This window comes from Lynx canadensis, chromosome D1, assembly GCF_007474595.2.
Source record: "Lynx canadensis isolate LIC74 chromosome D1, mLynCan4.pri.v2, whole genome shotgun sequence".
Taxonomy (NCBI): domain Eukaryota; kingdom Metazoa; phylum Chordata; class Mammalia; order Carnivora; family Felidae; genus Lynx; species Lynx canadensis.
Window position 1 is genome coordinate 24652570 of NC_044312.2, and position 72089 is coordinate 24724658.

The 72089-nt window shown below is 40.5% G+C and overlaps 1 pseudogene; it reads right to left on the reverse strand.

Moving 5' to 3' along the window:
• Nucleotides 1–20625: 20625 nt before the first annotated feature.
• On the reverse strand, nt 20626–21205 carry LOC115525576 (annotated as a pseudogene).
• Between the last annotated feature and the right edge of the window lie 50884 nt (nt 21206–72089).

Below are 72089 nucleotides of genomic sequence, written 5' to 3' on the forward strand. Positions count from 1 at the left end.
TACAAAATCGCATTGAACGTTTTTTAAGATTTGGCAGGATAGGGGCAGTGCATTAATAATTCCCTTTGAACGAGGAATTCTCTCTCTCCTTATGAGCTGGCAATCGTTTCTCCTCTTTTTGCCCCATTTTTGGCTCAATACCACGAGCATTCTTTTTTTTCTTTCTGGATTGTATTAGGTTACAACAGAGAGGCAGTGCAGACCCGGAGCAGTCATCAGTGACATCTGGGGTGCTCTGGCTGCCCTTCCTCATTGTACAAATGAGATCAGTTGTGTTTTTTCCTTCCAGCTCTTGGGAAGCCACTTTTCTCTCTCAGCCTTTTGTTGGCAGTGAGGGTAGCTCTAAAACTCGTGTGTCAGCTTCCTGGGTTCTTTGGTGTTCTGCGTCTTCTCAAAGGCTGCTGTTTTTGACTGGCTTCTGGTTTGACATGCATCCCCAGTTCCTGTACTCCAACCCTGTCGGCTGACTACCCCCAAGGCCCGCTTTCTGGGTGTGCGACTGGTGCAGTCACATCGGGCCCTTCTCAGAAGGGCCTCATTCTTGGGTTTGCTGTTCTGCATTCACCAACTTGAAAGTCTTAGTAATTTTCTCTTTGAATTTGTGCCTTGAAGTGAAGTAGCTGGGACAGTAGAGGACGTGCATGTACACAGAGCATTGGCTCCCATGTTCCGGCCCCTCGCTGCTTCTGAATCTTCCTGGGTTGGGTTCCCAGCTTTCCGCCACCCTTTCTTTGGTTCTTCTAACCTGGTGCTCCTGCCACTCTGTGCCCTCCAAGTTGGTGGTAGGAGAGACCCACTGTACGCAGGGCTAGGATGTGGATACGAGGAGGGTCAGTGTGGACATGGACCCTGCAGCGTTTTGGGTGGAACAAGGTGGTGGCCGTCACTGTCCTGGGCTGGCAATGCAGTGTGGTGACTCACGGAGGGGAAGGGCCTCTCACCTACCCTGATCCCGGTGCAAAGTAATGGTCCCTTGGGAGTTACCTGTCTGCAGCAGCCTTGGGGAGAGGAGGCTGACTTCCTGAATTATTCACTGCTCCCACAAAATCATGTAGTCATCCTGCGCCACCGGGCACCCATTCCTGTCTTTTTCCTTAAAAGAACTACGCTTTCTTGAGCCTGTGCCACAGTGTGCATCCGGAGAGGCTGAATCTGATCACGGCTGCAAGAGTGAGTGTGATTTGCCCAATTTAACCCCATTCCTCTTGCCAAGATTACGGGTCCAAGAATAATGTGTGATGCAATTATGGCCACAGGGATTTGAGAGGATGTCTTTTGAGAAATTGTAGGGTGTTTTTTTTCTGTTTTTGTTTGTTTGTTTGTTTGGCACAGCCACAAAAAGGGGAGACCACTTTCTTTTCTTCCCTTGGATGTTGTTGGGTTCAAATATTATGCCCTGGGCTGTTGTAGCCACAGTGACAGTAGCCAGTGGATGAAGCCATACGTGGGGAGGGAAGAACTGAGAGATGAAAGGAACCTGGCTTCTTGAGTATGCGGAATCACTGAACTTGCCTGACCTCTGGAGTACTCGTCATACAGATATACGATGACTGTCTCCTCGGCATTGCATTGGACCACATATTTGTTTATTAAATACAAATTTTTTTTCTTTCTAAGCTAGCTAAAGAAAATATTCTTGAGTAGGGTTAGTTCTTAAAGTGATAAACAGAAAAAAAATGCGTAGATAATAAAATCAAAGAATGATAGCATGTCAGAGCGGGAAAGGACCTTGTACCATGGTCCTCATTTATTCCAGGCAATCTTTGGGGCATACGCCCCATCAAGGTCACCCCTGTCAAGATCATCAGGGCAAGAAGAGCCAGGACTTGAACACCCCTCTCCAGTCCTAGGCCAATGTTGTTCCCAACCCGCTACGCCACATCCCTTAGAACTAAAATGATCTTAACCTGTAATACCTTTCCTTCATTTTTTCCTTGATTCCTATCTTCAGTCATCCAGTACTGTTTTTCCTATTGTCAGGTGAGTTCTCAATTAGTTTTTTTTTTAATATGAAAAATTGGCAGTCTCACCAGAAAATACACCTGGAAAAGATAAAAATACATACTCCTCAAGAAAATCTATCATTCGGGTTGCTTATATCTCTTCCTCTCTTGTTTATATAAGCTGATATAAATACAAACCACAATGTTTGATGTTTCTGACATCTCTACCACATAAAAAGAAGCTCTAAGAGGAAAGAACACACTAATTCATAAGTCTATACATATAAACTCTTTTGTTGGATTCTGTGTATATGTGGAGGGGGTTGGTTGAAAGTGACCAGGTAATACTCACATTTAGGGAACATACGTGTCTGCTGTATTTACTTTCTAAAAACGTCTTTATATGTCTTTCTCTCCCTGTGAAGCGTGATGTCATTGAAGGCAGAAATAATACTTTATTCATCTTTGCAACTCTGGCACCCAAGAGATCTTTAATACCTAGAAAGTACCCAGTAGGGATTTGTTGGCTAAATAGATGAATTCGTGGATAATGTAAATGAGCAAATGAAATGGCAAATGAATAAACACCTATTGCATTTACTATTCATATGTTACGGTTTAACATTTTGTCTCATAATGACATTTTCCATAGCTAAGTTGTAAGTCTCTAACAAATTACAAGCTCTTTGAGGGATGAGGAAGGTTTATACTGCTCCTTTCTCATTCACTTAGAACAACTTCAGGTAACAGTGTCCAGTTAAGACAAGAAGTGAAGAGAACATTTAAGGAGAGTGGGAGGATATTGGAGAGTCTGCCAGTGAAAAAGTAGGAATTCCAGAAGGCACATTGGGAAGACCTGGGAAGACAGGTGGTCAGACAGTTGAGTCAGTTTCATGGATGTTCAGCACCCAGATGAACGCCATGGTGATAGAGTGGTAATAGCCGGTAATAGACATGGTGAGTTTGGGTTTCTGGAGGTGCCCTAGGACAACAGGCATGTGACACAAGATGGCTTCGTTCTGAGCAGAGTTTCTAGCAAGGGTGCCTGTCACTGTACTGCTGGAAGGTTTTGAGGAGTGTGGGCAACTGATTCAGAATTTGTATTCATAACTATAATCCTGTGTTTAATGCAAATTGATCTCCGCTTTGTTGTGAAGTTCAGGGGTGCGGTGGAAAGATTGCTATTGCAGGCAGATTCAGAAATCTGGATTCCAATTCCAGTTGTACGAACTAGCTGGATGCACTTCTGTCACATCACTTAACTTCTCTGGGCCTCAATTTCGTCACCCGTAAAATGAGCAACTTGGACGATCTCAGAGAGGAACCAAACTGGAAAATCGGTTGCCTCAGATTCTAAAGTAAATGGCTCCCTGAACTATTTTTTTTTTCTAAAAAGCATATACTCATTATGAGTGCAGATTCAGCAGTTAGACAAAGCTGGATTTTTATCCAAGTCCACAATGCGGGTTATGAGACCTAACTCTCCAAACTGTACGAATGCGGCTCTAATTTTCTCATCTGGAAAGTAAGATATAGTGACAGTCTCAATAGTTAATGTGAACATTAAATGGCACAATGCCTGACAAATAGTAAACACTTAAGATTTCTTAGTTGTTTATTATAAAATGTGAGAAAAGTTTTTTGATTCTATTCATTTAAGCATTGCAAGTATATGACACTTTCCATATGCTTTAATGTTTTAATTTCAGTATAATGCTGATTCGGGAAATGGCCTCTGTTGCTTATGATCTTTTCAGAAAAAGGGCAGAATCACATCTAAATCAGATGAAAAAGAATTTTCAGAGATATGTGAACCTAATGACTGAGGCTGTTTTTTTTTTTTTTCTGTTTGATCTTTACTTTGTCCAATTAATCCTCATAATTGGAAATGTGAAAAAAAAATTAGTTGCCCTAAAACACTGATTTTTCCCCTTTTTCCTTTATTTTGGAGATAAATTTCAACATGCCACTTTCTGGAATTATCCACCAGTCAAAATACAGTATATCTCTCACAATGTATACCTAGGGTAGTACGCCAGAATGAATTCTTCCAACATTTCCTTTCCTTTCAACATTCCACTTTCTGGAATTATCCACCAGTCAAAATACAGTACATCTCTCACAATGTATACCTGGGGTAGTATGCCAGAATGAATTCTTCCAACATTTCCTTTGGTTTGGACTTTGACTCTCCATAGGGAAATAATACTTATTAAAGAAATAAACCTGGTAGGGAAGATTGAAAGATAAAACACTTTCGTATTAAAATAGGAGGCTATACTATTCATCATTTTCCAAATCCATGAAATAGGATTCATGGTATTTTTCCTCCCTCTCACTATTTACCCATCAACTCATATATTGGGGGTGGTGAAGTTTAACAAGCTTGACAAGTTTTGAGAGAGAAAAATAAAAATCAAAATCAAACATATCATACAGTGACTACCCAGGCTCACATACCTTTGAAAAAATAAGAATCAAGCCATTCTCTCTCTGTATAGATGATGGAAAAATAGATAGGTGACAGACAAGATATAGAGAGAAATAGATATAATATATATGTCTCATCTATTTTATATATCATATGTAGCATATATGTCATTTTTTTTACTTTTCTCACTAGTATTTTGATGTTTTAACCAAGGAATAAGAATAAAGTTGAATTTAGAAATTAATAACTTGATTTACTGTTAATTTTGTTAAAAGGCCAATGCCCATTCCATATCTCCTTGATTATCTGTTCATGCATAACCCACCCACATTTATCTAGAAAGCCTTGTCTGCCCTGTTGTAGCCTGTCCTTTAATGCTGAAGTCTGTCTCACAGACTGTGCTCACTTCAGGACCAGAAGGAACATATACCCGTCGCTACCCCCATTCTAAATGAGTGGCTCTACACTCACCACTCCTGTTGTAAAAAGAGGTGCTAGGGAGATTCACATGTGTATAGAAATATGATATGTTATTAGATTGGGGCATGGCCAAGCTGAACATTTATGTCTTGGGCCATGCTGAGCTGTGAACATGATTCAGAGAAAAAGTTGCTTATTCATTTGTTCGTTCAATAGACATGCCTTTGGTTCTTCCTGTGGCTGTCACACAAGGAACATGGCTATAGGCAATGTGACATGATCCTTGACCTTTCTTGGTATGTGTGAACTTGTGAGGGTGTGATTTAGTTTTGGAAGATGGGTTGTGTATGTGTGCATGTGACAGAGAGAGAGGGAGAGGGAATTGGATTGGGAATTAGGAGAATTAGACTACTAGTCCCAGCTATGTTACTAAATAGTTATTTAAGCTGGGGAAATTCATACTTCCTTTCTCATTAGTTTCCTAACCTGTAGAATGAAGGGGTTAAACGAGATAAAGGCCCTTTAGGCTTTCCAAAATTCTGTGAGTGTCTGATTATTGCTATTTCTTGGGTAGCCCTGTGAGTATACTACCCGTGTAGGTATTGTGTGTCTGCCTTCTCTTGTCTTTCAGGGGTAGTGAGCTCTTCCAGATACATAAAAAGAGTTGTGCAGGAAGATGGGGTCTGGGAAACAAGAGGCACCAAAAGTGGTTCCAGGAGCACCAGCCTCTTGAGCCTCCCCTCAGAAGTCACATTGAAGCCAAATAAAGGAGAAACATGGTAGTTCTGCTTTGTTTAGGAAAAACAGAAACAGAAACAAAAACCAAAAAACACCGGCATTGTCGATATGCTGTGAAATATTAACGAACGTAATTTTGGAAATAAGATTTTTAAGTGGTGGTGTACCCATCAGAGTTTTCCAATATCTAGCCAACAGCTAAATCATTTGAAATAAAAGTCAAAGAGAGAGAAGGAAACCAGAGAGGCAAACAAACAGTATTAGGATAACATGACTTCATTACGTAAGTCAATACTTTGATTTGATTTGATTTGATTTGTTTCTTATCAAAACGCATTCTCTTTGCAGGTGCACGTGTATGCCTTAGTTTTTAAAAAGCTTCTTTAAAAATTAAAATAGTGACATAGGGCTACGTAAGCATTTAGGGATGGGTGTGGTCAAGGTCATAATCCCAGGCTTGCTGTACATTTCAAGGTCATCGGTGCTCCTGAAGATGCATGCAGGCAAGCGTGAGTACTAGAAGATGAGAGTAACAGACAGGTAGTAGGAAGCAGCAGAAAATCTCTAGTTTTGCAGGATAGGCAGCCGATTTTCTTTAAAAACAAAAACAAAAACAAAAACAAGTACAATGCACCATGAATGCTTTCTAAGCCTGTGGATATGCTCTGTTGTTTATCTAGATTGATGCTTAATGTTTAAATGGATCTTTTAAGTGCATGTTCTGATTTAGTCGGTGTTGGGTGGGACCCAAGATTTTGCATTTTCGACCCTGGGAGGGCAAAACTGGTCTATGAGACACACTTGGTAAAGATCCTGCAGGTTCTGTGGTTAGGTGGGATTGCTTTCAGACACCCTCTTAATGCTCTCTGGGAGAAATTGGTTTTAATTATATTTTTCTCATTTCTTCCAGGACCTCGTAAACTTTACAGAAAGGAATTTCCAATATCTAACCTGAAGTTTTCATACTTCAGTCACATCGCTTCCCATGTCTTTTTCAGTGAAGCCAGGCTGGTTCTGTGTGTTGTTTTAGTTTAGATTGAGGATTGTTACATTACTACCTTGCCCCCTGCTTTGCCTGGTTTATATACCTCAAGTTCATCCTTCCTTCCTTCCTTCCTCCCTCCCCCTCTTTCTTTCTCTCTCTCTCTCTTGCTCTCTTTTTCTCTCTTGCTCTCTTTCTCTATCTCTCCCTCCCTCTCTCTCCCTTTCTTCCTTTCCTTCCTTCCTTCCTTCCTTCCTTCCTTCCTTCCTTCCCTTCCAACATATTTCCAAATTGATTTGGAGATATTTCTTGAATATTTTTGTTTCAGATTTCCCAAATTGGTTGTTTTTCCCTCTTTATCTCTTGACTGTCTTGGGTACAGGACAATCTACCACTGCAGAGATTCCCTGGTGGACAGTAACACACTTATGCATCCCCAAGCAGCTACCATACAGAGACAGAAGAATAGGAAGATAAGGAGTTTCATTTATTTATTGAGGGCACGGGGAAAATGCCAAATGGGAATGCACCGGGGTAGCATTCTCCAGATGTTGAGAAGTCTGGCTTGGTTTGGGGCCGCTGGTAACTGTTTTCTCTTCTAATGTAGTCATAGCACCTGAAGGGAATCTTGGGTCCCAAGCATGAAAGATGCAGAGAAATGGTGAATTGAAAGGCCCCTATGGGTGCAAGTCTGAGCTGACTGGCTGTGACCGTGACGGTGACATTCATTTCCTGCCTTCTGCCAGCACTGAAATCATGGCTAGACAGAGGAGCAGAAGTTAATTGCCCCAGGGAAAAGGTCCCTGCGTTAATTATCACATTAAAGTTCCCATTGCATTAAAGCTTCGAGCTCAGGTTTCTCCTAGCAGCTGGGCTCAGAGGAGCCATGGAATCGCGTGTGTGTACGTAATGTTTCTTCTCCAGAGAAATTTTCCACCTCCATTGAGACTTGAATGGAAAAGCGACTAGCTTGAAGTCTAGTTTGGAAACCTCAGCAGGTCCAGGAAGCCTAGAGAGAGAGGAAACTGGATTTTGTCAGAGGAGGGGAGTGTTGAGCGAGGTGTACCAAGAACCACCAGCCTCTAGGACACAGAGATTCAGGGAGCCTCCTTGATAAAGATGGTCCTGAGTTATGTAATCCACACATCACAACGACACCGACGGCGACACCACCCAGCTTAACAAAGAAACTGCAGAATTGGTGGGCTGGTGGGTAAAGGGCTTGAGAGCCAGAAGCTGCTGATTAAAAATAACTTGGGAGGGGTAGAGAATGGTGATCTTTTCATGAGCACATAGCATCCCTGGGCCATTCCCAACTTCCCTGTGATCTATATCCTTCCTTCTTGACTTTGGTTTTACATTTACAAGGCAAATATGTAGAGTGAAAAGTCACTTAAAATGCTGCCAGACCAACCTGGGCTCTAATTACGAGCTCAGGTTCATCATTTAATAGCACCATGCGATCTTGGACCAATCACATAATGTCTTCAAGCCTCCGCATCCTCATCTTTAAAATGGAAACAACATTGCCCATCTTGCAATTTAAAATTTTATTTTTAATTTTTCGTATTAAATGAAACAGCCATAAAGGAATGTTAATGCCATGTACATGGATGGCACGCAGTTTTGGAAACCTAATAAAACTCAACATCCTAACTCATTTCCTTTGCTCCTGATGTGAAGTTCACTATGTCTTGCTGAGGGCTTTTCTGTTTTGTTCTAAGTGTGTTTAAGGGTTTCCTATCAAATAAGAAAACCAAGTCCTTAAGGAATGATACTCTGCTGTCTGCTGCTTTCAATTTCCACCAGAGACCTAGAGAGTTTGGTGCAATTCAGTTTATGTATGTTGAGCTTTTGCTCATACTCGACATCCTACTGGGCACTGTGAAGGGATCAAAAAGGAATAGGACATAGGAACTGTCACAAGGAAATACAGTATTTATTAGAGAACTAGCTAATTGTATTAAAAGAAGACTGTGATAAACACCCTAGAAAAATGAGATTCGTATCCATGGGAGTAATGAGGAAGGAAAAAAAAAAAACACAAACAATTCCTTCTCATGAGATAGGGGAACACTTTTGGAAGAGGGGAGATTTATGGTAGACCTTAAAGGAAAGAAATGTGTCAGCCTGTTTCAACCTTCTTTCCTTCTGTAAGAGGTCAAAGGCAATAGCTCTTTGAATCGTAATTGGATTTCTGATAGTCAAAGGTGAAGCCTGTCTACAGGATTGGGTCCTGGTTGCTATATCATCACGGTATGGAAAGAGTGTTGGACAATTAGTCTATATCCTTGTTTGCAAGGAAGGCGTTCAATCTTTCAGCACAAGTAGCTGTTACTTGACTTTATACTTCCTGGTAACTTCTCACACTCTGGTGTAATTTAAGATCAATCTCCACTCATTCAGTGGAAGTTTACTCTCTGCTAAGCCCTTCAGACTCCAGAAGAAACTCAGATTTTATTATTTTTCCATGTAGTTAATTACAATTCTCTTTCACCTAACTTTAAAAAAAAAAATATATATATATATATATATATATATATATATATATATACACCGTTCTGTTTTCTATTCGTTATTCATCTTCCCGTGTCTTCCCTGAACTCTCTTGGCTCATCCAAATCTCCTATAAATTGAAGCATACAGAAGTGGACTTGGGCACTGGGGACACCACAGCCAGGATTTAGAACAGAGAAACTGACAGCCCTCAGTTCTATCGTGCTCAAGACCTACCTGTTGTTCCATTTGAACACAGCAAGGTACAAACTACCTTAACAGAACATGGCTCCATGGACTCACAATCAGTTTGCCTAAATTCCAGGTTGTTTCACTGAGAAAACTAAGGTATTGGGGGTTGACATTTGAGGTGAACAACAACAACGACAACAGCAGCAACAACTGGTTTTTCAAATGTTTCCCAAGGTCCCAAGATTGTGTCTGAATGGACCTGCTAGCTTTCTGTCTCTCGCTTGTCCCCTCATTGGACAATGTGGCACTGGGCTGTCTACATCAGAGCCAGCTGAGAAGCAAATCATACACTCCTTGAATTCTGCAGGATTTCTCCCCCCCCCCACCCCGGGTTAAATGTGTTTAACCTTTGGAATAAAGCGGTGTGATATTCAAACATCTCCTAATGAGGCTCTCAGACTTAGGGCTTTGTGATTTTACTCACCTGAGTGGTTTCCCTTAAGCCTACAGAAAAGACAGTTGCGAGGTTTAATACCATCTCTCTTTTGTTAGGAAGCCAGAAACCAAGACTGTCAGTCAGTTAAGACACAGTGATTGTGTTCACGCTTTACCCACATGAAGGTATAGACATGTTACCACTCGGGCTCAGCTAGGCTGTAGTCTAGGTTAACATCACTGACAGTCTCAACTTCACAGTCTTTAAGAAATATTTCTAGAATGTGCAGAGGGAAGAAGGAGGTTCTTATCTCTGTTCATAAGGTAATATTCATCATATTTATTATGCCTGTTACAGGAGTGGGGAAATCAACCACCAGAAATCAGTCTTTCCCAAATAACTCCCTAGGAACATGGCTGTCTTCTGGGGTAAAGGCTAAGGGGGAAATATCCCCGGTCTGTGTAAAATGGCCTGGCTGGGAATCAAGAGACCTGCCACCAATTAGCTAAATAAAGTCTGGTTGGGTGATGTCATCCATTTGGGTCATCGTTTTCTTTCTACGAGGAGGGATATCAATATCTCTCCTCCCTAACAATGAAAGATAGTGTGAACATTATACTGATGCAAAAGATGAGGAAACTCTTTGAATATAGAAGTCCTAGGAGAAAATGATGTGTTTTTGTATTTTCTGTTGCCCTGATGGAGTGAATCAAACACATCTCTTCATCACCTCCACACCCACATAAGGGTGTTTCAGGTTTGTAGATACCAGGGGACTCATAGTCTGGAACCAGAATAATGCTTAGAAAATCATGGGGCTGAGGTTCCTGGGCTTAGGAGCATCCAAGGACAGAATAAGGGCTCCTGTGAGCTATCCACTTTTCAAGGGATGTTGTTAGGATTGGAGAACAGAAGAGGAAACAGTCACATCATATCCTTCAGCCAAAGGAGACTTGCGGAAGAGAAAGTCTGTAGAATAAACCATATGGATCGTGAAATGACCAAAGGGGTTCTGTTTGGGGGGACTGAGGCAAGTATACCTGCAAAAAAGGTGATGGAGGTGATAAACTTGCAGTTCAGTATTGTTAGTATGAGGTGTAAAAATCTCCTTACTCCCAACTTGACAAAGAATCGAGTACTATCCTTGGTCTCCAGCATGACCCATATTTGGAGCATAACCAATGTTCTTAGGGGTTGTGAATTCATGGGCCTGATTTCATAAATCCCTGCAGAGTTCAGTTTGACAGTGGGGCTTGTTAAATCCTACCGAAGAGCGTTCAACCCGTGCGCAGCCAAATAAGTGCTCACGGGTGTCTCAGAGGCAGGACTCTGTGACTTTTATCCTGGTTTCCATCTGATTGCAATCCCCAAGCTAAAGGGTCATGGTTGAACACTGATCTTTTCATACTACAGAATTCAGAAAAGTAGGGACTGGGTTTAGAATAGAATAGGGAAGAGAGCCCAGGCTTTGGAGTCAGGCAAATGTAGGATCAAACTACAGTGTTCCCAGTTACATAGTAAACTACTCATTCTCCCTGTGCATCAATGTCTCCGTCTATTGGCAATAATCATGGCTTCCTCCTATGGTTGTTCTGAGGCTTAAAGGCACCCTGACATACATTCCAGTACAAGTTGGAGGTCTGAGTGATAATTCACTTATCCCTCATGCAATCTTTATGACTGTTTGGCACAGAGCAGGCACCTTGCTAGTGGGAACGGTGGGTATAGCCACATCTGTACAGGTTAAAGAAAGAACATAATGTGTGCTTAATAAAATGATAATTTGGAATATTCCTAAAGGAACAGAAACCTGAATTTTCTACACATGGGCAGCCAACTTTTGGGAATCAACAACTTTGTTTTTTGTGTTTATTTTTGTTCCTTTTTTGCTTCCTTGCTTATTTTTCTAGCTGCTAAAATAAAGACAATATTGACATTATTATTTGGAAAACTTTGTTCACCATAGCAAATATCTCCCAAGCATGTCAATAGCCCTAGATCTTTCAGGAAATTCTATATTTACTCAGCCCCAGACTATTTTCAGATGAAGTACAGTATAAACAGTTAAGGCAACTGCTTAATCTGGGAATTGTAGTACATCTTTCTGGCACAATCCTCCCATTTTTCAAATTAACAAATGAAGGGTACGTGGGTGGCTTGGTCAGTTAAGCATCTGACTCTTGATTTTCTATCAGGTCATGATCTCATGGTTCTTGAGTTCCAGCCCCGTGTTGGGCTCTTTGTTGATAGTGTGGAGCCCTGACAGTGCTCAGCCAGGGATTCGCTCCTCTCTCTCTCTCTCTCTCTCTCTCTGCCCCTCCCCCACTCATGCTCTCTCTCTAAATACATTTTAGAAAATGAGGATAATGAACTGGATCTTCAGTCCCCATGCGTATTGACATAGGGGTGGGAGGGAGGATTACAATATGGATTACCATAAGTGACTATGCCCCCAAGACACATCTTTTCTGGCAACTCCTTCTCATTCCCAGCTCTAGAATTTTGTTCTCGCCTCTTGCTACCCGACGATTCGTCCTCCACCCTGCCACCAGTCACCTGCACTCACTTCTTCATTCTTTGTGGATGAACAAACCCTGTGGGCTTAGATGCAGTGCCTGCTCATAAAGGTTGGGGTCCCTCTACTAAGCAAATTCAAAGGTCTCTGTCAAATTTCAGATGACGAACTAGTATAAATATCAAGAGCCAGCGCAGGTGACTCTCACGCAAGTTAATGATGTAGTTTGGGGAGTAGAAAGAAGTGTTCTATCCTGGGTCAGACTTAGACTTAAATTCTTTCTTCCAGTTAATGGTTGTGTGGCTTTGGGCAAGTCACTTCAGTCTCTGACACTCCATTTCTTATTTCATTTTTAATGTGGAGATCAAAACAGCAACAGCTGTTGTTTTGTCCACAAATATATTTGTAACTTGCCCCTCAGAGCAGGCCTTTGATATGTTTTGGTTCACTTATCTCTTATCTAATGCAACGAATCATTTTTTACCATGTGAGTGTGTGTTGCTGCCAGTTGGAGTGGAAAGTCATCATGGTAGAAATTCTGTTGAAGAAGGTAGGTTTGCGATGATGGTAGAGTCTAAGAAATCCCAAGAGATTCCAGGAGGGAGGTGAGGGGAGTAATAATGGGTCGAAAGACTGACTGACACTTCCCATTGACAGTTAAAGAAAGAATGGTGTACATATGAAATTCAGTGCTATACAGGTTTCAGGGACTGGAACCTTTGTCACCTTCCAGACTTAAAGTCCTAAGAGAGTCTGAGGCACAGTTTTGTAAGAGACACAGATAGGAAGCGAGACCATATAAGATGTCTATTCTAGCTTTATGGAGACCTCCTGGGATGATACACAGTTTCAAATCTTCTTGGATTTCCCATGGCAGATTCTTTAATGGGGTGGTGGGTTGAGAGGGGATGAAGGAAGGATAAATGGAGATTACAGTTGATGGGGCTTCAGCGAAAGCTCACCTTACTGCAAGTCCCAGTATCAAAGCAAGTCCTCTGATGTTCCCAGGTTGTCTGTGCATAGCTCTGAGGGATCAGCAAGTTGCCCACGGTACCCTGAGAATTTGGAAAATTTGCGTAGCTTCCAAGAAAAAGTCTTAGCAGTAAGAGGAGTGCCCCCTAGAGATAGCCATAACTGGGTTCAAATCCAGTTCTGTTCCTTGCCAGCTGTGTGACCTTATACAAGTTTATTCAACTTCTTGTGGACTCTTTTTCTCACCATAAAATGGAGGCAATGATAATGCATTGGGTTTTCGAGACAACAAAGACGATAATAACCGTAACTGAACACTCAATACACTGTTGTGATATTCTTAATTTGTTATTAGAATTCTCTTTAGTCAGGATCTGTTAAGGAACCAGCCCATTTTAGAGATTAAATCTATAAAGAGAATCAGAAACTGAGAAGTATAATGGGGCAGGAGAAATTAGGAAACTTGAGTGGGGTCAGCTAGTCTACTGGTATTGTTGATGAAAGGTCTTAATGCTATAAAGGGGTTAAATCCTGATCTATTTGATGAGAAGTGGCACAACAAGGTTTGGAGGGATGAAGAGAAGAGATGTCTTTAAAAACCACAAGCAAATAGAGAGCCTTTAACATTTCCTACCTTCCTAGTCTCGGTGGAATTTGGAGAATTAATGAACTAATATCTACAAAGTACTTAGAGACTATCAAATGAAAGAAATATAGAAATCCCAAGTAGTATTGTAATTTTATTAAACATTTATTGAACATGGTACAGAATATATAGGTAACTGTACTTTCTACCCAGAGGGTTTAGAATATAATTGCAATGTTTTTATTAATCATCTTGAGGGCAGAGGGAGTTCTAGCTAAACAGGAAGTTTGAAATATCTCTGAAGAATCCAGATGGATATCGCATCTGGTCACCATAATTTTCTCCCTGAATTTCTAGAACACAATTGTAGTGTTGTCATTATACAACACTAATATTGATACCGATACTTGTGATAATAATAAAAGCCAACAAATAATATGCCAGACACTCTGCTGTGTCTAGGTACTTCATATAGATTGTCTGTAAACTTGATAATGAATCTTGAGAGACAGGATTAATATCCCCATCATATAGGTGAGTAAGTTGAGGGTAAGGAAATTATTCAATATTTCATGGCTTGGAAGAGATGTATTTGACCCTATAAGCCTGCGAAGACTTGCTCCTGGATTGTGTTTTTTCCCATCATCATTAAAGACAGTTGGATATTCTGGGGGTGACTGAGTGGCTCAGTCGGTTAAGTGTCCGACTTCGGCTTAGGTCATGATCTCGCAGCTTGTGAGTTCGAGCCTCGTGTCAGGCTCTGTGCGGACAGCTCATGGCATAGAGCCTGCATCAGATTCTGTCCCTCTCTTTCTGCCCCTCCCCTGTTCATGCTCTCTCTTTCTCCCTCTGTCAAAAATAAATAAACATTAAAAAATTAAAAAGAGAGTTGGATATTCTGGGAGTATAAGAACAGTATGACTCCAGTTGTGGTTCTAAGCTAGAAGTTCTTAACCTAGACTCCATAGACCCTGTCTAAGGTGTTCATGGAATTCCCTGAAATTCTTTACAAACATGCCTATTTAAGGTGTTTATGCAATTTTCTGGAGAGTAGGTCTAGAAACTTCATCAGGTTCTTGAAGGAATTTATAATCCAAATAAGAGTAAGAACCACTGTGCCAATCTTGGGCCAACTCTGTATAGTGGACTGTGTCTACTAACATGCTTAGCATGAGCCTAATCCTTAACTACTTACCTCAGATATCACAGCACTCAATGATGCGTGTGTGTGTGTGTGTGTGTGTGTGTGTGTGTGTGGCAGGTTCAGGGTCTATTTTCCACTTTCCTTCAGTTGACTTCTATGCTTCCTGTTTTTCAGTCTTCTCTTATGAGCCAGAGGTATTGGAGAAAGGTCTGTACTCAGCCTAGACCCAGGCCCATCTTAAATCCTAGCTCTTCAGTTATATGTTCCCGGACTCTCACAGAGGAGCTAACTATATCCTTATTTGTGTACAGCTCAGTATAAACCCTTATCAAGACATTGTGCTGCATAGTAGTTGTTTGTTTATGCATTCATTCCCTTCCTCAGACTTTGCATTTCCCTTGAGCAAGAAGTATATAATATTCATCTTTTTTATTTATTCTAGGCAGTATGCACAGCATAGTGCCTAGAATACAGTCAGTACCCAGTGAAAGTTCAAGAAATAGATGATTGGTAGATCGATAGATGGATGGACTGACAAGAGAATACACCTGTTATAGTCTTGCAAGCTAAGATATCGAAGGGCATATATTAGTAGGTAAGAACTCACTAATTTTAGGCTAGCTTATACTCACACTTATGTTAGTAGAATTGGTGATAAGTACGGGAAGGGGATCACATATGGATTCATGCTTCCCTTACACTGATGGGTATAGAAGGACAATTTGGTATAATAGAATTTTGCAAGGGGTATAACTTTTCCATTTAGGAGAATAAAGTTAGGTGATTGGAAAGCCATAGCATGCTGTCGAGCTTATATCAGTTTTCCAGCCCTTTGCAAAAGGCACACTGTAGCTGACTTTTCAGCTCCGGCTTTATGCAATTTGGCTAATAGACAGCGAAAGCTTTTCATGCTCACAAAAACCTAATATTAGCATCTCAGTAATGTATTCAAGTTGCCACCTACCCATACGGGCTGCATATCCTTGGAGGAGCCTAATAGGACAAGAGAATTCCTGCTATTTTAGAGTACCTTTGACAGTGAAGAGAATAATAATTTTAAATAATCTATCAGGCTTACATTTAGTGAAAATTCCTGGCTTGTTAGCCCGGCTAATCTTTGAGTTATCTGTGTTTGAACAGAAAATGCTGTTATCTCTTATCCCATCTATTCCTGTGGTGAGCAATGGGTCTGTACTCACTGCTGGAACCCGTCCTGATAATATCATCCTCATCACCATGGGAACGCTGTCCTTTTGCAAAGATGAGAGTTAAGTCCACCCTAAAAACGTCTAAGCACTCTCTTGAAGTATAATCAGAATTCTCCAGTGAGATTTAGGTATAATCTGTGAGGGGTAACACGGAAGAATAAATATTTCTGCGTTTTACTGTAAGTCTTCCTGAATTCCAAGACTTAAAACAGAAACTCCTGTCTTCAAATAAAGAGATAAAAGAAATATCCTTTTACAGAGGTAGTTGGATATTCACCCAGTAAGATAATCTGTGATTTTGTACTTTCTAGGCTACACTAGAATATCCTTCCAACCCTCACATAAGCCTTGTTCCCTGGCATCTCAGGAGAATAAAACCCTAGGACGAAGAAAAGTTGCCTGGGTTTTTTTTGGTATAACTCCCTTGATCCTTTGGGCTGAAAAAAAAAAAAAAAAAAGAGCTGTACGTTTGCTACTCTTTGGTAAAGCATACTGACTTCACGGATATGTGGCTCATTTTCTTCCTGCATTTGTTCAGTGGGGATTATAGTAGGGAAGTTCTGAGATTTTCACCTAGTGGGGGGGGGGGAAAGGTTTGTGGCATGTGAGATAACACTTCAGCTCCTAAAGGGACAAGTTATACATTCCTTGAATCCAGTGGCCTCTAAAGCAGCCCTGTCTGTGTCGACATTGAGACTACAAAGATAATTACTTTTTTTTTAAGCATTAGTCTATCACTAAAGTTACACATTTGGGGAAGACTATTTGTCCTGTTTGTCTTTGTCATGTCAGAAGCTGTGGCTGAGCCCATGGGAACCTGTCCATATTGACATCACCATACTTTGTGTAGTTTTTTTTGTTTTGTTTTGTTTTGTTTTGTTTGTATCCCAAGAAGTGTCCTGGCCAGTGGTTTCAATAGCCAATGGAACCCTAATAGAGTAGGCAGAGTCCTTGGGTGAGTAATGCCAGTGGCTTTTGTAGAAGCCAAAGAAGAAAAGACAAAGGGACTAGACCCACACCTTCTAGGTTATGAGATTCTGACTCTGAGTCAAGTATCAGGGGAAGCTGACAGTTTAAGGAAACACAGGCACTCTTAAAGGGCAACACATCATTCCCCTCTTATGTCAGAAAACAATGTCCCTGAGACTCAGGCTCAGAGAAGTGCAGTAATTTACTTAGAATCATAGAACCGCTAGGTTTGAGAACTGGATTTAACTCCGTACCCCAAGATTCAGGCTGCCAAATTTCTGTCATTTTTAGTAAAAAGACTGTTTTAGAGTTGGGCTTGAATTTTATCCAGACATCCTTCAAATCTGTGAATTGCTTACTACATTTACTTAACACCCTCCCCAGCCTCACTATATGCTGTTCTCTTATCTTCACAAAGGCCACGGCAACGTCCATGAAGAAGAAATTCATCTTTTCTTTGCCAACATTAGTAAGAGACAGTAAAGAGCAGTACAGGTACACCCAGCAAACTCAACCCTTAGAAAACCCAAACTTAACTTCAACAGGGAATCCAGTTCAATTTTTGAAAGCAACTCATTTGGGGAAGGTTTTGAAATTTTGCACTTACTTGAAGATTATAGGAAATTGAATTAAGAGGCTCTTTGACCCTCTGCTAGCTGGGATATAGATCAGAGCTCAGACTGGCTGCTGCCTTATGTTGGCAAAGTGATTTGGGCAATTCATCCACAACCTGCCTTTTGATCTGTAACATAGAAGTAAGGAGTCATGATTGGTTTAGTCTCATTGATTGGGTGCTCAAGTGCATGTGGGAACTCGAACGCTGGGATACTGCAGATACAGTTGAATACCCAGTCCACAGGGCTGCTAAAAAGGAATCTTTCTAAAATGCAAACCTGCTTATCACTCCCATTCCCCATCCCCCACCTTAACACGCTTTAGTGACTTTCTTTTCCCATCAGAACAATGCCAAAGTCATTTTTCTGACATTCAGGCTGGCTGCAATATGGCCGCTTACCATCTCCTATCCTTCTTACCACATAGACCAGCCCTTGTCATTTAAATGCGGTCCTTAGGCAAATGCTAGACGCTCCATCTGGAACTTCATCCTTCTAACCCCGCCACTTCCAAGGTCAGTAATTCCAGGAAGCCTTATCCTTGTTGACACTAGACTGCGTTAGGGCTTCTCCTGTACTTTCACAGCACTTTATATAAGATCCCCATCACACTATATTGTGATTAGTGATTTTCTTACGCATATCACCATGTTCCCAGGAGCTTTTTGAGAGTGGGGACTTTCTCCTGGTCAATTATATGTTTCAAGTATCAACCTAGGTATGTAGGAAAACAGTAAATGGATATCCAGTATTTGTGCTTTAAAAGGAGATTAGGAATGCAAGATACAGAACTTGTCACAAAACCATAATTCTTTAATCTCAATCTAAGTAACCTATATATCGTACAAAAACCACATACGATTACTCCAGGCATATTTTGTGACTCTTGAGATTTGCAACCTGGCAGTTGTGGTTCAGTTCGGGTACAACTGAATTCCCACCCCAACTGCTGAGCTACGGCAAGGATACAGGTGAATAAAAAAGAAGGGCCGCTCAGTGTAGATTCTAGAAGGTAGCATGTAAAACTCAGAAGGTTTCAGCCGCGAGCTGATGGGTGGGGGCTGATATCCAAGTCCAAGGAAACAGTTCCATGTCAGTATCAGCATGCTAGTGAATAATAGAGGGAACACACCGTTGAGAAAAGGCCCCTGTAGAAAATCTCAACAGAGAGAGAAACTTAGCAGACCGCAGCAACCTTCAGAACCGTCTGAGATATTTAAGGCATTTTTTCCCTCCCCAAATAGATTCATTTATTTTCCCCCCAAATGAGTTCCTTTTTTAGATTTTTACGAAGTCCTTCAGCATACCTCTATCCTTTCAGTCACCTAAAAATATAAAAGTTGGAAGCTATGCAGTGTCTTGTACCCTTTTATTTCTAATCATTAATGGTAATGAAAATAATAATGGTAATAACAATAGTGGTAGTGGTAAGTAGTATTTATTGCTGCTATGTCCAAGGCACCATTTAAGTTTCCACTTACTTGAGATCTACAAGAACCCATTTGAGAGTGATCATCCTATTTCTCCAGATTTATTTAGTTTTAAAGTCTTTATGTAAATTCCAGTGTAGTTAACATACAAGAACCCATTTGAGAGTGATCATCCAATTTCTACGGATTTATTTAGTTTTAAAGTCTTTATTTAAATTCCAGTTTAGTTAACGTACAGTGTTATCTCAGTTTCAGGTGCGCAATATAGTGATTCAACACTTCATATATCACTCTGTGCTCATCATAACAAGTGCCCTCCTCAATCCCCATGACCTATTTCACTCCTATCATCCACCCACCTCCCCTCTGGTCACCATCACTTTGTTCTTTATAGTTAAGGGTTTGTCTCTTGGTTTGTCTCTCTCTTTCCTTTTTTCCTCTTTGCTCCTTTGTTTTGGTTCCTGAATTCCACGTATGGGTGAAGTCATACTGCATTTGTCTTTCTGACCGGATAGTCCCATGTTTAAAATTAAAAAAAAAAAAAAAACCAAAACCTGAAGCAATGGAATAATAAATAACCCTCCCAAGGTCACACGTGTCATGAAGAAGGGGGCAGGATTTGTACCCAGCCAGCCAGTGTCAAGAGTGCTTCCTCCTCTGGGTGCTACAACACGCCGTTACCAATTCTTAGTGATCCTTGTTCTAAAACGTATCCCATTGCTTTCCACAGGTTGGCATTCCCACATACGCTGATTTTGTGACTGCCTTGCTAACCAACTTCCCGGTCAGTCTTTTGCTCTGGTCTCCCTCCATTCTGGCTCATCCCTTATCCCTATGGGATTAGGAAGGCAACGTGGTGTTGGTGGAAAGCAAAAGGGTCTGTGAATCATGAAAACCTAGACTTAGGCTATAAATCTGATATGTTTACCTATGTACATTTATTTACCTTTCTTTCTTTTTTTTATTTAACAGTGATAAAATATACTTTTATTTACTTTGTTGAGTCAGTTGTTGCTAAAGTAGCTGTCAGGCAAACAGAAAGGTGCTTTAGAAGTTCAGTTACCTTGGAGTTTATTTAAACTAAGAGAAAAAGGTCATAATGTTTTCATGCAATACATACTCGGTTCTTTAAATAACAAGTGTGACAAATAACAGAAAGAACTATGGAATGCTGCACGGGTGATCCATACAAAACAGCAACAGTTTGGACTGTACATAGTTGAAAGAAATGTCTCAGACACTTTTTGAAATACTGTAGTAGCCGATACATAGAGGCATGCCTTAGGTGGGCACGGGAATGCAGTTTAGAAAAGAAAGGGAAGTATCACACTAGAACGATCCCATTTCTTCAAAATCACTGAGCAGGAAAAGCCACATTGAACTTCCATACGGGTTTTACACAACTTCTCTATAGTACCTTGACTTCAATCCAAGAACAAAAGTTAAGAGTCTCCTCCTCTATTTTTGGTAAACAACTGCATGGTAAACTTAGATGAGTTTTCCCCCTGGATTTTACCCAGGAGTGGCCTTTAAAATTTTTTTTTTATTATTATTTAAAAGAGGGCAGGTTTGGTACTTTTATACTGATGTCACCCATGTTAATATTTCTTGGGATCTCAGGAAGATTCATATTCTTTACAGCTGATACAGCATGGGCTGGATCTCCTGCTAAGCCAGCCTCCGACTTCTCCAGTTTATTTGATGCGTCAATTTGTGTAACAATCTCATTCATGTTGGTCTCCAACACCATTCCCCCCATCACCGTTTCTGCAAGAATATTGTGAACCTTGTCAACATGGAAAATTAAATCCAGTTCACAGACATTTTCAAAACACTTGTTTCCTATACAAATACTTGAATTAGATCTAAAATGCCAAGTTCACTTTTCTGAAGAATCCACACAGAAGGCAAAATATAATGTTGCATAATGTCTATAAATCAGTTTGTTGTCAGGTCCTCCAATTAACAATCCTCCTTCTAGGAAATTACAAACATTTTCATCTCTCTTAGATACCAGATGGAATCTCTCCCTGATGATTTGTTGTTGTGTATCTTCACTGTAGGGGCTGGTAGAACTTGGAGACGCGCGGCTTCCTGTGGTTGTTGAAGATGAGGGTTGCCCTGATCATGGCTGAGCCGGGCCAACTGGGTGGGTGCTGGGGGCCAGGTTGGGGGCCTTTATTTACCTTTATAATAATTCCAATTATTTACCTCAAGAGTTTTTGTAATAGTCAAATGACACAACGTAGTGAATTGTACCTGACGTACAGCAGGTTGTCTATTGTAATTTCCCCGTGGAAACAAACTGTATACGGTAAAAAAAAAAAAAAAAACAAAAAACAAAAAACAAAACAAAACAAAAAACCAATAAGCAACTTGTTTCCCACCTCCATTTAGATCCTTCTCTGCATAAAAGATAAATAAATCCCACTCTCTTCACCACAATACTGTGCTGTGAGTGCAGAGCCTGACATGGGGCTTGATCTCATGAACCATGAGATCATGACCTAAGCCAAAATCAAGAGTCTTATATTTAACTGACTGAGCCTTCCAAGCACTCCTCTTTTTTTTTCCAAAATGTTTATTTACTTTGAGAGAGAGAGAGAAAGAGAGAGAGAGAGAGAGAGAGAGCAAGTGGGAAAGGGGCAGAGGGAGAGACCGAATCCCAAGTAGGCCCTGTGCTATCAGTGCAGAGCCTATAACTGTAAGATCATGACCCAAACTGAAATCAAGAGTCAGTCGCTTAAGCAATGGATCAACCCAGGTTGCCCACACATTATTTCTGAGATATCCCTTTAAATTTATTCTATTCCATAATTTTACTTACAAAGTTTTTTTCTTTCTTTCTTTCTTTCTTTCTTTCTTTCTTTCTTTCTTTCTTTCATTCTTTTTTTGTTTGATGTTTACTTTTGAGAGAGAGAGATAGGGAATGAGGGGGGAGGGGCAGAGAGTGAGGGAGACACAGAATCTGAAGCAGGCTCTAGGCTCTGAGCTGTCAGCATAGAGCCTGACACGGGGTTTGAACTCACCAACCATGAGATCATGACCTGAGCTGAAGTTGGAGGCTTAACTGACTGAGCCCCCCGGGCACCCCACTTACAAAGTTTTCTTTATGCAGGATACGGTTTAAATTATATTAAAATTTGAGGGTCTCAGGTCATGATCTCACAGATGGCAAGCTCTAGCTTCAAGTTGGGCTCTGTGCTGACAGTGTGGAGCCTGCTTGTGATTCTCTCTTTTCTTCTCCCTCTCCCCCACCCCACATTCTCTCTTTCTCTCTCTCTCTCTCTCTCTCTCTCCCTCTCTCAAAATAAATAAGGATTTAACAAAAGTTGACAGGAAATAACTTTAGTGGGCCACAGGACCATGGACTTCTAGCTACACAGAATGATGGGACAGAATTTGGAGGATCAGTTTATCAGAAAGTATGTGATGATCTTGACACTTCAGTAAATCTTGCTTGGACATCAGCTACCAAATGCACTCGCTTTGGCATTGGGACCAAATATCAGTTGGGTCCCACTGTTTCCATTTCTGCAAAAGTCAACTACTCTAGTTTAATTAGAGTGGGCTACACTCAGACTCTGAGGCCTGGGGTCAAGCTTACATTATCTGCTCTGGTAGACGGGAAAAGCATTCATGCTGGAAGCCTCAACTCCGGGTTTGCCCTGGAGTTGGAGGCTTAATTCAGCTGAAAGAAACCTCTGGGAATGGATGTTGGAAGATTTCACCTTCATATATTTCTGGTGTGACCAGCAGACTTTTTCCCCCCAAGAAAGTGATCAAAACACAGTCTGGTCTAAACAAAAGCTACATTTTCAGTATTTGGACAGTTACTTGTTAGCTGGTTTCTAGTTGAATTGGTTATCTATCTAGTTACCAGTGCTGTAGGCATGCAGTCACCTATATGTTATTTAAATGTATTTAATTGTTACATGCTCTACCCATCACTAAGGAAATAGACCTTTATGAACACAGTGCATTTGTGTGCATGTTTTTTTTTCATATTCCCATTAACGTTGCAGCAAGATATAAAATTAACATTCAAAAATTAATAGGTTTCACATACATAAATAAATAAGTAGTTGGAAAACATAATGAAGGAGAAATCCCCATTTACAATAAGGAAAATATAAAGATAACATGCTTAGGAATAATCAGTAAGACAAAACTCATTAAACCTTATATGCAGAAGACTGTTCCATGTTGCCGAACAACAAAAAGTAGACTTTGGCAAATAGACAAACAGGCAAATCTCTTCTTCTTGGTTAGTATGACTGCATCATCAAGATGTAATTTCTTTAGGGGTGCCTGGGTGTCTCAGTCAGTTAAACATCTGATTTTGGCTCAGGTCATCTCACAGTTCATGAGTTTGAGCCCCACATAGGGCTTCGTGCTGATAGCTCAAATCCTGGAGCCTGCTTCAGATTCTGTGTCTCCCTTTCTCTCTGCCTCTCCCCTGCTCATTCTCTCTCTCTCTCTCTCTCTCTCTCTCTCTCTCAAAAATAAACAAACATTTAAAAAATTTTTAATGTAATTTCTTCCTAGGTAAATGTATGAACAATATGATCTTAATTTAAAAAAAAATTTTTTTTTGATGTTATTTTTTGAGGGAGAGAGAGAGACGGAGTGTGAGCAGGGGCAGAGGGTGCAGAGAGAGAAAGGGACACACAGAATCGGAAGCAGGCTTCAGGTTCTTAGCTGTCAGCACAGAGCCCAATGCAGTGCTCGAGTTCAGACTGTGAGATCATGACTTGAGCCAAAGTCAGACGCTTAACCCACTGAGCCACCCGGGCGTCCTCCCTTAAAAATTTTTTTTTAATGTTTATTTTTGAAGGAGAGAGTGATCTTAATTTTAAGAAGAGGTTTTGTGGAGCTAGTCAGATCAATACTAAAGTCTATGAAAAAAAAAATACATGAGAAAAAAAACCTTAGAAAAGGCACGAAAAGAAGAGCTTTGGAGGGGAACTAGCCCTAAGACATGAACAGAATATATTATAAAGTCTCTATAATTAAAACATGTGTTACTGGCACATGGATAGATAGGCATAAGACTCGAATGAAATAGAACATCCAGAAATGGACACAATTACATGTAAAACTGTAATGTATTATAAAGATATATCTCGAATCACTAAATGGATATAAATGGACTTTGAGAGAGCTGGAGAGCCATATCAAATGAAAAAATAGAGCCAGTTCTCACACTATTCACAAGAAAAACTTTTAAATGAGTTACATCTCTCAATGTAAAGCAAAGAAATAATACAGTATTAGAAGATAACATGAGTGAATAATCTGTAATTCATAACATAGTTGTAGGGAAAAGCTTTATAGAAATGGTTCAAAATATAAATGCAGTAGATTCGTAATTTGACAAAAAAGCAAAAATAATGTATCATGCTTGATAAAAAAAATCAAGTAATCAAAGGCAAATGAGAAGTGAGAATATATTTGTAACATACATTATAGATATCGGGCTAATATCTCTAATATGTACAGACCTTTTCAAATTTAAAGAAAATGATTGGGGTACCTGGGTGGCTCAGTCAGTTAAGCATCTGACTTCACCTCACGTCATTCGGTTTGTGAGTTCGAGCCCTGCATCAGGCTCTCTGCTGACAGAGCCTACTTCAGATCTGTCCCCTTCTGGGTTTGTCCCTTCCCCTCACTCTCTCTCTCTCAAAAAAAAAAAGAAAAAAAGAAAAGAAAAATAAATATAAAAATAAATAAATAAATAATAAAGTTTAAAGAAATTGTAGAAGTATTGGGCAAAATGTATGAACAGAAAACTTACAGTGTGTGTGTATATATATGTACCTATATCTACATATATGCTTTAGCCATATGAAAAATGTTCACCTTCACTCATCATTTAAAATTGTGAATTAAAATAATAACTAAATGATTTTTAAAAATTTGTAATAAAATATTTTTAAATATAAGAAAAATGATTTTTTAAACTTTATACATTAAAACTACCTAGAGATAGCATTTCTCAACAAAAGCTCAAAAACTTGGCAATTTAATTTGATGGCAGGCGTGTGGAGACATAGCACCCTCCTACAATGCTGTTGAGAATGTAAATTTGTTATGTGGAGATCTGTCCATATCTAGCCAACCCACAGATGCATTTAACTTTTAAACTAAAAATTTCACTTCTAGGAACTTACCACAAAGCACACACTTAACAATACAAAAATATACATACTGATACTACCCATTGCCATGTTATTTTTCACTGCAAACTAATTGGAAACTATGTATGTGCCCAAACATAGGTAATTGATTGAATAAACTTCAGCTTATACACGCAGTGGCATATCATGCAGCTTTAAAAAGAATGAGAAAGATCTCAATGAAATGATGGAAAGTTGTATTTAGGATATATCTTAAGTAAAAAAAAAAATAAAGAGTACTTATGTTTGCAAAGAGACACATAGCACACGCAGAAAAGAGTAAAATTGGTTATCCACAAGCAGGGCAGGAAGACGTGGTGGGGGCTGGGGGTGGGTAGTGGGAGGGAGCCATATAGTGAAAGAAAAAAGAGAACATGTCATTCTTCTGAATATAAATTTTTTGGTACAGGTTTTACTTTTGGAAGCACACTAATGTTATCTGCATATTCAAACAAATTAAACCAAGATGAGAGTTTAAAAATAGAAAAATCCAAATCTAAATGCCAATATACAAATCAAACTTAGTAAGTTTCAAATATATAACATAACCACACTGAAAGGTGGGGGGAAAGAAAGAGCTAAACCAAATAATTTCTTAACATGGAACTTTGTATATGCTTAGTGTAGGGGGAAAAGGAATGTAAACAGATCTTGGATTCTTTTTAATAGATTAGTTTCTTTTTTTTTTTTTTTTGGTAGTATGGGTGTACAGTTCTGAAAATTATTTGATGTGTTGAGCAAATGAATCACTGTGTTAATATTGTTGGAATCCAGAGTTTTCATTGTGGAAGGAAGATAAAATTGTACAATGTGGGGTTAAATTAGCATTGGGGGGCGCCTGGGTGGCGCAGTCGGTTAAGCGTCCGACTTCAGCCAGGTCACGATCTCGCGGTCCGTGAGTTTGAGCCCCGCGTCGGGCTCTGGGCTGATGGCTCGGAGCCTGGAGCCTGTTTCCGATTCTGTGTCTCCCTCTCTCTCTGCCCCTCCCCCGTTCATGCTCTGTCTCTCTCTGTCCCAAAAAAAATAAATAAACGTTGAAAAAAAAAATTTTAAAAAAAAATTAGCATTGGAAGTTGTGATGTAGAAACGACTGAGCCTCGTCTTTTAAGACATTTGGCCTTTTGAGGATATGATTTAGTATAAACATACAATGTTTTTAGTATTTTAAAATTAACTTAAGATACAGAAGCGATAAACTTTAAGTGTATTTGTTTACTTGGTCCCCCGTTATTCAATTCTTCTTTATTCCTCAGAGTAACAGAGTTGTTGTAATGGTTATTCTGGATCTGTACCAGGCCAACTGGGATATGTGTTCATCCTACACATACTCCACATACTCCTCACAGACTTTTGATCTTTTTCCCCCTTTACCAGATTTCACTTTGCGAGTACTTTGAGAGTAGGGATATGCAAGCCTGAATGGTTCATTCCTACACCCCAGAAAATGGCTCTTTCTGTTCAGGACCAGCAATCATAGGAGGCTTACCTCATCCTGGAACATATATCTTTGGACTGGTTAAAATCTAATGTCCATCACTAACTGATCAGAGACTCATTTTTCTCATTTGTAACATATGAGGAATAACAGCTTGCTGGTTGCTATAGAATTAACTAAGATAATTTATTATAAAGTGCATAGAGGAGTTCACTGCACTCGATAGTAGGGTTATTTTATTAAAAATTATTGTTGTTACTTTTCTTGTTACTGTTTTTCTGTAGCATTAACCTCCAATGTTTAGCTTGAAAATATAATCTAATTTTCACAAAGAACCCATTGCAGATCAATCATGTATGAATTTATTTAAACCTCTTTAAGAACTATAATTCCTGTTTCACTTTTTAGAGTAATGAGTTCCATAAACTTTGTTTCCTGCTGTGAAACATGGCATTTTGTTTAAATTGTTTTAACTTAGCTCTCCCAAGCATCAATGGATTCCTTACAGCTCTAAAAACCCAGTGTTTGTATATAAATTTGTTCTGATGTAATTCACACCCTTGAAATTTGTATAGGTGCCAATCATAGACTTTCATGCCCATTATTATTCTAGACCCAATAATTTTGTTTGTATTGTTTTGAAATTCCATTTGAATTCAGAAATCTGAAACCTAGCCCTAGCTTCATGAGGTGGAAAGTCATTCCAGGACAGAACCTATTCTGTGACCTTCTCATTGATGGTCCCCAATACCTCTAGCTCTTAAAATGGGTTTCTGAGGGTCTGGATGCTACAGTCAGCAGATGACTGCACAGAAATGATCCCTAACAGGGACCCACAGAGTGGTATTATTGTACTATCAGATCCAATGGCTCCTCTTTCTCCAACTGAAGGGAGATTTCCTAGAACCTTTCTTTTATGTGTGTACCTTTTTATTGTAGCCTTGACTGGGTTTTGGATAGATCGTTGTTCCAAAGAGTAGAACAACCGCAGACTCGGTAACAGGCATTTTAAGAATTAGCATCGTTCTGTCTCTTTGTAAGAGACACAAAAGAAATGTGAGGTCTGATTTATATTTTTGTGGACCAAAAGTCTAAAGGTGAACTGCACAAAGACGTGTAAAAACTGCAAAACAAGACAGTTCTGGCTACCTGTGCTGTGCAAATTGGAATAAAAAAATGAGCATGAAGAAGAAACGATGTACCTCACTGGTATACTCAAAATCCTTGCCAAGGGAAGGAGTCAGAGAGGAGAAAATATGTATAATATATATTACTTTATCAAATATGTGTGCACATGTTATTTTGTAGATTTGTAAGTGCATCATTTAAAAATCAAATAGCTTTCAAAGCTTTATAATTTAAAAAGCAGTTCCCTGGCCCTCCCCTCCTCAGTACCAATCTCTGATGCGAATCGTGTTCAACTCTTACAGATTTCTGTTGCTAATATTAGCTGAAATATTTCAAAACATTTAAATACTCCTAACTTCTATTTCAGTTTCCGATCGGTTCTGGTGGCTCTCCTTAGTAAAAGGGGGATTTTGCTTTCTTAAAACTGTCTAGACAAGCATGTTTTCACATAGAGACTCACTCATCACCCATACCACACTGTTCTTGCCTCCTCCCGATAGAGTTATGCCATAAGTTTTACTTAAAATAGTTTTTTTGAATATTTATTGCTGAGCCAAGCAATTTTTAATTTAACCTTCCTTTTGTAAATTTAGCTTTGCAGGTTATTTCCTGCACAACCATTTTCTTTCTTTTGGGGTTGACAATTTGAATCGATACCCCGATCCCTCCCCTCCTTCTCTCTCTCCTGTCCCCTTCCCTCTTTTCCTTCTCCCTCTCTCACCCTCTCTTCCTTCCCCTCACCTCCCCACACTTTCCATTTTCCAGGGACCTAATATCCATTTATCTGCAAGCATTCTTTCAAATATCCTCCCAAAGTATCCTCTCAAAATTTCAGCTACTTGCCATTTACAACTACGTGGATGGAACTGGAGGGTATTGTGCTAAGCAAAATGAGTCAGTTAGAGAAAGACAAATATCATATGACTTCACTCATATGAGGACTTTAAGAGACAAAACAGACAAACATAAGGGAGGGGAAGCAAAAATAATATAAAAACAGGAGGGGGACAACACAGAAGAGACTCTTAAATATGGAGAACAAACAGAGGGTTGTTGGAGGGGTTGTGGGAGGGGGGATGGGCTAAATGGGTAAGGGGCATTAAGGAATCTACTCCTGAAATCATTGTTGTACTATGTGCTAACTAACTTGGATGTAAATAAATAAATAGGGAAAAAATATTCAGCTACTAAACTCTGTCCATTTTTATCTCTTGAAGACATCCCTCCAGGTGCCCTTCCTCAGTCTCCAGTCTTCGTCTCCACCTACTGTCCTCATATTGCCTTGGCCATCACTGGGTGCTTACCTCTGCCTCTCTCCTGTAATGAATTTTTTATTTCTTGGATATTATATCTTGCTTGTTCTTGATTTTCTTCCTCATTTTGGAGGGGCACTCCTTTAATAGAAAGAACACTTCTTAGAAATGCTTCCTAGAAAGAATACTTGGAAAGTAAATGTGTGAGCGGTTACACATCTGAGCTTGTCTTTAGTTTGACCTCATACTTATCTCATAGTTTATCTTCACAGAAATCTCGGTTGGAAATTACATCCCCCCAGAACTCCCAGAGCCTCGCTACATTCTCTTCCGTCTCCCAGCATTGATGTTGACAAATAGGATTCCTTTTGGAACTTGGTGATAATATGGTTTGGCGTATTATTTTTTCAGCCATTATCCTGGTGCGTATTGAGCTCATTAATAGGGAAAGTTATGTTCTTCAGTTATGGGTATTTTCCTTTATGTTTTTTCTTATTTATTTTGCAAGTTTCTTCTGTTTTCTCTTTTCTCTCTGCTACTTCTGTTAGTAGATATTGGAGACTTAAACTGTCTTCTCATTTCTCCTATTTTCATAGCTTCATCTTATTTTACTTTTTCCCTTTTCTGGAATATTTCTTTTGATGATTTAGTCTGTAGCTCCAAGTTGAATGTTTTATATCTGCTATTATATTTTTAATTTGTAAGAGTGTTTGTTCTTTTGAGTCTTCCTTTTCTACCTCATTCTCTTCTTATCTCCAAAAATTAGTAAGTTGAATCTTGTCTCTCTGAAGACTTCAATATTTTAAAGTTATTTTTTTCTGATCCTTGAATTGCTTTTCTCTCCTCCAGTTACCCTTTTTAATATTTGTGATGTGATATCTGTCTTTAACAAGAAAGGTATTCCACAAATATCTGGTGTGGGTTAGCTGATGACTAATATGTAACAAGCGAATTATCAAAAAGCTCACAGGGTCTGTGTGCCTCAGAGGGGCTTCCTGCCTGGTATAGGTTTTATGTGGCTGGGAGAATTAAGAGGCCCCATACCATTAGCCTAGATTCAGGGCACAGTTCAGTTTCTTAGAAAGAAATCTAGATCTCCAAATCTCTAATCAAGAAACAGGATCTTTTTATTTTTTTCAATTTTTTTTTTTTTAATTTTGAGAGAGACAGAGAGTGCAAGCAGAGGAATGGCAGAGAGAGGGGGAGACAGAGAATCCCAAGCAGGCTTCATGCTGTCAACACGGAGCCCAATGTGGGGCTTGAACTCACAAAATTATGAGATCGTGAGCTGAGCCGAAACCAAGAGTCAGACACTTAATCGATGGAGCCACCCAGGTGACCCAAGAAACAGGACTTTTTTTTTTTTTTTGATAAAATGGGCTCAACATATACCCAAAGTAATCCCCTGATAGAGTCTTGTAAGCCTGGCTTTCAACAAGTTGGGGAAGGAGACAAGAGGTGGTGGGAGTGGGCTCACTATTCCATTAGAGACTTCAGCAGATCCCCATTTTTCAGTAAAGAGTCAGTTGGGTCTAGTGGTCACATGTCCACATTGTTTCTAGAACACTTCTAGGAGTAAGTTCCTAGTCTTCTGCCTGAAAGAGGAGGGCAGTTTCCGCTCAGTGCTGGGTCAGGGAGGGAATCCATGGGTCAGGAACCTGAAACAGTACAGGACACCCAGTTAAATCTGACTTGAAGATAAACAATGCTTTTTCTTATAGAAGTTGTGAGTTGAAATATTATGGGTTGTTTACCTGAAATTCACATGTAACTGGGCATATGCTCTGTGCTTGTTAAGCCTCCTGATCCTATTCTATGGCGTGACTACAGACTTTCAACCACCATTGTTGATCTAAGCCAGTCTCCACCTCTACCTTCCAAGGCGTCTGGCTGGAATGACTAATTTTTGAAGATTTCTGAGGTTCTGTGGTAAAAGTAAGATTGCTGTTGGCTTATTCTTGCCCTTCCCCCAGCATAAGCTGCAGTTCTCTTCATATACTAAGTCAGCTAACATTATCTGGCGTGTTTCCACATTCTAAAATGGTTTGTTTCCTCTCATCTTATCTATAATTGGGGGTTGATATTAAAACAAACAAACAAAGAAAAAAACTACACCCAAAAGAACTCTTAACTTCCATTTTGGTGGAGTTTCATATGTTTTTCAATTTACTGTGTTTAATCAGGATTCTTCAATAATATTGCTAAACGTGTGAATAATAAGTGGCAATACGAGCATTTCACGGCTGTCTGGTTAAACATAGAAGATTAGCCACAAGCATTTATCTTCTCTTTGTCTGCAAGCCGCACTAAATGATGCCAAAAGGACTTGAAAACCTACAAGTTGTAAGAGAACACTTTTCAAGTTAGGTTTTTGGAAGATGGGACATCTGACTTAGCTGTCTAGAATTGAGGGACCTGGTTGTGTGATGACTGTTAAGAACAACAGATTTTCCCCACTCCACCCCAAGACTGATCATCCTTGGAAAATGCCAGCTACCACAGCAGTTGAGGCTGATAGGCTGAGTTGACAACAGGCTCATTAGTTTAAAATCTGTATGTGGAAGACCCCTAGACAGCTTCCCATGTGCTGGGCATCCAGGTAACTCTCCCTCCACCCCTTCCTCACTCCAGAGCTGGACTGATTATTCTCTGAAGAAATCAAAATGGAAAGGACCCGTAATGTACATCAACATAGGAAATAGCATGGGTGCTCCATGAAGTCCGAAGCAGGAGATTAATTGAAAAATAGAGAGAGAGGATTTCAGTGCCCTCCCCTCATCTTGCTTCCAGAATTCCCCCAGGTATATATCTTATCTTCCTCCCTCATGTGAGATATTAAGAGATTCTCTGCAGGCAGAATAGCCCAGAGCAAAGATCTCCCTCCATGTACTGATATGGAAGCATCCTCTAATGAAGAACACAACTCATGACTTCATTGTCCTTAAGTGCTACCCAGAACTCAAGGAGCCTACACGTAGTTACATAGAAAGCTTTTCGTGGCCTTGCTCTTAACTATGAACAGACTTTAGTATGAATGAACATGGAGTACCAGACTTCAGATTTTTGAAGAATGCCTTGGATGTGAAGGAAAACACAAACAGGAAAAGGAATTCAGAGAAAAAAACAATAATACACAGAGCACAAAAAAAACCTTCAAAACATTTATGATTAATACTTCCTGAGAACAAACAAGATATTGACCCCCCCCCAAAAAAAAAAGAGAGAACAGAGTGCTATAAAATGAATGAAACAGTCAAACAAGAAAGAGAAGTTGTCAATTAAATATAATTAAAGCAATAATTAAAAGGTGGGAAGATAAAATTTAGGAAATATTCCAGAAAGCAAAACAAAGAAGGTGAGAAAGATAACAAAATTAAGGGTAAATTAAAGATGGATATAGACAATCTGACATCCAAATAGGAGTTTAAGAAAAATAGAGCAGAGAGGAGAAATTATCAAAAAAAGAATATGAGAAAATTCCCATAACTGACAGAGGCATGCACACCCCCCCACACACAGGAACACAAGAATATTATCCTGAAACTTCAGAACACTGGGGGCAAAAAGAATGTTTTAGAGGAGGAAAAAGGAAAGACTGATCACACCAAGAAACTAGATTAGAATAGTGATGGGTGTTTCCTCAACCATCTGGGATTCTAGAAGATAGTAATTCTTTGGAAAATTATTTCCAATCTAGAAATCTGTCTCCAGCCCACATATGTTTAGTGCACTGATTCTCAAATGTTATTGTGTATGAAAATCAGCTGGGGGGCTTGTTAAACTGTTGCTTGTCCTTCTGTTGGTGGTAGCCAGGGGCTGGGATTCTGCATTTCTAACAGAATGCCAGGTGATGCCAATGCTTCCGTTCAGTGACCCACACTTTAAGTAGCTTTCAGGTTTTAGAAGATAGCTGCAAACTTCAGGGAGTGAACCAGGAAGCAGGTGAATAAACACTGGAATCTGGCAAATGGAAAATGTAACAGCCTGAACAAGCACAAAGCCCAGAGAGCAACCAGTGGAGACTACAGAAGATGGGTGGAGATATACAGAGTTTTCCACAGGAAAACATGAAGAAATTGATATTTTCACAGATTTGGGAAGAATATTATTTTTCAAGGAGAGGAGAAAACTGGAGGATTTGGAAAAATAAAACAGCCTCAGGTACATGGAACACAAGCGAATTTAAAAAGGCAAAACAATTATCAATTGCAGGGGGGAAATGGTTGTACAAGAAAGATGCTCATTGAACAACGCTTGGCTCAATTTGGCTTGAACTATATCTGTGAGGTCATTATTTCAAGCACAATTGGTGCCAGTTAGTGGACGGTTGGTAGAGATTGTAGAATATGAGTTGGTGGTGCCTCACATTAAAGGAGGTAAATAGATTCTATCGAACGTTAATAAAAATGAAACAGCCGTGTAAGCATATTTGTTGAAATATAGAAAATAATGCACAAAATAAGCGGCTAAATACTCTGAAAGAGGCTATTTCTGGGGAGAAGAAATAGAGGCTATGAAGGAACAAGGCAAGAGACTGCTAGCTTTTGCATAAACCTTTTACTACTACTGAGCTTAAACTTCCTATATGTGTTACTTTGAAAAAAAAAATGTGTGTGTGGGTGTGCACACGTGTAGCTCTATTGCGACTGTCGAATAAATGGTAAAACCTTATTTTTGTGTTCATCCTGCTGGATGGTGGCACTGGGGCTGCTTCTATCATTCGTTACTCTGTAAAGGTGCCTGGAGGCTTGGGGAAGTAAGTAGATGCTGGGAACTCGGTGCCCATTCATTGCGGAGTCTGATGAGTGTGCTTCTTGTGCTCCATTCATCTCTACCAGCAGACACATCCCAGACCCCTCAGGCCCAGGCAAGGAGCTCAAATCAGAAATGGCAACCTGGTCTTGCCTGTGTCCTTTATTCCTTCTGACAAGCCACAAGGAAGGGTCACTTGGTACTTTTTAACAGGCCAGTGGCTAGATCCCGGAGGGGGTATTTTCATCAATGGGGGAGGGGTGGGAAACAGGTGCTGCTGTTTTGCAAAACCATAGAAATAGGCAAAGGTATTTTTCTCCATGAATCATTTAGAAAATTATATGGTAAATTTGGAGCAAGAGACTCTGCATTTTGCCAAAAACCTTCTAGAGGCATGCTCTTAGATGTTCCAGCCAGAATCACCCCATGTTAAGTACTGCATAGCTGTTTTCCTCTATATACACTATGTAATGAAGAAATGTGAAGCAGGTGATTCAAAACACCCTCTAACCTCCAGATAATCATTTAAACCTTCCTTTGGGATTCGCTTATTTTTCTACAGGATTTTTTTTTCTAATTATATTATGATTGGGCTAATATTTGTTTGAATGTCCTGATTTTACACCTCCTCCATCACTTATAGAACTAATAGCTTGGGAATGAGTGCCGTTCATAAATCTGCAGCAACCGGGAAAGAAGGAAAACTAGCCTTGGCTTAATAATTTGTTCTAGATAATTTATATACCCGCACATGAATATTCATTCATGAGGTCTCGTTCCTGTAATGGAGAGAATTCTAATTAAGATCCAACTTTGAAATAATAGTTCCAACATTTAAGAATTCTCTATATTAGCCAAACGCGCAAAGATTAGTTGTCCTTTGAATTTGTTCATCCGTCTGTTCTTTCATTCATCTGTTCCTTTATTGCTTTGTGCATTCTACATGTATTCATTCATTTGGTAAATTCATAGGAGCACCCCTGTATCCAGGATCTGTGCTAGGTATAGAGAAGATAAGGGTTGAGTGATGCATACAATCTTTGCCTTTATAGGGATTTTGGCTAGTTTAGTGCAGTGAGCGCAAGATTCACCAGGTGAGGTTATTACAAATGCGGATTCCTGGGTTCTATCCCTGTAGACTCTAAGCAGCAGAGGTGGGTTTGAAGAGAGGAACATATTTTAATAAGCATTCTAGGGAGTCTGAGGCAAACAATCCTTGAACCTCATTTTGAGAATCACTGGAGGTGGAATTGTTCCAAATATCAGCATGGAAGAAGATCATGGACTTCCTGGCAGTAGATCTCAAGGACAGCCCCAGAGTCCCTAACACCATTGGTACACATACGTCCCATCGCTACCATTTACCTCGGCTGCTTGGCAAGCCAGGCCAGGTGCTGCTCTGGGGGCATTTGCTTGATCTCTCCTGGCTGCTCCATACGTGGGCCTAAATAAGCTATAGCTGTTACTATGTTACTGGAGCAGCATTTGGACCCTACTTAGGACGCTGTCAGTGCTGGGACGACATAACAGTGAGCCAGCCAGCTACAGCGGCAAGATGACACGACCATCTGAGGGTGCTTTGCATGGAGTTCCCCGTGGATCACCGCAGAACACACATCAGAAATGCAGGGACTGGAGTAGAATTTATGCAGGGATCAGAATCGCTTGAAGCACTTGCTAAACTCAGATTTCTGGTCCATATTCTGGGACAGGGTCTGAGAACTTCTACTCCTGACAAGTTCCCCGATGATCCTTGCTGCTGACCGGGAACCATGCACTGAGAATCTCTGAGCTGGTGTAGCCAAGCAGGTATCCATTTCAACAATGAGACCTCAGAACACTTCTATTACGGATTCTTCTACGGAGGAGGCCATCCGCGTCCAAATAACCGTAGACGCTGAAAATGTCATTTGCAAAAGAGAGGAAAAATTATTTTCTATCTGCAAACCTGACACTAATTTCTGCAGCAAGGGGAGACGGTAGCAAAATTATAAAGCCCGCATATTTTGCATTTGCTTTGTCTTTTCCAACACAGAATCCCGCAGGTTGGCAACTATTTTATCATTATTTTGAGTAAAAACCGTAAGTGCAGGTCTCTTTCCTAACAATTCAATTAAATATGGAATCACACTTGGAATTAAACTCTAATGGAAGGTTCATAAAATGTGCCTCTTACCTGTTTCTCCTTTTAATATAAAAAAGTAAAAAACCCTGTTTATTACTTTATCACTTTATTATTTTTAACAACTAAATAAGTTTATTTCCTAATTACAAAACTAATATTCATTTAAAAATAGAACATAAAGTTACAAATAAGCTATATGTTCACTTTAGGGCGCCTGGTTGGCTCAGCCAGTTAAGCATCTGACTTCAGCTCAGGTCGTGATCTCATGGTTCATGGGTTCAAGCCCCGTGTCGGGCTCTATGCTGACAGCTGAACCTGGAGCCTGCTTCAGGTTCTGTATCCCTCTCTCTCTGCCTCTCCCTGCTCGCACTCTGTCTCTCTTTCTCTCAAAAATAAAATAAAACATTATTTTTTTTAAAAAGCTATGTATTCACTTAAATATTTCACGTATTTGAGGGGAGTGCTCCCACATGTGGTATTCTATCATAAGCATTTGTCATAGTATTAAAATATTTTTTTTGGAAAAAAAAAAGATTCTATCCAAAGGACAAAGTGAAATAGGAAAAATAGAGCTGCCAAAAACATAGCTGTATTTGTAGATAGGAGGCAGGGTAAAGTTGTAGATGGAAATTAGTTGTTAAGGTTTAATCAAGCTCTACAACAGAAAGGCAGAAATGGGCACCCAAAATGCAATTTCCAAAAGGAAAGTTGCCCTAAGCTCTCATAGAATTGCAAACAATTACATTTTATCTACCTACAACTCCCAGGGGAATTAATAAATGTATCTCCCTACTCTCAAGTCTAACTTTTGTTGCTCTGTTAATATGTAAATATTGCACAGCTGCTTTTTTCTATCCAGAAGTTGTCTTTTTGTTGTCTTTTTGACCTTCCTCCTCTACCTAATAAATAAAATAATCTCAATGCCACACACTACCTTCATAACCAAGAATCAAACTATTATTCAGGTTAGCCAAATAAAATACTTATCTTCCATTAACCAAGATGGCCTTTTTAGTGGCTTTCAACTTTGCATAGCAGAAACACAAGGAAGCTTTTTAAAAAATTCATTTTCTTTCCCTTCAAGTTTTTACTTAAATTCCAGTTGGTTAACATACAGTATGATATTAGTTTCAAGTATAGAATTTAGTGATTCATCACTTACATATAACACCCGGTGTTCATCACAAGTGCCCTCCTTAATGCCCACCTCCCCTCCAGCAACCCTCAGTTCGTTCTCTATAGTTAAGAATCTGTTTCCTAAGATTCTGTTTTTAATATTAATAGGGGAAGATTGAGAGGAGGTCCCTGGTCTGGCAGCATTGGCATTACCTGGGAACTCGTTAGAAACCTAAAATCTAAAACTCCACCTTGGACCGAGTGAATCAGAAATTCTGGGGGTGGGATGCAGCCATCAGCGTTTAACAAGCCCTCCCGGTGGTTCAAGTGCCTATTAAAGTTTAAAAACCATGACCTTAGGCCATCGAATCATTTAGATAGATAATACAAGGGGCAAAGTACTTGTTCAACTTCACAGATTACTAAAAAACACAAACAGCTAAGAGCACTTGCTTTGCACCAGGCAATGTACTAATAGTTTTTACCTGATTTTACGTCGATCATTTCAATGACCCAGGGAGGAGGCACTATTATTATTCCTCTTATTTCGGTGAGAAATCAGAGGTAAACTTGTTTGCACAATTGCACACAACTGATAGGTTTAAATTCAAGCGGTCTCCTTCTAAAAACTCAAGCTTTCAGCGTGATAACATCACGAGGACACTAAATGTGCCTCTGTTCTGCCCTCAATGTTGGCAGTAAGTACCTGACCTCCAAACTATCAGAATGTTAATTGTGGCTTCAATATACAATGCTTTGTAAAAAATAAATAAATAAAAAAAAAATAAAATACCTTTGTCAGCAAATTGCAGACGGCTTCCTAGCCAGGGCCTTCTTGCTATTTTGAGGGTCAGTGGAACAGAGAATTCAAGGAATATTTGTGAAGGGGAAAAACAGTCCAAGGGTCCGATGCAATGATCTACCACCTAGATCATGCTCACGTTTGGCTGGATCAAAAGCACAGCTTCTGGAACTGAGGCCTTTTAGTTCTATGTCTCTTCGTGTTTCAAATGGACTCGTGTTGGTTTCCGGACTTGAACTTGGAGCTGACGCAGTCTTGTTCTAAATAGCTCCTCAGAGGTCTGGATAGCACCCCTTTCTATGCAATAGGTTATATAATGTATGGGAAAGTGTCCTGTAAGTAGTAAAGCTCTATACAGCTGTGGGGCATTACTATTAAGCGCATATACCACAAGGGAGAGACTTAAGCCATTAGGAAAAAAGACTTTGGCCTCCTTAAAGGAAGACAGATTCTCCATAAAATAATTTCAGATGATGAGATGGACTTTTTCCATCTACTTTCTGGCAAAGACACGGGACACCTGGGAAATCGTTCTGCATCATTAGGTCTCGATATAAGATCTGCCCTGATATTAACGTTATTATAACCCGACTTGACAAGTCTCTTTTCTTCCCCCGATTTTTTGAACCACACACTGAAGTAGAACATTTTTTGACTTTGTTTCTACAATTTTCTTCCCAAGGAGGATCCCTGAGTGTGCTTTCCTGTCTTATGATCATTTTCTCCTCCTCCGTGACCTTAGAGCCCATTCTTCTCCGTGCTCACTCAAGAGGCCCATCTCTACCTCCTTCATGTGCCTCATTAGTCACTTCTGGCCCCTACTTGCCCATGTCCTGCTGTGCTCTTGATTATTTCGACCTGGTTCACCTGAAGCTTTCAATGAACCAGTGGTTTTCTTACCCATGGGATACTTTGTGCTCAACCCAGAGAATTGCTTTTCAACAATTCATTCACAAACAAAAATCCTTAAAGGTAAAGTTAAAAAGATAGGCTGTGTATGGAAAGTCCAGAACATAAAAGGAAGTGGCCAATATGATTTAATGCTAACTAGGAAAAAAAAGATTCAGAGACCTGTTTATGCAAAGGTAATTAGAAGACTTAGTTCTCTCCACTTCTGCTTTGCTGTCATCAGAATCTGCACCTTGAGTGTCAATTACCTTAATTTTACATCTGAGAGGGGTTTTATCAAATCCTAGAGTTCTGACCACTGTCAGCGTTTTTATTGTGTCTCAGGGCCATGCAAGATCACTGCAAAGAATAAAGGGAAACATCATTAGCCTAATACCTACACTAAATCCTTACACTAAGTAATATGATCAAGTGAGATGCCTTGATAATTTCCACACAAGATGAAAAGGAATTAAACAAAACTATGCCTAGCAAACTTTGCAAAAACATCCTGTTACAGATCTTCCTCAACATATGATGAAGTTGCATCCCATAAACCCACCACAATTGATAATCAAAGTTGAAAATGCATTTAATACATCTAACTTGCCAAAGATCGTAGCTTAGCCTACCTTAAACATGCTCAGCACATTTACATCAGATTACTGCTGGACAAAATCATTCATACAAAGACTATTTTTAATAACGGGTTGACTATCTCATGTACTTTATTGAATGCAGAACGGAAAGTGGAAACCAGAATGGTTTATGGGAAAGAATGTTTGTAGGTGTATCTGTTGTTTACATTTTGCTACTGCAAACATCGCAAAACACCATCCCTAGCCCAGTAGAAGATGGAAATTGAGAATTCAGAATACAGTTCCCACTGAATGCTATTGGTTCTGCCCCATCATGAAGATGAAAACTCCTGAGTCAGTACTGTGTGTTGTTAGAAGTCAAGCCTTGGAAGAATGGATCCCATATCCATCCATAGCAGCCCCTGATCCTTGAATAATTACATAGCTGTGTATGTGTGAGTCTGGCCAAGTGGTGAACTGCTTACTCGTGTATGTAACAGAAATTGAAAGGCTTTCTTATTCTTGAAAATGTAAAACATCTGTGTAGTTTTGCCAAATGGACTGCTTGTACATTTCAATTGCCCACATGGTAAGATTTGCCATTGTTTGAGGCATTTCTACAAGAGGGGAGGGATGGGAGGAAGAGGTAGAATGGTCAGATCTCTTTTTTTTTAATATAATTTTTTAAATGTTTATTTTTGAGAGAGAGAGAGAGAGGGAGAGGGAGACAGAGAATCTGAAGCAGGCTCCATGCCATCAGCACAAAGCCCCATGTGGGGCCTGAACCCAGGAACCATGAGATCATGACCTGAGCTGAAGTTGAACGCTCAACCCACTGAGCCACCCAGGTGCCCCACGTCCCTTTTATCTAAAGGACCTGCAAACTTGCATTGGAAAGGAAAAATCAGGTGGGCTGAACAGGAAAGGTAGAAAAAGCCTCTTTCTCCTTTAAACATCTTGGCTTTCAATCCAATTAAACTTGTGTGCTTAAAATAAAATCCACCCCGACAGGTCCTTTCTGCTTGTATATGACAGCCGAAAGAGCAGCAAAAACTAGGGATCCAAAACGTGTCACTTACTGGAGAAAGAGAATTCTGTCTTTTAAAATGAGTGACGGCATTAAAGACCGAATGTGCTTCTGGTGTTTTGTTTTTTAACCCCTGTTAGCCTTTTAAAAATACATAGTCTTTTTTTCTAAAGTTTATTTATTTATTTTAAGAGAGGGGGAAGGGTCAGAAAGAGGGAGAGAGAGAGAGAGAATCCCAGGCAGTTTCCTTGCTGTCAGCACAGAGCCCAACACTGGGCTTGAACCCACCAACAGTGAGATCATGATCTGAGCCCAAATCAGGAAATGGATGTTTGACTGAACCACCCAGGCACCCTAACCCCTGTTAGCTTTTTAGGCAGATTGACTTTTCTGTCTCTGTCTCTCTGTGTGATTTACCTTTTTTGGCCTTGGCATTCCTCAGTTACTCTTCCAGCGTCTAACCCTTGGCCATAACTTTTCTCCTACCTAACAGTGAACTAGCCTCTGATAGTATCACCTGGGTTTTCCTGGTGGTCCGGACTTTTAGTCCACCCACTAATTTCTGCCTCCATCCTTCCTGAGCCGGGGTTGACAGCTCAAATACAGGAATGGATGATTGCTGCTAATGCACCAAATCTGACTGGTAACACTTTCTTTGTTCTGCAGCTGGAATCCATTAACTGGGCCGAAAGGATCTATAGATTAGCCCCTGTGTATGCTGTTGCCTAATGCGATCGGATGGGATTTTTGTTTAAAAAACAAAACAAAAGGACAAACAAGCAAACAAACAAACAAAAACCCAGCAGATTTATTTGGGTTTAAAACTCAGATACTAGAAGGAAGACCTCTGCTTGCAGAAAGAGAAGACATGGTTTTGGGCACAGAAGACATACCAGGGGACTGATTTTTCGCTGGGACAAGCAGTGATGTACATCTGCCTTCTGACTCTCATGCTGTGTTTTGGATCTCTCATTTTCCTCCTTCCCATTCTTCGCATGCATTGAGGGAGACTCTGGCCCCGGGAGAAGTGTGATCTTCCTCACTCCTTGTTTGGAAAAAAGGCACAGCTTGGGGACAGGGGATATGCTCAGGGTGCTTATATGATTTTTAAATCTTGGCTTTAAGCAATAAAAGCAAAAGTGTTCTGGCATTGCACGAGTCCCAGTCTAGATCACATCTAAAGATCATACGGGACGGGGGCCAAAGCCCTACAGGAAAATTAAGAAGTGGACATTCAAGAACATTCATTTGATTGGAGGATTCTTGTGCGTGGTCAGCTCCCCACAGGGCTATGACACAATAGCAGGTGCCTAGTGGAATTTGGGGGTTCATCATGCTGGCCTGGAATTCATTTGTTTGAAATAAGTGAAAGCATGGGTGTGGCAAAAACAGTCTCTTCTGACAACCAGGGGTTTTGTTTCTGGTTTAGACACCATTATTTACTAAACTGGGGACTTTGAGCTTCCAGTCTAAGTTTCATGGTCGCCAAATGCCCTTGCGATAATTGTTGTTACCGTATATGTAAAAATGCTCAGGATTTGTATTTGACTATGTATGTCTCTCCAACGAGGTGATAAATCTCCTCCGGGGAAGGTATTTGCTTTGCTATTTGTCTGCGTCCCACACCGGAGGGACCTAGCACAGGACTGTGACTTAATAGGCATTGAATGATGATTACAGATGGCTCCCCAATAAATTTCATGACCTTAAGCCTAATTTCACTACTGCTTTTGCTGAAAGAGAATATTCCCAATATGGAGTTTTTACTTGAGAAGGAAAATTCCACTCCGTTATTTAACAAGATGATCAGGTTGATGGCAGAATCTCGGCTGTCAGCCTCATCTCCCTTCCGAACTCAAAATGACACCCTCCCTTCTTTTCCTGAACAAAGTTTTATGCAGACTATAAAACAACTCCAGGGGGTACGGTTATAATGAGACAGCCACCTCCCTGGGGCTTTGCAGGCATTGGTTATAAGCTTAGACTTCACGCCAGGGGTATGATTACATCTCCATAACCACCCCCGCTTCTCTACTTAGACCCCATCCCAATAGTTCAGACATCCTTTCTGCTTACCTCATTTAAATAGAATAATAGTTTTAAAAAGACTTGCAAAATTGCGAGTTAATTGCGTCTTGTATTTGGTGAATGCAAATGTTTCAGGCATTCTAATACCAGGCTCTCTTTGGCATATTAGATCAGATGTGCTGTCCCCGGTTCTGCCCCTGAGGTATCGGGCTCAGTGATCAGAAAACCTACTGGAGATCCCGGCACCAACAAAGGATGCAACTCAATTAGCTCAAATCTTTACTGTTTTACAGCCTGAACAGAGAGAGGCAAATCCCAGGAGTCTCGCCCAGGGAATCAGGATACGCACGATGATGCGGGAAGCCTGAGATTTACAGGGTCACTTTTTGATTACTGTTTAGTATGGGGTGCAAATAGCTTTGAGGAAATGGAACCCTAGAGAACACTGACTGTGAGTGGGATGTTCAGAACCCCCGAGATGGCTGTTGCTGCATGATCCATGGAGGTCACTGCAAGGACACTGCTCATCCCACATGGAAACGTCTCCAGAGCCTGATGAAGGAGGCCCTCCCTACTTCCTGATTTCCAATACTGCCAATTCTGAAGCAAATACACAAGTAATTGAAATACTCCTACTCTTCTCTAGAAATTGATATCATTCAGGATACTTTCCAACTAGTCAGCAAACTGTTTTTTTTTGTTTTTTTTTTTTTAGTGTTACAGAGTACTCAGTACTAAGCTTGTCCGTAGGTATAAATCAGGTAGTCATTGACTTATACATTTGGGAAAAACAAAAAAGGGAAATAGTGAATGAAGGCAAAAAAAAAAAAAATACATGACTATGGAAATTTACAACCCCCTTCTCCCCAGTACATTATAGGTTTAGTAAGAATAGGGATTGGGATTATTTAATTTTGTATTTATTATACACTGCTTCTCTCAACCCCGTGTGTAGAGCAGCACTTAGCATGTAATAGATACTCAGTAACTGTTAAATGAACATATGATTGAATGATAAGTAGCGTAGGGCAGACTGTAGATACTCAAGGAGATACATGCTCAAGATCGTGGGTTCATAAATGATTAACCAGTTATTAACATTTAGTACAACCAGCTAAAGGAGAATGGGACGGCCAGGAGTTTATGGTAGTCATCTGGCAGAACATCACAGTGCTGCTTTTTTTTTCAACAGCTTCACTGAAATATAATCCATACACCATACAATTTACCTCCTTAAAGTACACACTGCAGTAGTTTTTAGCATATTCTCAGGGCTGTGCAACTGTAATCTAATTTAGAACATTTTCATCCTCCCCCAAAGAAACCCTGTCTCCATTAGCAGGTACTATCCATTGTCCTCACCCAACCCTGGTAGAGAATCTACTTTCTGTCTCTACTGATCTGACCAGTCTGGACATTTTGTTTAAATGGAACCATGTAATACATCGTCTTTTGTGTCTGGCATCTTTCACTTAACATGTTTCCGTGTCGTAGCACATATTAGCACTCCATTCCAGTTTTATAGTATGCTCTCATATGCGTTTATCACGTTTTATTTAATCATTCATCAATGATAGACATTTGGCTTACGTCCACTTTGTTCTTATTATGACTCATGCTGCTGTGAAATTGGTGTACATGTTTTTGGGTAGATATATATTTTCATTTCTCCTGGGTATATATCTAGAGATAGAATTACTGGGTTGTGTGGTAACTCTGTTTAACATTTTAAGGAATTGCCAAATTCTTCCTAAAGTGGCTACACAGTTTCATAATTTCATCATCAACATATGGACATTCCAGTTTCTCTACATTGTTGTGAACACTTTTTATGGTCAGATTTTTTTCTTCAATTGAAGTATAGTTGACATATGTGGTCAGTCTTTTTTTTTTTTATAGCCACATTGGTGGGTATAAAATGTTATCACATGATTTTGATTTACATTTCAGTGTAATGCTAATGATCTTGAGCATTGTTTCAGATGTCTACTGGCCTTTTTTTTTTTTAATTTCTTGGTGAAATGTCCATTTAAATCTTCCTTTTTAATTTTTTATTAAAAGTTTTTTAATGTTTATTTATTTTTGAGAGAGGAAGACAGAGAGTGAGCAGGGGAAGGGCAGAGAGAGGGAGACACCGAATCTGAAGCCCAGATGCCAGCACAGAGCCGACACAGGGCTCAAATTCACAAACCGTGAGATTATGACCTGAGCCGAAGTCAGACACTTAAGTGACTGAGCCACCCAGACACCCTTCTATTCAAATCTTCTTTACATTTTTCCCAGGGGCCATGAGTTATAAGAGTTCTTTATATATTCTGGATGCAAGTCTCTCATCAGATACATAGTTTTCAAATATTTCTTTTAATCTGTGGGTTGTCTATTCACTTTCTGGATGTTTTTTCTATTAATGTTTAATTTTGACATAATACAATTGATTGATTGATTGATTGATTGGCCTGCTGTGCTTTTACTTAAGCTGTATGTAAGAGAGGAAGGTTTCTTGGTTTCATGACTAACTAACTACCTTGGTTTCATTCACAAAGTGAGAATCCTACAAGTTGCTTTTTCCTTTTCATGTTGTTATAGGTCATTCTGAGATCCTTGCATTTTCCGTAGGATTGGCTCATCGATTTCTACAAAAAAGCCAAGCTGGGATTTTGGTAAGCATTGTGTTCAATATATAAATAAATTTGAATAGTAATGATATCTTAACAGTATGAAGTCTTTGATCAATGACAATCGGAGAGCTTTCCATTTATTTACATTTTATTTATTTATTGTTTAAAATGTCTTATAGGTTTCAGAGTATAAGTCTCAATACTTTATTAAATTTATACCCAAGTATTTTGTTATTTTTGATGGTATTGCAAATATAGTTTCTCCCCCTAAATTCTATTTTCACAATATTCATTTCACTGCCAATGTAGAGAAATACAATCAATCTTTGCATACTGATTTTATATAATCTACAGCATTCCTGAACCGCTTCATTAGTTCTAATAGCTTTTACAGTTTATTCCTTCACATATTCTCTGTATCATTGTTTCGTAAAGCTTCTACTTGGGTGTGGTCCCTCTCGTGGCTGCCTGCATCCCATTTGTCAAAGCCTGTTACCTAGATAAACCTCTAAAGTGTTTTCTGCATTCATCCCATTTAGTAACAGGGGATATTAAAATGATGAGTACTCAGAGATCAATATTTAGTAACAGCAATAAGATAGTATTACTGTGCATTTTACTTTTTTCCATTTCTTTCCTTTTCTTCTAAGTGCATGGCAGTTGACCTCAGTGACCACCAGTGCAGTTTATGTCTGCTGCCCTCCTTCCAAGTTTCCCTGTCACAGCTTTTGAGAAATTAGTACGAATGTCAGCACAGTGAAAATGCGAATATTTTAGGGTTAACCTCCGAAAGGGTCTCAGAGACTCCTGTATCTATGGACTACATGTAGAGAACTCCTGGAAAGTACCACTGAGAGATGTTAAAAGAGAGAGAAGAGATTCCCCAAGACCAGCAAAAGGCAAGCAAGTACGTATGGGTCCAAGCAACACATACTTCTCAGACTTTAAGGAAAACAGCTTTGCTGGAGAGAAGACTGGCTATTTAAAAGGATCCACTGGAGGGGCGCCTCAGTGGCTCTATGGGTTGAGCATCTGACTTCGACTCAGGTCATACGTAGTCTCATGGCTTCTGAGTTCGAGCCCCGTGTCGGGGCTCTGTGCTGACAGGTCAGAGCCTGGCGCCTGCTTTAGATTCTGTGTCCCTCTCTTGCTCTGCTCCTCCCCCCGCTCATGCTCCCTCTCTCTCTCTCTCTCTCTCTCTCTCTCTCTCTCAATCTCTCTCTCTAGAATAAATAAAACATTAAAAAAATTTTTTTAAAGATCCACTGGAGGAAGAATGAGGGCAGAGGAAACGTTCAGCGGATGTTAATTTAGTACAGCAGGAAATGGCGAGCACTGGGAGTTGGCATTTGAATTTGCACTTAGGCGCTATGTAGTGACATGAGTGTTGTTGTTTTGTTTTGCTAGATTTGTTTTGGTTTCTGACTGCGGAGGCGAGCATAACTAAATGGCTTCAGAGCTACTTTATCATGTATTAACCCAGGTTGAAGGTCCCTACGCATATACAATGTGTTGAGGAGTTGCCGTAGATATTATATATTGTATAATAATGTTTCATATTACAAGTCAAGAAGCACCAGAGTAATAATTGGCATGTGCAGTTTTGTGCCAGGAGTTAAGGCAAACACTAGTGGTAGATTTACCATGAAGCTAATGAGATTGGTTTGTCAAGATCACTCACTTCAGGGGCACCTGGCTGGCTCCGCTGGGAAGAGCATGTGACTCTTGATTTCGGAATTTTGAGTTCAAGCCCTACATAGGGCATAGAGATTCTTTAAAAAACAAAAACTGGGAACAAAACAAAACCAAAAAACCATTCACCTTACTGGGCGCCTTCCAAAATCTTGTTTCTAATTTTGTTATTTGCAATTTTGTATTGCTTTTCCTTAATAGGTTGCTTCATATTGTGTGAATTTTAGGGCCCACAAAGCCTAGATGTATCCCTGGTGGGGACTGTACTTCAGGGACCAGGTTCCCTTTGCAATGTACTCTTCATCGTGTACGTTGCTCTTCTTGGTGATGTCGGAAAGAGATACAGCCTCTGCCGAGTGAACCAAACTCATCACAAACAACAGGCCGTTACAAGGAATGCCCTGAAGATATAGCAAGGGTGGGCCCACTAAACAGGGCAGGACTTCTGCCCACCGCCTTTCAAGCTTTTAGAAGGCCCTTCCTAAAGCAAAAGAGACAGATCATCTTCCAAGGTTGGCGTGAGTTTTGTCCTGAAGAGGTCAGTTGTGAACCTTCAAATGATCAAACAAAACTTGATATCCTAATAGTAGATAGATACATTGTTTATTTTTTCTTTCCATTTGTGAAGTCATTTGGGGGCATTCAGTCCAAACTGTCTTTACTGGCTTTAGAACTTAACCCCGAGGAATGACAGAGGCCTCAGGAGTAATTCACATGCTGCAAGGACATCCCTTTGGGCCTCTGACAAACAGTTATGGATTCTCTTTTTGTTAACGCATTAGGTAGGTAGCTGGAATCAGAAAACAAAACCAAAATTTAATATGAGCTCCAAACAAGCATAAAGCCAGATGATAAGGCACATCCAAACCTGGAGTCCTTTCCACAGGGGACAAACAAACGCAGAACTGTCAACACACTGGAAAGAAAACACATTTTAATGAGGGAAAACTACACTGCCATTTTTAAAGAAATAAAATAAATCCCCTTTCATTCCCTGTAGGGCTATATGGATCAAGTCACCTGATGGCATCTAGCCCTGTGGATTTGATCTGGGACTTGAAAGCTTTGAAAAGACTCATCCCTCTTTCTGTGACATAGTCATAACTCACCCTATCAAGATATATGAATTCTCCAGAAGGGCACTGATATGGATAGTGGAAGAATGAAGAAGGATGATGTATTTTTCCGGTTATTGCACGCTGAAGGTTCTAGGAGGGGCTGGATTTGCAGTAGCCTGTCCCACAGCAGTGAGAATCCAACCTTTTTTGATGGGGGTGGTACCAGATAACCCACATTAGAGACATCTGTGGCTTCTTATTTCATTTCTTTTTATTCACCTGCCTACTTGATTAGGTAAGAGGGGTCATAGTCTAGGGCTCTATTTGTATAGCAATTCTATTTGTGTATATACAGTAGGCAGCCTCAGGCTACGAAAGATTATTAATTACTTAATATTTTTATTTCCAACCATGGGGCTCCTGGGCGGCTCAGTCAGTTAAGCCTCCGACTCTTGCTTTTGGCTCAAGTCATGATCTCATGGTTGGTGGGTTCGAGCCCCACGTCGGGCTCTGCGCTGGTGGTGCAGAGCCTGCTTGGGATTCTTTGTCTCTCTCTCTCTTTCTGCCCCTTCCCCACTCATGCTCTCTCTCTCTCTCTCTCTCTCTCTCTCAATAAACAAATAAACTCAAACAATATATTTAAAAAAATACTGCTGACCAGCTTTTCTTATCGGGAGGAAAAAAGCTATGTCTGCAAGCTGAAATAGTGGCCACGCCAAGGCATTATCCTTTCTTGAACAGTTTCCCATCTTTACTTGGTGACAGCAAATAAGATCAAGAATGTAGCATCCATATCCCTTTGGCATACCTAGAAGACAGCATCTAGAAGATGCCGTGTACTAGGAGACTAAGTACACTCGTAGATTTTCTTCTGTTGTCTCCATGGTTCCCATTGGCCTTTCATTGGTCCTTGGTTTCTACTGTACCCTCTTTCAAGGATTCACATTCTGATAAGAGAACACTCTTAAGAGATTAGCCACTGTATGAGGAATAGTTAGAAGTTGTGCGAGGTAAGTTAGATGTATCAGCATTACCCCAGCCCTGAACTGATGTAGAAAAAGAGAGAAAGAGGATTGTTTCTTAAAGCTTCTTCTTCCCACTTCCAGAGGTAAGGTGGCTTTACTAATCTAAGGACCACCTAGGAGACTCACAGAGGCCAAACAGTGTCTCACTAACTTTTCTGGGTCTCTCTCATTGAGATAGAGGCAGGAGTCATAATCTCTAATACCTATGTTGCAGGCTGACTATGTACATTGGCACTGTAGGATGGTATAGTGAGCACTGGCTTTTGAGTCAGAATTTGAGTTCACTACCTCTTTTATTTCTATGAATTAAACTCAGTAACTTAAAGGTAAAATTGAGGCAAATGATTCATATTTCAAAGGTCTGTCATAGTCAGAAAATAAGATGAATTAAAGGGTTGATCAACAAAGAATAATTAGCGAGTCTATGTTGTGAATGATTTCTAGGGAAGCATTTAGAGCTATTTGTAAGCCTGATTTGTAAGCCTCCTCTTGTAAACATGCAGCCGGGTTCCCAGGTGGGCAGGTGTTCTCATGTGGAATGAAGTGGCATCTTTTATGCCATTCCTGCCCACTATCTCTATGCATCCGTTGATTCACATGGGAGCCCGGACATTCCTGAGTCGTGCACACATTTGGGATGCAAGTACGTGCTTGGTTACATTGAAGGTCCCCACTGGGATTTCATGGTCTCTAAGAAAATCCATCATGGGAAAATGAGTCGGGCCAAATAGATGTACTTGGACGCCAGAGAGGAGAACAAAAAGGTGAAATATTTCAAATAACAACATGGTGGCTTTTGCTAAATTCCACCCAGACTCAGCTCCTCTCGTATTTCATGTGTACCTTAGGGAATGGATAGCTGTGTATGTGAAAAGTGTACATCTCGGGGCCCAAACAAACCTACTAAAGAGTCCCTGTAGGAAGGCAAAGCCCCGAGGAAGGAAAGTTGTTTCCAAACGTGAAAAAAGAAATGTGAGCAATCCTGGCCTGCAAAGCAACAGTGAGTCCACAGGCGGTCGCGGGCCACTCTGAGCGGTGGGCACCAAACAACCGTAGTGAAAGCCAAGGCTCACGGGAGGATCACTCTCTGTGTTGGTCCATTTCGTAGTGATCTTGGTAGCCTTCCAGAAGCTTCCAGAACACAGTACAGCCCAGGAGGTGTTCATCAAATGAACAGCAGACCATAGCCATCGACAGCCCAGGGCTCACTAGCAACGTGACCAGCCAGGAGCTCATACCAAGCGGAAAGCAGCGAGCGGCCGTAAGGCAACAAGAGAAGCATGTTCAGTGGCCAAACAGAATGTCCAGGGAACGGCTCTGAGCACAGTGGCAATAGTAACAGCCGCTCGAGAGGAGATTCCTGATTAATAACCAGAGCAGAGCAGGCTACCCTGTCGCAGCCGAGGCAGAAATGACGTGTGAGTGCAGATGAGGTATGTACGGAAGACTGGAAGGTGTATCACGAGGACAGAGCCACAGAATCAAGGATGCAGGTGACTCAAGTGACCTGAAATTATATATGCAATTAAATTCAGCCTGACCAACCTGTGTTGTACCCTTCTTAGGTACGGTCACTGGGGAGGCGGATTCAGATGAGGACAGTTTCTGTAGTAAGTCATGTGAACTGATTATTATCTCTCTTCCTTCTCACGGAATGAAAGTTCCCTCAGTTCTGTGACCTTATCTGCCATACGCTGCTATATCCCAGTGCCTAGAACAGTAACCAGTACAAAATAAGTACTCAGCGTGTGCTTGTGGAAGGAGTGACTCCGTTAATGGATAAAATCACAAAGCAATATGGCAAATGCAACAGTACGCAACAAAAGTACCAAAAATGACATCTACTGAGAAAATAGAGGGTGTGAGGGAAGGTTTGCAGGGGAGGTAATGAGAAAATCAACCTAAAAAGAAACAATAGGCAGGGGATCTAAAAAATGGAATATTTCTTGCAGAGTGAGAAATATTTACTAAGGTATATATTTAAATGGTTAGTAGAGCAATCACCTAAGACTTACTGATTGAAGAACTTGTAGGAATTACTTTGAAAACTCCTGAAATTGTAGCAGCTCAGAGAAGTCTTTGGGTAGCTATGTGTTTGGTGACAATTCACTGAATCCACTGATAGGATTGATTTGTTGGTTCAGAGCACTGATTTCAATTCTTCCTGTTTCCTAGAGGAACCCAAGTTCAGAGAAAGCAAATGCCTTTTTACTGGCCCACTGAAAATTGGTTTTTGAGATTTGGAAGGAATGCCAAGCTGTCTAGCTTTCCAGTCCCGAGTCTTTGGATTTCAGTCAAATCCTCTCGTGCATCAAGTTGTGTGTGTGCTTTTCCAAATTCTAGGTGCAATTATCCTGAACTGCCATTCCCAAAAGGATTTTCTCCTTTAAAGGCTTTGGGGACATTCATCATTGTTTCCCGTAAGACACCATGATTGATGTGGTCAGTCCTGTGGTGTGCAAGATTATTAGCATGGGCATTCCTCTTCACCTTTCTTGATGGCAGAGAGACTCATTTTTTTCTGAAAAACAGGTTAATACAGATCAGATCGCACTCCAGACTATAGCTATTACTCCCAACAAAAGAAGAAATTCAGGTTCAACTCATTTCATTGCCAGGTTTATACTCTTCTAGAGGAATTTAGTTCGGTTTCTCTAAAAAGGGTATTGAACTAAAGAGAAAGCCTAAGATAACATTTGGGAATTGGCGTGTTATTACGATTTCCGTAGTCTGTTCAATCTCCCCTGTTTTATTTATGTAAGTATGGACCTTACACTCTTCGTCTCTATCTCTCAATTTTCACTTTTGTAAATTGGAAATAGACAAATCTTCTCATGATCAATCATGGGATGATAAAACTGTAGCCAAGACTAGTTGCCAAATGGACCGTGAAGATAATAATCATTTCTAAGATTTATTTTGATATTAATTGAACTTATTCCTGGTTAAAAAAAAATAAAGGAAGGAAAGAGATTCTGAATTTACTGCTTTAGAATTTGGAGTGAAACCATGTACAGAACAGCACCATGTCCCAAAACGTAACCCAATCTGGGCACCGTTTGGGATAAGAGGTGGGGATTATGTATCTTCCTGAGGTGTGATGGTCTGTAAATCTTTGTTCCTTGTCTTCAAGATGTTGATGATGATTTCCTTCTGCAGAGTTTTTATTCAGAGTCATAACATAGAATGTGATAAGAATGGCTAGAATTTTCTCAGGTGTCACTGGTTGGTGGACAAAGGAGATCTAATTCAAATTTCCTGTCGCCACCGACAAAAGACAATAATCACTTGAATCCATATTCTCCATCCAAGGAAGTTTTTCCCTGATATTACTTGGAGGCTTCCTGGGTATTTCACATTTCATCACAAATAGCTCTGGGGCACCTGGGTGGCTCAGTCAGTTAAGCGTCCGACTTCGGCTCAGGTCATGATCTCACGGTTCATGAGTTTGAGCCCCACGTTGGGCTCTGTGCTAACAGCACGGACCATGGAGCCTGCTTCAAGTTCTGTGTCTCTCTCTCTGTCTCTGCCCCTTGCCTGACCCCCCTCAACAATAAACATTAAAAAAATCAAAACAAAAAACCAAATAGCCCTGTGACATTTTTCCACTCCCACCTTCTTCAATGTCCCTTAGATTTAGGATACTCCTCTGTAACCAGGATAATGTGATTTAAGAAAAAGGTTAAGACCTGCCCATGTTTTTATGTGGTAAGATCAGATAAATTAGAAAATAATAATTAGGAGTGTATAATAGTGCTGTAAACTTCTGGGGGAACTTATTTTTTTTAATGTTTATTTCTGAGCGAGAAAAAGAGAGAGAGAGAGACAGAGCACGAGCAGGGGAGGGGCACAGAGAGGGAAATACAGAATCCGAAGCCGGCTCCAGGCTCCCAAGCTGTCAGCACAGAGCCCCATGCGCCCTCAAACCATGAGATCATGACCTGAGCTGAAGGTGGACGCTTCACCAACTCAGCCACCCAGGCGCCCCAAGAGACACCTTATTTTTATGCTTAACTTTTTAATTCCTTCTTGTTCTTCTGTTGTTGTTGTTGTTGCATTGTTTTGATTTGGTTTTGATTTCTTATTCATTTATTTATGTATTTAATTCTTTATTTATTTTTTTTTATATGTATTTATTTATTTTACCATGAAGGCCTGTAGGATTTGCTCTTATGCACGATAAGACATTTCCATACTGGCCATCACACGTGAGATAAGGTAACGTGTCATATGGAGAAGGGGAATTCTTCTGCTGACTCAAAGGAGGGCAATTTATAGGTTCAAGCTGCCAAGCACTTACATAGGTTTCATTTAAAGATAGGAGCTGAATGGGGAGACCATTCTTCCTGGTTGACACCCTCTGTCTCTCTCTGGCCCTTCTCTTAGTTTTGCATAGACCCCCGTGGAGAGACCCGCAGGAGCACACCAGGGTGAGTGATAAGTTTTCCATTATCCAGACTATGTCACCGTATCAAAGGTTGTCCCTGTGATATGCAATCCTCTGTGCCCTACCCCACTCTTTTCCACGTCACTTCCTCCAGTCTCTCCCTCTCTCCCTTTAAGGGTCAAGTAGCCTTCTGAAAATCCCTAAGGTGGAAAAAAAAAAGTCCCAGGGGCCAAAGCGAGGACCTCATGTCCATAAATTTTTATGAGGACTCACAATCCAGGCAAGAGTCCAAGCTCACAAACAAGTTATGAAACCAGGAGACGCGCCCGAGCCGAGACGGACCTCTCCCTCCACCACCTCCCCACGCTCTGCTGCAGGTTTCCAGTCAGGCTCCAACTGTCGAAACAATGCTCCTTGGGTCGCTAAGTAGGAAATAAAAGTGTCACCCAGAAGTTCAAGACAGCAGGAATCCACAGCTGTGAGATATTTCGTGGCAAAGTCAGCACGCACCCTAGGGGTAGGGGAGAAGGAGGGAGAAAGAGTTGGGAGTGAGGGGAACAGAAAAGTCTGCTCGGTTACTTTCTTGGGAGTGGGGGTGGCATCATGCCTCTTTCAGAGACCTGCCGAGAGCCTCCAGCAAGAGCCGCACAAACCTAATTCATACATTTGCAGGGAGGCTGAAGCCAAGGCCTCCTCAGGCCATTAACCTAAACTGGATTTCAGAGAGAGAATCACACTGGTGCAATTCAAAAGGCAATCTTTGTGCTATTACAACTTTAATTTTTTAAAGCTTTGGCTTTTACACGACACTCTACCTTCTACTTTGTCTTCTCTCCGCTCCACTCTTCCTTTTCCCGGAGCACATGGCTATTTATACCCCCATCCGGAATGAAGGGACACGAGGAAAGACTGTAACCCAGATAATAAGTGCTGGTTGCAGATTATTCAATTACGGCTTCTCTTATTTCTCTAAGGATTACTTAAGACTTTTTCTTGGCTGGCTGTTTGGTTCTTTATGCAATCATTGCAGGCAAGAGGGTAAAATGGCAATGCATTAAATTTTTTTTAATAAAAATAGAAATGAAAGACAATCCCAATAGCTTCATTTCCAAAAGAGGGGAGAGGGGTGAACTTTTAATAGCCAAAGAAAGCGCATTGTCCGGAAACGAATGGCTTGGTGGTAGGTGATGCCACAATATAGATCCCCAGAAAATAATAGAGAAGCCTCTGCCTCCGCCAGGAGTGGAAAGAGAAGGTGTGAGCTTCGTATATGATCCATTAAAAAACTTTTTGCCCTGAATTAGCAAGGTCCTTTCACTGTTCCTGATGGGAAGCACAAAGATGACATGACATGGGGAAAATGAAGTTCCATCCAAGTCGAGGAAATGCCTGCAAAATTAGAAATTTGCACTTTTCCTCACCTATTAGTCAAGTTCCTATTGCGTGCTCAGGGGGAAATCAAATTCTTCTTATTTTGCAACACTGATGCCTTTAGAAAGGGATGATGAGAAATTAGGAAATGTTCCATTGTCCTCCTCTCCGCTGTCACTCTCCTTTCTACACTCACTGACTTACCAGCTCTCTTGCTTTGGCCTTGCTTTTATTTTTCCTGAGTTGTCTTTCTCTGCAGACCAGACATCTGCAAAGGCAATAAAGGAAATAAAGGGACCAACATTCCCACCGCTGGGAGAAAAGAGTTAGCTTATAGACTGCAAGGAAAAGTCAGGGTTGATAAAGATTTAATCAAGCTGAGAAAAACAGGCTGGGACCAGAATGCTAAATGAATATCCATCAATGTGAAGTCCTGCATACAGGTCAAAAATCAATGATACGAGTTAGAGATAAAGAAACATATCCTTCGTTAGCGGGAGGCGAAACGGATGGGGCGGTGGTAGTTGATGTTAAGTATAATATGAGTCATCAGTATGATGTGTCTTATGTAACATCAAGTAGTGTCTGGAACAAGGGAGCAAGAAACCGCATTTTGTCCCATGCCCATCAGATCGTATCTAGAGTACTTGGTACACATTGTAAGTAAGCATCATGCTTCAAGGAGACTGACAGAGAGGATGTTAGTTGGGTTTTACAAAAGGGAAACTGTAATGGACATCCCGAGTAGGGATTTTTTTTTTTTTTACATCATAATGAGAAGGCATAAATGGGGCAGGGGAGAAACATCCAGAACCTTGAAAACTTTGGTTTTCATTGGTTCCTGGGCCGTCCAATCACCAAACTGGTACTACTCCAAAGAGTTGAGCTAAGGCCTGGGGTGGACAGTTTTACATTTTAAAATGCTATCTTTTACACTTAGCAGAATCCTCCCGCTCAAAAAATCCGTGAGTCTAAGAATCAAGGTTGTGCCTTTTTTCCCCCCGCCTCCGTGGCCGTAAGGAAATGGGTTCCTACCTTTATACCTCAGGTTTTCCATCACTGAAGTGAGAAACAACGAGCCAATTTTCTTTGTTTTTGTATATTCCACATTGTGAAATATTTTGGAGTGAGCAAAATGGCAGCTATATGCCCAGAATTAATTAGCATCGGCCTCTGCACGGCCGTGTTTACCTCGGGAAACTGTTGACGGCGCTGAATCATTGTTCCACAGAGGGGGCTGGGAAGGCAGGTAGTAATGAGAAGGTGCTCTGCACTCTTCAGGCACATTGGCACTTTTCAATTATTTATGCAGTTTAATCCCATTGAAAAAGCACATTCTCCAAAGAACACCCCCAGGTCCTCTGCAGGCTGGAGCTGGCAGAAAGTAATATGGGAAAAATGAGAGAGAGGACTGCCCTTAAGGGAGCTTGTCTGACCTTCCCAGAGACCCTGGGTATTAAAACAGGTACTTTGCTTAGCTAATAATAACTTTGCCCAGGACTTGTCATCTTCAAAGAACTTTAATTAATCCTCATAACACCCTGGTGGGCTGCAGAAGGTAAGTGTTATTATCTCCATTTTATATGAGACAAAATGCAGGCACAAACAGAGGAGGGAAATGGTTTGTTTGAGATAGCAAGTAGCAAGTTAAATTTAGCAGTAAGAAGGATCTCAGGCCACATGCCTTCCTACTGAAGGGTCCCTTCAGTAACATATTTGGGGCAGAGCACATGGCTCAGATATTAAGAGCTACAGAAGCAGCAGACAGAAGGCGCCTCCTGAACAAAATGTCTTACTTGAGACATGAAGAGTAGTAAAAGGGTGAAGAGTGAGAGCAGAAGAAAAAATTGATCTGGGACAGAGAATTCCATAGAGAAGAAGAAAAAGAAAAATAAAAAGGAAAGAGTGAGATCTTTCAGTTCTGCTCTGAGCCTAGAAAATTATTAATCTCTGTTGCAAGGAGATCCTAGGGCAAAATAAAATGCTATTATAACTTCTGAGTCTTATTTGCTATGTAAACGGAGACTGAGGAGGAAGTTGAGGCATGGGGCGGTGCAGGGACAGGGTCGCTGCGATGTCTTTGGATGTGTATGAGTGACTGCAGACCAGCGTGGATGGGTCTCTTACTTTTCCTTCTAAGTCAAAAGTTTCTTCCATCATCCACCTAAGACTTTTTGCCTCTGTCATTCCAGCCTGTGAAATTTATGACCCTCATAGCGTGCAGATTTTCAGACTGTCTTTAGTTTGCTTTTTCGTAGAAGCGTAAAAGAGTCGCTCAATTGGCTGTCAGTAGTGATCATCAGCCCACGGATTCTGTAGGCAAAAGATGAGAGCTGGGCGGACCCTCAGGAGCATCTAGTCCACAGTCCTCTTTTCCAGCTGAGGATGCAGAGGCCAGAAAGGAAACAGGACGTGTTCAAGGTCACCTGGGTAGTAAATGAAAACACGAGGACTGGAAACCAGTATTTTACTCCCTTGAGAGGAAATTCTTCAGGTTGCTCTCATTATAGTTGCGTTAAGAAACTGCATAGTGAAAATCTTTGAAGGAGCTATTAAGCATGTCAGAAATACAATGTCAATCTGGTAGACCCTGAGGAAATGAGAGCCAGAGAGGTGTCTGAAACGGACCCCTTATCCGTAACTTAGCAGGATAGCTTTAAATACTTAGCTTCGTTTGCCAAAGCTAGGGTTTGCTTTCTGGGTTGGTGAATCCACAGTGGAAAAGGATAAAGGGGTACACAGGGTCAGAGGTGTGCTCTGTAGGCTCTCAGGGTTATCTGATCAGAGGAGATCCACAAGTGTTCCATGGCAAGATGAGAGAGAACATGGAACTGTGGGTGTATTTCCTCAGCCGTTTCTCTGAAAGAGAATAAACCACATTAGGTGACGCTCTGAAGGAATCGTCGTGTGCCTTCTGTTTTTAAAAATAATATGGTGAAGAGGCAAAACAAAGGAGAACACCAATAATACACCAAACAAGAAATGTGAATTGGGGCCAGAAATGAAAAGTAGGATGTAGCCAGTGACTCCTCCTCTCCCCGCCACACTAAGATAAACTGTCCCCAGGTCATCGGATATGATTTGTTTTTTTGTGTGTGTTAGGAGGGGAAGCCTAAGTAAGGACAGCAAGAGGAGACCTCATGGGAATTTCATATTTGGCCATATCTGAATTCTGGGGAAAAAAAAAAAAAAAAAAACCAAACAACCGTATTTCTTACGAGTCTCCGAAAGAATGGTAACCGACACAGCGAGGGAAAGAAACAAGATCACAGTCATCATGAGAAATTGAGGCAGGAAGAGCAGAATCTGACAAGATAATGTGTATGTGTTTTGTGTTGGAGTCAATTGTTTGTGTTAGGTTCCGGAGGGCCGCTGGGAGATGGGTTTTGTCGGCGTTGGCTGGTTGTTTTTCACTCACACGTGTTTGTTTTAGAATGAGGCGTCAGTCACTGCCCTCTGCAAATGAGCACGCGAAGTGGAAGTCATTTCTCCACCAGCCATCGTATAAAACGGACACCTTCAAAGGCAGGTCGTGTCTCAGGGGCGGTAGACATCAGAGCGCTACAGAATTAGCCTCCTCCCCTCAAGCCAAGCGGCCATGCTGAGTGTAAGATGGCCGCCCTAATGTGATGCCAGAGTCTCACAGATAACAAAGGAGACTCCTGCCCATGTGACTCTCCTCAGAACCCTTTCTCCCTTCACACAGTACCTGCCCCTGATATTTAGTAAGCTTAACCTACTAGAAGAGTCCAGGGGAAGGAAGATTCAGGTGACAGCTTTGATAATTCCCCAGATGTATGGCCTTCCCTAGAGTCTAGACTCACTGTCTTATGAAGAAATACCTCTTTAGGAGGCTGTAGATTTCCAAGACAAGATATGCATTACCCCTCCCCAGACCAACATGCCTTTCTGCAAAGGAGATTATAGTGAATCATATGATTTCTTTCAAGAAGTCAGTAGGTTTGGCCTGAATCAAAGAAAAGAACATTTCTCATAGGGTTTGGTTTCTTTTTTCTCATTTCCTATGGCAGAGTGCTTCATTTTGGACTGATTATCTATTTGTTTTCTCCTGTTGTTCGCGGTGCTAGGAAAGCCGTCTCCCAAAAGCCATCCCACACCCTGCTCACACCCACATTCCCACTACTTGAAACCATTCTATTTATCCTTCAAATGTTAGCCCTCCTTCATGCCTCTAAAAGACTTAATTGCTCCTGTTTTTGTCTTCCCACAACAATTTGTGGATAAAAGTAACATTAATGGCAATGAAGTAAATGAATGAATTGATGAATGAACATAACCTGCATGCCCTATGGTGAGGGTAATGACTTTGGAGTCAGGAGAACCTGGGTTTAAATCCTACCTCCACCACTTGGTAGACCTTTGACTGAGAGCAAGCCCCTTACCTTTTGGAACCTCACATCCCTCATCTGTGCAATGGGAATAATAACACCAACCCTACGGGATAGTTGTGAGATTTAGGTATCGTACGGAGAACGCCCTCAGCATAGTGCACTTAAAAGGGCGCAATAAATGTTAGCTATTATTAGCTTAGTGTATTACAGTTAATTGTACATGCAATTTTATCTTATAGGCAATGAGGAGCCATTAAAGCTTATTAAGAAGGAAAGTGGCATTAAAAAGGTGTTTCAGAATCCAAACGAGGGAATGAGTGGGGAAATGAAGAGCTGACAGGTGATCTAGATAAGAAATAAGCAAAATCACAATCATACCCTTGGTTATACCAGCACCAGAGGTCAACCTGGTGAGCTGAGCGGGGGCTGAGTGAAACTGCCCAGCGACAGACGGAAGCAGTTCCGGGATCTTTGCCATTTGTCTGTTACTCTCCTCGCCCACTGACTGCTCCCTGTGGCTGCATTATCTCCTTCCTCTTCTGCTTCCTCTCTCTGAGCACAGGGCTCAGTATCATTGCGACACTCGAGCGGAAGATCTACTCCATCCTCTTTGTCCTAAAAGAGCAGCAAAATCCAGTAACATGTAACCCACACCTTAAATTTATAGTGCTTCTCGATTTTGCTTCAATATTTGTGGTACAGGAAAAAAACCCAGAGAACATAAAATTATGAGGCTGGGTTTTCTCGGTGTAAAATATAATGGGGCTGTCCTTTTTCAGTCCTATTCTTTTTATAGGGAGGAAGAGACTAGACATGAGTAGGGCAGAGTTGTTGAGGGATTGCAATAGTCCCGCTCTATTGTGAAGAGGGGAAAACAGGGAGGAAAAAACAGATTTAAGAAGAAGGATTAGGGTTGCAATATGGTGACAGGTGGTAGCTACTCTTGTGGTAACATAGCATAACATATAGAGTTGTCAAATCACTGTGTTGTACTCCTGAAACTAATGTATCATTGTGTATCAACTATACTTCAATAAAAAATAAGAATAAATTAAAAAGGTGAGAGCTAGACATGATGGCAAATGCCCTGAATTTCAGGATGGGCACATAATGGGTCAGCCACACAGAAGAATTCTCAGAAGCTTCTTCCCTAGTGTATTAATGAATAGGAGAAAGAGCCTCATACCTATGCAGCTTCGGGTCGCTAGGCTCAATCATGCTAGAGCATTCTGGAGGACCCTTAGCTGCCCTGATCTCTGTGCCTTGGGATGCGAACCCAAGAATAGAAGCCACACTTCCAGTGGGAAAGAAAAGCCTGCCTTGGGCTCCTAATCCCAGTTTGAGCTCCAGGAATCCAGAGAGAGATCAGGACTCGCAGGTTTTTCATCACTGATGATTCGCTCACGCTGCTTCAGTAAAACCATCACCCCCAAGGCTTCATCACTCTGCTTCCAAAATCTCTGTGACCTTAGTCGGCAACAGGATGTAGATCACAGGGACCTGAAGTAACCCAATAACACAGCTATCTTAACCATTTTGGAAGAGTGAAAACCACTTAACCCCCAATGTAATGGCTGCAGCGTCCGTCTGCGAAAGCAATAAATTGGTTTTAACTTCCGCGCTTGAGCTGCGGAGAGCAATAAGAAAGCAAAATGGAAAGGAAAAATTGTAGAGCATCCCTCTTAGCAGTTTGTGACTCCAGGCACAGACACTGGCACGGGGTACACCTAATCACATTTAGACACGGCCCTGTGGTAAATAGAGGGAAGAAGAAAGATATCACAGGACTATAATCTTCTTGAAGACGGAAGCTGGGAAGAAAAATCCAGTGAAGGATTATGAAGTTAGCTGACCTGCTGTTTAACACAGAAGAGTCACAGAGGTGAGCGTGGCCCGAACAAGCCAGCGTGTACCTGGTTGTAACAGGGTCTTAGTGACAAAGTCTATAGGGCTGGAGGTAGCCCGTGGTGCCGCCCGAGCTTGACAGGGGCTGGAAGTAGCTGGGTAAAGAGCCTTGGGCCGAATCTGCCTTTAGTTGCCACCTGCAAATGATTACAAAGAAGTCACTTGAAAGAAGACTGTCAGTGCCTGCCATACTCCTTGTCCCCACAATGCCCCTTTCTACACTATTAAAGCCACTTGATCTCCATATGCAGGCTACAGTGTCATCCTGACATCTGGGACCAATTCTGTCCTTACCGAGAGATGGAAGAGAGCTGGGTAGGTGCTCAGTACTCAACATCAAGGCGGCTTGACTGCTGTTTCACCCTGACCTTGGACTGTAATTCTAGAAGTTTGATCCTGATATAGTTCTCAAATCAGCTGCTCTTTGATTACCTATGTAACGTAATATTATCACATGAGCTGTGTGTGTTCTAGTCTAGTTCTCATATTAGCTGTACTTATGATTATGTATATAACATATAATGTTAGGACATTGTGTATTGTGTATTATACATATTATATATAATATATATGTGTATATGTATATATATTAGATGATATGCAATCTTAATTCTCTATGATACATATATTTCACACATATAAATGGTATCTATTTTTTTTATATATATATGAAATTTATTGACAAATTGGTTTCCATACAACACCCAGTGCTCATCCCAAAAGGTGCCCTCCTCAATACCCATCACCCACCCTCCCCTCCCTCCCACCCCCCATCAACCCTCAGTTTGTTCTCAGTTTTTAACAGTCTCTTATGCTTTGGCTCTCTCCCACTCTAACCTCTTTTTTTTTTTTCCTTCCCCTCCCCCATGGGTTCCTGTTAAGTTTCTCAGGATCCACATAAGAGTGAAACCATATGGTATCTGTCTTTCTCTGTATGGCTTATTTCACTTAGCATCACACTCTCCAGTTCCATCCACGTTGCTACAAAAGGCCATATTTCATTTTTTCTCATTGCCACGTAGTATTCCATTGTGTATATAAACCAACAAAACTAAAAGGCAACCAACGGAATGGGAAAAGATATTTGCAAATGACATATCGGACAAAGGGCTAGTATCTAAAATCTATAAAGAGCTCACCAAACTCCACACCCGAAAAACAAATAACCTAGTGAAGAAATGGGCAGAAAACATGAATAGACACTTCTCTAAAGAAGGTATCTATTTTTCTTCTGGTCTTATTGAGATACAACTAATTGACATACAGCACTGTGTAAGTGCTGCATCATGACTTTTCTTACACATACTGTGGAATGATTGCCACCCGAAGTGCAGTCCATTCACATGCATCATCTCATAGTAAAAAGAGAAAATGTGTTTTTCTTGTGATGAGAACTCTTAGGATCTACTCTCTTCACACCTTTCAGATATATCATATAGCAATCATCATGCCATCCGTGATATCCCTAGTATTTATTCATCTTATAACTGGAAGTTTTTACCTTTTGGTCACCTTCATCCAGTTCCTCAGTATGTGATGTTAATATGGACACAGAGAGTGTCAAAATATTTTAGAATAGTGATAGCGATTCAAATTTTAGGGCTCAAATCACATCATGTGTGTCATTTAAGTCATTAATGACCCATGATACCTAAATATTTATAAAATTATTTTGTAAGTAGACTTTGAGAAATTGTTGACAGTGAACTTTTCTTTAAATGTCAGTATAATTAACATACAGGGATGCGTGGTTAAACAGTAGGTTAAACAATGGATTGATTTAGGTCATGATTTCAAGGTTGTGAGATCGAGCCTCTTGTCAGGCTCCATACTGGGCATGGAGCCTGCTTAAGATTCTCTCTCTCTCTCTCTCTCTCTCTCTCTCTCTCTCTCCCTCCTTCCTTCTGCACCTGCCCCACTCACCCTCTTTCTCTCTCTTAAAAAAAAAACAAAAAACCTCCCCCAAACCATGCAATGTTATATTAGTTTCAAATGTACAAAATAGTGATTCAACATTTCCATACAACACCCAGTGCGCATTAAGACAAGCGCATTCCTTAATCCCCATCACCTATTTCAACTGTCCCCCCACCCAGCTCCCCTCTGGTAACCATGTCTGTTCTCAATAGTTAAGAGAGTTAAGAGTCTGTTTCTTGGCTTCTGTCTCTCTTTTTATTTGCTCATTTGTTTCTGAAATTCCACATATGGGTAAAATCATGTGGTATTTGTCTTTTTCTGTCTGACTTGTTTCCCTGGGCATTACACTCTCTACCTCTATCCATGTTGTTGCGAATGGCAAGACTTCGTTCCTTTTATGGATAAATAATATTCTACTGTATGTGTATACCACATCTTTATCCATTCCTCAATTGATGGACACTTGGGCTGCTTCCATATCTTGACTATTGTAAACAATGCTGCTATCAGCATAGGGGTGCATGTATCCCATTGAATTAATGTTTTTGTATTTTTTGGCTAAATACCCAGTAGTGTGATTGCTGGATCATAGGGTAGGTCTATTTTTAACTCTTTGAGGAAACTCCATCCTGTTTTCCAGAGTGGCTACACAGTTTGCATTTCCACCAACAGTGCACGAGGGTTCCTTTTTTCCCCATATTCTCACCAACATTTGTTATTCTATCTTTTGATAGAATAGGAAACCTTTTGTCTCCTATCTTTTGATACTAGCCATTCTGACAGGTATGAGATGATATCTCTTTGTGGTTTTGATTTGCATTTCCCTGATGATTAGCAATGTTGAGTATTTTTTCATGTATCTGTTTGCCATCTGTATGTCTTTGGAGAAATGTATATTCATTTGTTTAATTGGATTTTTTCTTTTTACTATTGAGTTGTATGAGTTCTTTATATATATTGGATATTAACATCTTATTGGATATATTATTTGAAAATATATTCTCTCATTCGGTCGGTAGCCCTTTCCTTTGCTGTGCAGAAGCTTTTTGGTTTGATGTAGTCCCATTTGTATATAGTTGCTTTTGTTGTCTTTGCTTTTAGAGTTAGATCCAAAAGGTTATTGGCAAGATTGAGGTCAAAGAGCTTCTCAGGGCGCCTGGGTGGCTCAGTGGGTTGGGCGTCCGACTTCAGCTCAGGTCACGATCTCGCGGTCCGTGAGTTTGAGCCCTGCGTCGCGCTCTGGGCTGATGGCTCAGAGCCTGGAGCCTGCTTCTGATTCTGTGTCTCCCTCTCTCTCTGCCCCTCCCCCGTTCATGCTCTGTCTCTCTCTGTCTCAAAAATAAATAAAACATTAAAAAAAATTAAAAAAAAAAAAGAGCTTCCCGCCTACTTTTCTTTTAAGAGTTTTATGGTTTCGTTTCTTACATTCAAGTCCTAATTAACTCAAGTCTGAGTTAATTTTTGTGTGTGGTGTAAAATAGTGATCTAGTTTTATTCTTTTGCATGTGGCTGTCCAGTTTTCCTAGCACCATTTATAAAGGAGACTGTCCTAGGCCCATTGTATATTCTTATCTTTTTGTTATAAATCATTTGACTATATATGCATGCCTTTATTTCTGAACTTTTTATTCTATTCTTCTGACCTATGTGTCTCTTTTTTTTTTATGCTGAAACCATACTGTTTTGATTACTGTAGCTTTAGAATATAGTTTGAAATCAGGAGGCATGATACCTCTAGATTTGTTCTTCTTTATCAGGATTGCTTTGGCTATTTGGGGTCTTTGGGAATTTCATACAATTTTAGAATTGCTTGTTCTATTTCCCTTGTGATTTGATGACCTCCATTACTGTTATGCTTAGATTCCTTTCTTATTATCTCTTCTGTATCTTCTATAGGGTTTTGCTTTGCGGTTACCATGAGTCTCACATATATCATCCTATATATGTGACAGTCTACAGTAAATTGATAACAGCTGGTGTTTAAACATATTCTAAAACTGTGTATTTTTAGCCCATCCCCTCCATGTTTTATGTTTTTGATGTGACATTTGACATCTTTTTATTTTGTGTATACCTTAACTGTTATTATGGTTACGGTTATTTATACTACTTTCCACTTTTAACTTTCATAGTAGCTTTATAAGTATAAGCCATACCTTTACTGTATCTTTACCTTTACCAGTGAGATTTATACTTTCATATTTTTTTGTTACTAATTAGTGCCCTTTCTTTTCAGCTTGAGGAAATTCCTTTAACTTTTTTTTTTATAAGGCCAGTTGGGTGGTGATGAACCCCTTTAGCTTTTGCTTATCTGGAAAACTATCTCTCCTTCAATTCTGATTGATACCTTGCCAGGTAAAATATTCTTGGTTGAAATTTTTTTTTCCCTTTCTTTATTTCAGCATTTTTGATATATTATGCCTTTCCTTTCTGGTCTACAAAATTCTTGCTGAAAAATCTGCTGATAGTCTTGTGGGACTTCCCTTGTACATGACAAGTTGTTTTTTTCTTGCTTCTTTTAAGATTCTGTATCTTTAATTTTGACATTTTAATTGTAATGTGTCATGGTATAGCTCTCTTTGGACTCGTTTATTTAGAACTTTCCAGACTTCCTGGATGTGCTTGTCTGTTTCCTTCCCCAGCTTAAGAAATGTTTTCAGTCATTATCTTTTCAGATAAATTTCCTGCACTTTTCTCTGTCTGTTTTCCTTCTGGGATCCCTAATAATGCAAATGTTATTCCACTGGATGGCGTCACACAGGTCCCTCAAGCCATGACTTTGTAAAAATGTTTTATTTTGGGGGCATCTGGGTGGTTCAGTCGGTTAAGTGTCTGACTCTTAATTTTGACTCAGGTCATGATCTCACAGTTCGTGAGTTTGAGCCCTACATGGGGTTCTGTGCTGACAGCTTGGAGCCTGCTTGGGATTCTCTCTCGGTCTCCCTCTCTCTGCTCCTCCCTGACTCATGCTCTCCTTCTCAAAATAAAGTAAATAAATAAATAAATAAATAAAGTAAACTTAATTTTTTTTTTTTTTTGCTTTGTTTTCTTTTTGCTGCTCTGTTTGGGGAAGTGTCACTGTGTTTTCCTCTAAATCACTGTTCCTTTCTTCTGCTTTATCTAGTCTGCTGTTGAACCCTTTATTTTTTAGTTCAGTTGTTTTCTTCTGCTCTGTGGACCCTGTTTGATACTTTGTTATATTTTCTGTCTCTTTCCTGAAGTTCTCTCAGTATTCATGCATTCTTTTTCCAAGTTCAGTGAGCATCTTTAGCACCATTACTTGGAACCCTTTATCAGGTAAATTATTTATCTTCCTTTTACTAAGATTTTCCCCCTGAAGTTTTATGTTGTCCTTTCACACATATTCCTCTGTTTCCTCATTTTGCTTGATTCTGTGTTTGTTTCTATAGATTAGGTGAAACAGCTACCTCCCTCGGTCTTGAAGGAGTGGTCTTGTGTAGATGAACCCTATCTTTCAACCTTGCCCTAGCTCTTGGTTGTCTCTTGAATCTCTGTGATTTTCTTAGTAGTCTAACTTTATTTTTTAAATGTTTTATGTTTATTTATTTTTGAGAAAAAGACAGAGCGTGAGCAGGGGAGGGGCAGAGAGAAAGGGAGATGCAAAATCCGAAGCAGGCTCCAGGCTCTGAGCAGTCAGCCCGGAGACGGTTGCAGGGCTCGAACCCACCAACCGCGAGATCATGACCTGAGCCCCAGTCAGGCGCTCAACCACCTGAGCCACCCAGGCGCCCCAGCAGTCTGACTTATCTTAATTGATCCCAGGTATTTGAGAGCATGCCAAGACCTGTCAGTGTTCCAAAGAAAAGTATCTTACTTAGCATCTATTTTCAAGCTGATTGGAAGCCAGATCCTTCAGCAGCAACTTTTAAAGTATGAAAATATATATATAGTCTTGTGGGATGGCAATTGTAAACCCTGCTGGCTTCCAGAACAGGCAATGTGGCGGCATCTCCTGGGCAATAGGTACAAAAATTGGGGGCTCTGTTTAAACGTCTAAGCTCCTTTCTGGGAGGTCCTGGTGAAGTGTGGTGGGGCTGAATGAGAGCACAAAGATGACGTCCCCCAGCCTATGTTCCCTGCAAACAGCAATGTAGCCTGTAGATGTGTGGCAAACTTGAAGTCTTCCTCTCAGGCTCAAACCCCAGGACAAGTTAACAAGTATTTTTCACAGAAAGATTGGATGTATGTGTTAACGTGCTGTCTGTGTGGTGCCCTGGGGGTATCAGCCTACCAACAACTGTCTCTGATTGTTAGTCCCATGGGTCCCAGGAGTGCAATACCCTGGCCACCAGAACCAGGTAATCAAGGAGCATCTCCTCTATGTACTGTGTACATCTACTGTCTTTAGTGAAGCAACAGGGGAGTGCAGAGCAGGGACACCCCCACATGCTTTAGTGGGATAGCAGGAGAGCACAGGGTCAGGGCATGTTCACTGGAGTCATCAAGGTAGAAGGAGAGTACAAAAATGGTACCTGCCAATGCCGAATTTCCTGTAGAGAAATTTCCCAGCAGGCCTCTGCCTCTCTGACAGACACTTGAAGATTAGCAAATGAATTTCCTTCACATACGGTCCAGGCGCTTTACAAACTGCAGCTTTCGTGCTAGTCCCCAGGATGAGGAACCCTTAAAAGAAAAAGCAATCAAGCCCTTTAAGAAATAACTCAGTTCCAGACTGCGCTTCGAGTCTTTGGGACCAAAGCCAATATTCTGGGGGCTCTACTCACCATTGTAGGTTCCAAAGGTCGTATGCCTGATGTGGGTGGGACACAGGCTTTTTTCACTCTTCAGGAAGAAGCTTTGGACTTGTGAGATCTCTCTTGATTATGGGTCACTGTACTGGGGGTGAGGTTTTTGTTGAAACTGTGTCTCTGCCTGTCTTGTCCAATATTATGTGAATATAGACTATAACACCCACCCACACACACCCACACACACTCACTCAAGAAGTGCGTCTTTGCTCACATAAACTTCAAAACAAGTAGCTCTCATTCAAGCAGTGGGTTGAGGAGCCAGGCTGTTGCCCATCTCAGGGCTCTATCACCTTCCACGGCTCCTGAAATGCCCACTTAATGTCCCGCATTAGGTCAGGTCAGCAGAAGGTGAAAGCATAGAAAGTGGTGGGAGCAGGTGTGGGTGGGCCAGGCCCAGGTGAGTGTTCTTGGCCTGAAAGCAGGGCACACTCTCCTTCCTCGTCTCTGTCCAGCTGCGGGTGGCCGCTGCGTCCACTGTCCCAGGCAATTTTCGTACTTTTGTGAACCACATTTTAAAGGTCTTCTTGGATTAGAACCTGGCCCAAATAAAAGAGGCTTTGGTGGATTGCCATAGTTCTTAGCCCTGTGAGATGTTCTGCCATGGTAAATAGCAAGCATTATTAACAGGAATATTCTCAGTTTAGGTAACAGCTGGCAGGCCTCTCTGCGTGGCATTGAAAAGTTTCCCTGCCCCCTTGATTTTGTGATGCACTGTTTTGACTGTGCAAAAACAAGAAGCAGTGCTTCCAAACAAGGTTCCAGGTAGTCTGTAAAACTAGACGAATAAAATCACACTTAGTAAAACAATTACCAGTAACACCGATACCACTTACAAAATATATTTTGTTCGCAAGGCGCTCTGTAAACTGGTTTCTAAATACAAGAATGAAGTGGCAAACATTAATATTGCAAAGTCACCAAATGGAAGAATGCTTAAATCGAGACTTGAATTTGGAACTGGAAGCCCCACTCTTGTTGTGGCTTCTTTCCCTGACGCTGACTTCATCTCTTTGGGTTTTGTCATTTCCGTACCTGAAAATTGAAGGCTATAAAAACTCAGTGACTATTATAGGGATCAGCTCCTGTTTCAGCATTAAGAATAGTCCACATTAAGGGCCTGCTACATATTCATAGTCTTGGGGAGTGCAGATAAAAATATGACTTTTGAAATTTTGATTTGTGATCATTTCTGAACCCATATGTACTCATTAAACGCTATTGAATACATTTTTTAATAATGAGAAGGAATTTGACAAACGACCTGTCTGAGCTGAACAAAGAGATTTAACACAGGAGATCTCACACAGCAGGGAAAATACCTGGAGCCTGGTAAAATCCCATTTGTTAAGGTTTATTGTATTATGTTCAAACTGTCCATCTTAAGACCAGCTGCTTATAATAATCATTGTCATGGTGCCATATGTCCTATTTGAGTAACGAAAAGGACAATCTACCCCATATCTACTAAATAAATAGTTTTGATGCTAGTCTGAGTGCATACATTTCCTAACAATACCCTTATACAAAGGGGAAACATTCTCATTGTCACATTAGGCTGTGCCATAGAACAAGGCCTCACCACTGTTTCGTTTGTATTTGTGATCTCTTAATTCTCTAAGGATTGAAATCAATAGAGAGGAAGATAAGAAATGACCTTCATAGAAGTTAAAAAAAGAAAAAAAAAAGACCCTCTATAATGATCAAAGGAAGAAAGACGGAAATCAATATTTATTGAGTTGTTTTGTGCCAGGCACTGTGCTAGAACATTTACACTTTAGGTCATTTAAATGTGGGAATGGTCAAACAGAGCTAAGCTTCTTTAGTTAACTCTCCATTATACAGTGGATTTATTTGCTGGTGATCTTTGGACATCTTAGCCTGGTCTTTCTCTTTCCATTAGCATAAATCCAGAACTCTTCATCCCCATGCCTCCTCGCTGATAATTCCCTGGAGAATGCAAAGTTTGTTTAGTTTACGTTGTAATTAAGAAAGTACACTCACAAAATAACATCATAGAGTGGTTCAAATCCAAATATAAATGGCTTTTTCATTATCTGATGTTCAAGTTATCAGGAATGAAGCCAAGCTTCATTTGTGTGACTAACCAAGTGTTATCTATATAGATTACTCTATTTCCACCAATTTTGTCTTTGGGAAGCAGAAGAAAACTGCATGTATCCTGGTTACTTAAAGTTCATTTTTAGCAAATAGCAAGTATAATTCCAAAATAATTGAAAACTGGTAACATACAGAAGGCAATGTGGTAAATATGATGAATATAAAGAAATAGAATCCTGATTCTAGGTAAATGCTTAAAGATCATCTAGTTAATGCAGCTTACAGCATAGGTTGGAAATTCAAAACAAGTCACGTTAAATGACTCTCCCAGAGTCATGCAGTAGAGAATACCAAAGACTCAGGCATTTTGAATTTTTTTAACAAAAACAGAGGATATTATTATTATTATCATTATTATTTTGCCCCCTCTCAGAAAAGAGATCTACTAAATTCCATTCCTTCCTGGCAGGAAGTAGGGTGAGTATCACCCATGTATAACATTTCTAGATGTCCCTCTTCCGCATTTCCTTCTAAACCAAAGCAAGCCCTGTGTATTAATGATATCAACCCCCTTCCTGGTTATTTCCTCCTACTGTCCTCTGTATTCCTGTAGATTTTTTTCTCCCCTGGAGTACCTACTATCTATAATTGTTCTTTTAATATGATTTAATACTCTGCTCCTTTCTTTTCCAATAACGTTCTCTACATTCTTCTTCAATTACCCCGTGTCTTGGCTTTTGGTGTTCCACCTCCGAAATATCTACCTCAAGCATTCCTTTCTCAGCTCTTCATCTTTTTTCAGCTCAGTTACCCCAGGCCTTCCTCTGCTACAATTCACCTCACATCCAAGTCTTTAGTACATTAGCACTACCAATTTCTCGCTATGTCTCACCTTCCCCCTATGTTCATTTCATCCTTGCCCACCTTAGATTTCAGGATCCACCGTTAGATATAATCATTATATGCAAGCTAGATTCGCTGTAAACTTATAATTGCAGAAGTGTAGTGGGCGCTAAACGTGTCCTGGAAACCTTACTTTCATAGGTATTTTAACTTCCTATTCTCTAAAATACACTTTCTGTCCTTTCCTCATACTTCTCTCACAGTCCACACATTCTATCAGATGCTGACCTTTCGTAAGATTTCACTGAGGTAATAAAGACCAGCGAAAAGGGAGTCCTTTAATCTTCCTTCCACCAAACCGTCAATCCTCTCCTCCATCCTCTCTCATTATACTAGAAAACTTTTCTGCCTCCCATTACCAGCTATTTTCTCCACCTGTGCCCATCAGCTTTCACCACTACAAGTGTCTTATTCCTTCAGAGATTTCCCCCATTCACTTATTCATCCAACAAACCTGTAAATTCTTTGAATTTTTTATTTACGTATCTTTGAGAGAGTGAGAGTGCATACACACAAGTGGGGAGTGGGCAGAGAGAGAGGGAGAGAGAGAATCCTAAGCAGGCTACATGCTGTCAGTGCAGAGCCCAAGGTGGGGCTCGATCTCAGGAACTGTGAGATCATGACTTGAGCTGAAATCAAGAGTTGGACACTTAACTGACTGAGCCACCTGGGTGCCCCCCAACAAACCTATATTTTAGATTACATGACATATAAAAATGGCCTTGACTTCATGGAAGTCATAAAGAGGAATCTGTATTTTATCTCAAGAATGAATTTGAATCAGATAGTGGCCTGATGTGGTTCAGATATTAAAAGATAGCAAGGCCAGTGTTGAACTATAGAGAGAGAGTGAGAGAGAGAGAGAATCTCCATTTGTATCTGCTGCAACAAAGTAGGGAAGACACACTGGCGGCTTGGACTATCATGGTAGTAGTTGAAGTGGTGGGAAATGGTCAGATGTGAGATATTTTTGTAAACCAAAATCAAAATGACTTCCAAAAATGCTGATTCAAAGAGGCACATGCACACTAATGTCTATAGCAGCACTATCAATAATAACCAATTTATGGAAAGAGCCCCAATGTCCATCAACTGAGGAATGAATAAAGAAGGTGTTGTATATATATATATATATATATATATATATTGCAAAATTAGCAATCAAAAAGAATGAAATATTGACATTTGCAACACTGTAGATAGAACTAGAGTGTATTATGCTAAGCAAAATAAGTCAGAGAAAGAAACATATATGATTTCACTCATCTGTGGAATTTAAGAAACACAACAGATGAACATAGGGGAAAGGGAGGAAAAATAAGATAAAAACAGAGAGGGGGCAAACCAGAAGAGAGTCTCAAATGCAGAGAATAAACTGGGGATTGCTGGAGGGGAGGTGGGTGGGAGAATGGGCTCCATGGTGATGAGCATTAAGGAGGGCACTGGTTGTTGGGGCACCTGGGTGGCTCAGTCGGTTGGGCGTCTGACTTCAGCTCAGGTCGTGATCTCGTAAATTATGAGTTCAAGCCCCATGTCGGGCTCTGTGCTGGCAGCTCAGAGACTGGAGCCAGCTTCTAATTCTGTGTCTCCCTCTCTCTCTGCCCATCCACCATTCATGCTGTCTCTCTCTCTCTCTCTCTCTCT